This window comes from Amblyomma americanum, chromosome 8, assembly GCF_052857255.1.
Source record: "Amblyomma americanum isolate KBUSLIRL-KWMA chromosome 8, ASM5285725v1, whole genome shotgun sequence".
Classification (NCBI taxonomy): domain Eukaryota; kingdom Metazoa; phylum Arthropoda; class Arachnida; order Ixodida; family Ixodidae; genus Amblyomma; species Amblyomma americanum.
The window spans coordinates 52,337,001-52,408,780 of NC_135504.1; the positions used below are offsets into that span (position 1 = coordinate 52,337,001).

The 71,780-nt window shown below is 46.0% G+C and overlaps 2 protein-coding genes and 1 long non-coding RNA gene across 3 annotated transcripts; all 3 read right to left on the reverse strand.

Moving 5' to 3' along the window:
- Positions 1–12,983: 12,983 nt before the first annotated feature.
- LOC144102381 (uncharacterized) lies at positions 12,984–19,035 on the reverse strand. Its single transcript, XR_013308201.1, has 4 exons — positions 18,957–19,035; positions 17,776–17,849; positions 16,354–16,444; positions 12,984–13,066 (listed from the first exon to the last, which is right to left on the reverse strand). It is a non-coding gene; the product is annotated as an uncharacterized LOC144102381 (long non-coding RNA).
- A 4,159-nt stretch (positions 19,036–23,194) lies between these two features.
- On the reverse strand, positions 23,195–30,985 carry LOC144100321 (uncharacterized). The gene is made up of 5 exons (XM_077633301.1): positions 30,840–30,985; positions 29,281–29,334; positions 28,241–28,439; positions 24,844–24,957; positions 23,195–23,283 (listed from the first exon to the last, which is right to left on the reverse strand). Exons 3-5 carry the CDS (start codon positions 28,390–28,392, stop codon positions 23,202–23,204), a joined length of 348 nt encoding a protein of 115 aa, XP_077489427.1. The 5' UTR covers positions 28,393–28,439; positions 29,281–29,334; positions 30,840–30,985; the 3' UTR covers positions 23,195–23,201.
- An 18,623-nt stretch (positions 30,986–49,608) lies between these two features.
- Positions 49,609–54,065, reverse strand: LOC144100322 (uncharacterized). Its single transcript, XM_077633302.1, has 3 exons — positions 53,889–54,065; positions 52,378–52,571; positions 49,609–49,754 (listed from the first exon to the last, which is right to left on the reverse strand). The coding sequence occupies exons 1-3, from the start codon at positions 53,940–53,942 to the stop codon at positions 49,616–49,618; spliced, it is 387 nt and encodes a 128-aa protein (XP_077489428.1). The 5' UTR covers positions 53,943–54,065; the 3' UTR covers positions 49,609–49,615.
- Positions 54,066–71,780: the final 17,715 nt, after the last annotated feature.

Below are 71,780 nucleotides of genomic sequence, written 5' to 3' on the forward strand. Positions count from 1 at the left end.
CTACGCAGAGGTGGTACAATCGGTACAATCTTTTCCTGGTTTGATGCCCGGCTTCTTCAGGGTGAAATGCTTGGTAATCGGGTCGCTGACTCCACCTCGAGTAGGCGAAAACACCTTGTCATGACGTTCTTTGGCCGCAGGTGCTTTTGCGCCATAAAAATTTACCGCTCATTATTTGCACTTATGAACTGCTTGAGCTTGTCACCTTGTCTGATTGTTTTGTTCGCTCTAACCTCCTTGAAAAGGAAACGGGAAACACGTAATCGGCCCCTCTGATAAGGTAAGTCACGTCACTATATAGAGACAGGATTTGTTAGTCGCCAACTGACTTTTTAAGACGCCTAGAATTGGGAAATGTTTCCTTCTCTTCATTTATCTTATTTCGTTGTTTCTAGCAGCTACAAGTTATAGGTCACTATGCGTCACGGCGCGCTTGCTTTATGTTGACTCAAAAGCGATGGCACACAGGAGAGGGCAAACAGGAGCGATGGAGAACAGCAGAAAACTCATCCAGGTTTATCTCAAGCGGCTCATATATATATATTTCTATTTGATCAGGCTCTTGATGCGCCCAATTTAGGGAAAATCCAATATGCAGCACATGCAGTACTAGCATGACAAGAGTGACTCGAAAGGCAAGATGCTTTGTGTTTTAAATCTTTTTTTTTATCCGCCGCAAGAAAAATAAGCGGTGGCTTAGGTCTGCTATGCCTAGTACACGTTGCGAAAGCGGCCGCAACGAGCAAGGTTTTTCTTCTTCCATGGCTTGCAACTGACGGCCGAGCGCACCGCCCCCCGTATTGGACCCCAAGCGCATGCGCAGTAAGCCGCATAGCTAGTCGTGGCGTCCCCGGACAGCTTGGAAGAAGGCGAGGCGGCGGAGTCGGTGGCGGTCGCGGTGCCGCAGCTGTGACGTCACACGCAGCGCACCTGTGGCGAAACTCGCGCTTGAGCAGTAAGAGCAGATGGCCAACTCGGGCGAAATCACTCCGGCTAGCGTAGTGTAGCTTTCTCTACAAAACAGGTGCCGTCTTTTTTGTCCGCGTCGACTCTGGCAGGAAATAACCTGACACGAAATCGTTACGCGGTGTGAGGTGACAAGCCGTCAGCAAATCAAATCAGATGTCTGGCCACTTCGAGGATAGTCATTTAGAGAATGTCATTTTTCGGAAGTGCACGTCGCAACTCAGTCTGTCGTCTCGTCCCAAACCCTCCGCTGTGTCGGCAGGATAACTGCCGGTGCCATGGAACGAGTCGCCCGCCATCGTGCCCTGCTGGAAGGGTTCGCCCAAGTGGAATGCATATCAGTGGAAAAGGCCGCCGCTGAGCTGAGGGCCGCACTGTGCGCGTTCGACGACATGCACTCCTTCATGGTCATGGCTGGCGTCGTTCGCCTCAGCGTCGTGTGCCACGCCCGGAAAGACATGCGGACGCAGCTCGACGACCTGAACGAGCCTTGCTGGAGGGTGCTCCGGCGCTACCTGTTCTTGGACCACGTGGTCACGAAAGTGCCGCCGGCGTTCTTACCGCAATAACTGCAGTTTCGTATTATTACCGTTTTATACTGACGCTGTTCTGCCTTCACAGAAATTTATGGTGGTGCATAAGCAATTCTAATAGGAAATGTGGGAGCATTACTTGTCGCTGAGTTGAGTAGCTCGCTTCACGCGTTTCACTGCGTTGAGAACTTCGGCATACTTCTTCGGCATTGAGCTGCCTCCTCCGGCCAGGCTTTGCTGTCTCGCCTGATGACGTACACGCAAGCGATTCAGCTTTAAATGGTGCAGACCCCACAACGCCGCAAGATCCCTTTCCAAAAGCTGAAGCCAACTGATGGCCGCGGGGTCTCTCCCTTTAGTGTAACCTCTAGCAGCGTTTACGTGGATATGACTACGAATACGATTACGGATACGTGAATGTGGCGCATCGTATTTCCAGCGTTTCTTGAAGGAATGACACGCCACTTGTTTCATGTACCTCATTAAGATCAGCCATGAGGACAGTCGCCTCGGCCAGTGCATGCGGCGGAGGTGGCCAGCGGCTCTCGTCTTGAGCATGATCTGCTTTGTTATCTGGCCGAGGCGGTCCCCAGGGAGGAGGGGGGGCTCTAAACCTGATTCCATTCATTGCGGAGCTGGACGACCTTCTCAGAGGGGGAGAGTGTTTCTCTTTCTTGTCTTGGCTGTGGCGGTGGCAACACTTCCGGGAGGGGTGATGACGTCCATCGCGTGCCGCGTTTCTGCCGTGGTTTTCTGACGATGGCAGGTGTTCTCCCTAAACGAGCGAAGTAATGTGGGTGCGGCGCTCGCATTAAACCACTTGGAGAATTACTGTTCTTGCACGGGGCGTTTTCATAGTGAGCACTTGGTATTCATCAGTGAAGCAGACATTGGCGGGACTAAGTAAGAGCCACAATATTGCCTACAAGAAGCGCTTTTCATTCTGCCAATGTTGTGAGCTCTTGGTTTCCGTGGTCTTCTGCTTCCTCTTGGTAAGACATCAGACTTGCTGTCGCGTTTAGCTTTCTTTTGTCGATGCCTTAAAATTGACCCGAAACAGCCCTTAGTTAAGCATAGCCCTTGGAGAGGTGTTTGAGTTCGTGGTTGGGGATAAGTGTGACACTCCCAGGTGAATCGAGATGAAGTAGACTGGTGGGCTTGAGTTAACGCCGTATGAGACGCGTACCACAAGTGTGAAATTTTTTTGACGCCGTGTGATCCACCACAGTGGCTCAGTGGTTATTGCGCTGCTGACTCGAAAGACGTGGGCTTGATTCCGGCCGCAGAGGTCGAATTTCGATGGAGGTGAAATTTAAAGGCCGTTGTGCTGTGCGATGTCAGAGCACGTACGTTAAAGAACCCCAGACAGAGAGAGAGAGAGAAACAACTTTATTAATTCGAGCTCGACGTCTGCTTAGACGCCGTCGATGGGAGTGGTTCCCTCTTCACGGGACCCATATGCTTCCCTAGCCGCATGGCCCCTGGAGATCAGGACGAGCTGGTCTTCCACGGCGGGGCTGGTTAGCAAGGTCTTCCATCGCTCGGTAAGGGAGGGTGAGGGATGGGGTGGGGTAGTTGGGCAGGTAAGAGGTGGGGGGATTTCCTTGTTGAAGTTGCATACTCCAATGACATGTTGGAGCGTGCCTAACTGCACCTTGCAGAAATCACATTCCTTCTCGTACCTTTCCGGGTACATCTTGTATTGAAGGTAAGGGTGCGGGAAGGATCCTGCCTGTATCTGCCTGCAGATCGCTTGCTGTTCTCTGGTAAGCGATTTGTGAGGATCGGGGTAACGTCGCCTCTCCGTCTTGTAATAGTTCGTAATGTCCTTATAACTAATAATGAACTGTGGCTCACCTTCCTCTGCCCGGTATTCCATCTCTCGGGCGAACTGGTGGGCAAGTTCGTTGCCCTCCAGCCCAGAGTGAGCCGGTGTCCATATCAACTCAACTTTCCTTTCAGGAACGTCGCGTTTACTTTTGAGAATTCCTAGTGCCGCAAGGGACACCCACCCCTTTCTGTAACTGTTATACGCCTTTTGCGAGTCAGTGACAATTCTTCCCACTTTGGGCTGCGCGAGTGCTAGCGCTATCGCGGCCTCTTCTGCCACCTCTGGAAAAGACGTCTCAATAGAGGCGCAGGTTACGAGCATATCCAGCGTTGTAACTGCCAGCGTGGCTTTCGATGAAAACTTGGGTAATGAAGCGTCTGTGAAAAGAGTGACGCCCTGCTCTTCTTCTTGTATTTGATCTAATGTCTCCGTCAAAGCCGCTATACGAGCCGCTCTGCGGCCTTCGTTACGACCAGGCCTCATGTTTCGAGGCAGCGGTTTACTGTAGATTTTATGCGCCCACAACCTGGGTAAAGGTCCCGTTTCCTTCCGGTCTGCCTCTTGCCAGCCCAACTTAGGAATAACGCGACGTCCCGCCGAAGTTTGACTGAGCCGGACTCTTTGATTAGACAGATGAGCTTCTAATAACTCTTCAACGTTGTTGTGCTTGGCCATGCCGAGAAGCTTGTCGGTCGAGGAATGCGTCGGTATGCCCAGCGCCATCTTGGTTGCCTTGCGTATAATAACGTTCAACTGGTCCTGGTCTTTCTTGAGTAACTTCAGGTACGGCGCCGCGTAAACGATGCGCGACGTCACGAAGGCCTGGACGAGCGTCAGTGCATCGTCCTCCTTGAATCCTCTTTTTTTCGGTTCGTTACTCTTCTGATCATGTGTGAAATTTGTTCCGTTGAAACCTTGATCTTGTCTATCGACGCCCTCGCCTTGCCGTTGTTCTGGAAGATAACACCCAGAATACGTGCTTGCGTGGTTGGCGTTATGTTCGCCCCATCGATGGTGATGCGGATGTTCTCTTGGTCTCCTTGCTTTCTTCTGGGCTTGATGACGAGTAACTCCGACTTCTGGGGCGAGCAACTGAGGCCGCACGATTGAGCGAACTCGTGCACGGTCTTTGCCACTCTCTGAAGGGTCTCCTCCATCCAACTCTCCGACCCTGCCCTCGACGTCCACACGGTGATATCGTCTGCGTAAAGAGCGTGATCTGTGCCCTCTATATCTTGAAGCAAAGTCGGGAGAGGGAGGAGTGCCAGGTTGAAGAGAAGCGGCAAAAGAACCGACCCTTGCGGGGGGCCTCTGTCTCCCAGGGCTATTGGTTTCGACTTCTCCTCTCCAATTTTGATTGTTGCCGTTCTGTTGGTTACGAAATCCTGCACATACTTGAAGGTGCGCTTCCCGCACCCCGTTTGGCGCCGGTTACGGAGGATACTTTCGTGTGTGACGTTATCGAAGGCCCCCTTTAGATCGATCGCCAGGATAGCTCTTGGCGTATGAGGCTTCGCTTGCTTGATAACTAGCTCGTGTAGTTGCACCAAGACGTCTTGCGTGCTCAGGTGCCTCCGGAATCCGTACATAGTCGGTGGTAGCTGATCAGTGACGTCCAAATGTATCTGTAGTCTCTTGAAAACCATACGCTCGACCACCTTCCCCACACACGACGTGAGGGAGATGGGGCGCAGGCTGTCGACGTGGGGTGGTTTCCCCAGCTTGGGAATGAAACGCACCTCCGCTTCTTTCCATTCTTTTGGTAACGAACCCTTCTCCCAAGACGCGTTGGCGAGGTTTAGCAGTTCAGCTCGGCTTTTGTCGCTCATATTTTTTAGCATCTTGTATATAATGCCGTCAATGCCCGGCGCGCTGCCTTGATTACTTTCATCGATGGCCGCAACCAGCTCCAGCTCGGTGAAGGGTTCGTCCATCTCGACGTTGCTTTCCACTTCATACTCGTGAGTCGGGTTACCGCTCTTCTCGGTCTTGAGGTATTTACTTGTGAGTTCACTAATGAGCTTCTCCCCGTCCCCGTCGTAACTGTTGATCGTTCTCGTGAGGTCTCGAGCGCATGCGCTCTTGCTTTTTAACGGATCTATGAGGTGCCGCAACAGCTTCCAAGTCTTTTTTGTAGACAGTGTGCCTTGCAGGTCGTCACACATCTTCATCCAATTCTCCCTGCATAGCTGCTCCGCATACTCGGCCGCCTGCTTGTTGAGCGTATGTATACGTCTGCGAAGCTTCATGTTATGTCTTTGCCTCTTCCACCTTCGAGTAAGACCGTGCCTGGCCGCCCACATGTGGCTAAGCCTGTTGTCTGCGAAGGAAACTTTCGTAGTCGTAGTGATCTTCTGCGTAAATTTCTTTACAAACTCGCGTTGCTTTTTGGCCCACGCCTCATACGTCTTGGTGTCTTGGTCCTCGTCCGCGCCTTCACTAGCTGCGTTTCTACGTAACCTGTCCCAATCTGTGATGTTGGCTTGACCCAGTTTCATCTTGATGTCGGTCCCCCGAGGTTTACACAAATGATGTCGTGATCTGAGCCAAGATTTTCCCCCGTGGTACGCCAAGTAACGTCGAGGTTCCCCCGAATTAACGTCAGATCAGGAGTGGTGTCTCTGACCGTGCTAGAGCCGGTCTGGTCGCTACGCCCGGTTCATTAAGCACCTCCATGTCGTGATCCTCTATAGCTTTTACCAATTGGTTTCCTCTTTTGGACGAATATTTGTAACCCCACATCGTGTGGGCAGCGTTGAAATCTCCTAGCACTGAAAGCGGTCTTGTTCTTGCTTCTTTAATGCAGTCTAATATGGTGCCTTCAAAGTCAATGACCCTGCTGGACGGTCGACAATACGCAATCAGGACGAAAATGTTCTTGTCACCCCCCACTCTTCTGCTGTGTATTTCGATAAGCGTATGTTCGCAGCCTCGCTGAGTGGTCACGTGCTGTGTAGCTGCCACGTTGCTGCGGACCAAGATCGCAGTTCCCTTTACGCTGGGGTCGGTATACGTAATGTATCCTGCGAGCTTGGCCCGGCTGTTGGTCTCTTGTAACGCTATGATTTCCGGTTTCTGGTCCAATTTACGTAAAGTTGTTACTCCCCTATCTTGTTTCTAATCCTCCTGCAATTCCATTGAAGTAACGTCGCAGTCTCTTTCTGCTTTCCTTTAGTCTTCGTCATTTTGCACTTTTTGAGCGGTAGAATTGCGCACGGAACCAACTTTTCGCGGCCTGACCCGTAGATTAAGTCGTGGTGACATCATCTTGGCAACCGTGTGATGCTTATTTTTCGCATCTAACGTCATGACTCTAACGGAGAGTTGGCTGCATTTGGCCTCCATATTATCCATTCTAACTGTTAGGCTGTTCACTTGCGCAGACATTTGAGATCTTGGCTGGAGATTTGCGTAAGCATGCTCATGACTGACTCCATTGTCGGAGGAACAGCAGCCTCGACCTTCTCTTCCAAGAAAGAAAGAAAGAGTTTCATTGGCAATGCGATGTTTGAAAAAACATTTTTTTCGGATCGAAAGACCAAACCGTGGGAGTGGTGGTGGAAGTGTTTCACAGCATGAAACGAACGACAAGTTTTGGCCATGGTTATGGTGCTCGGCAGCTGACCCAAAAAAACGCGGGTTCGATTCAGGCTTATGCGGTCGCATTTCGGCGGGGGACAAATGCTAGAGGCCTGTGTACTGTGTGATGTCAGTGCACGTTAAAGATCCCCGAGTGGTCGAAATTATTCCAGAATCTTTCACTACAGAACCCTCATAGAATGAGTCGCTTTGGGACTTTTTTGTGCTTTTTTATCTGTTTTTATTTTGTACATTGAGTTACGTTTTAATGCCTCAAAACCACCTTTGCTTGATGTTTTTCATTCCGCAGTCTGCGTAGTCATCTCCTGTTTTATCGCCTAACTTTCGCCTTTACTCTTGTTTACTCTTTTGAATTTTACCATACAGGTTTCCATGGCACGTGCTTTTATGTCGTCACTTTTCGCATTTACTCCAGTTTCTTGGAAAGTGAAGAGACAGTTTGCCATCCGTGCATCTTTGCTTTGATAGTTTTTTCTTTACATGAATGCTACGTGGTGCGATTTCAGATTTACTTGTTGATTCGCCTGGCCTCGAGTAATAGGCCTTCTCACTGCCCACAGCTTAAGCGCAGGTACGTGTTAGACTGTGCTGCGCATGCGCTGTAGATGCCTGTATGAAATCCGCCAATCAGATTGGTGCTGGCACAGTCCAGTTATAGTGCCTAGAATATCCTACTAGTGTGTCGAGCGGAGCGCTCTTCCAATGGGAGAGGGTGGCAGCGCGCGCGATGCCTTCCAACTTTGGCCGAAAGGGGCGCTGCTCGTCGTAAAGGTGCCGTTGCTGCCGGACATACCGCAGTCGCTGCAGGTGCATTGGTCGTGCGCGCTGTGGATTACAGCATTTTGGCCGCATCTAAGCTTTTTTCTGTTTTGTCCGTGTTGTTCCACGTGAGGGAAAAAGCACAGCGCCTAATGATGGTAAAGTCGAAGCATCGAGGCCGGGAAAGAACATGTTTCGTGCCGCTCTGTCGGAGTGGCTACCGGTCGAATCCGGGCAAGGCTTCCATATTCCGTGTGTCCTCGGACCCAACACGGCTTGCGGAGTGGGAACGGCTGATCAAAAGACAGGACCGCAAGTTGACTCCAGCGTGTGTTGTCTGCGAGAAACATTTTGACTGCCACATCGAGAGACGGTGAACGGTGTCGTCAACGAGCTCGCTAGAGATAGACCACATGCATCTCATGCCCGATGTCATGCCAGCAGTATTCGACAACTATCCGAAATACCTTCTGACTAAGAAGACATCGAAAAGAAAAGTGAGGAACCTGTGTGACCAACCAGCCGCTAAATGGCAAACGCGCAGTGCCGGTGCCGGCGTCAACCATGGACCGTCAAGCACGCTCGACGATGTTTCCGACGAGCCGGCAGCAACAGAGGAGTCGAGTGAGAACTCATGCCCGCAGCAGCAGATGGGTTGTATTGCTGTTGAAGATCAGCATCCGTTGGACTCAATTTGTATCCGTGCAACCTGGACCAAAATATCTGAAGCTCGTACCTGCTGGCTCTGTAGCCTACGCACGTTATGGAACGGAGAAAAACAACTTTGCCACTTTGTATATAGAAAGAATGGTATAACATTTGGAAGCTTGATGCCGGAACGCAGCCTTGTGGTCGTGTATTTTCTCGGCAAAGAAAAAAGCAAGCACGCGCTTACAACAAGCTTTGTTTTTTACATTTTTTACTGTATTCCAGATTTGTAAATAAGAATCAATATGGTACAATCACCGTTTTATTTCGTTCTCTTACAAAGGGAAGCGAAAGCTCATACACACCTACATAAGTTGATCAAGCAAGCTGTGATTTGCAAATAAAACACATCAATAGTGAGACCCATTCCAACTGTTTGTGTTGATCGTCGCATGCGATCTTTGAAGACGTAACCAGTAGTGGGAAAGAGTGAGAGTGCCCTGCTTTTCTTTTACCTATATGCGACGCCATTCCGGGTTAGATGTTCTGCTCGCCATTGAGGCCACGACTCGGTCTTTCACCTGGACAGAGCTAGCCGAGCGCGCACTCAGCATGAAGGTGTATACGATATCCTTCACCCGCGATCGCGATGCGTGGACCGCAATCGAGTGGCCCCTAGTCGAATAAAATCTCGATCGGAAGTTTCCATGTAGCAACAATGAGTCCGGACAATACTCGATCGTTCAATCACAACAACGTAATGCGGCCAACGCATAAACTTTCGTTGCTTATTTCAAGTTGGGTACCTCCCTGAACATTAGGCAGTCGATATGACTTCCGCGGTTCAACCACAAACGAATAAAAATTTAGCAAACTGGACCTGGTGGTACGTGTCAAACGTTTCGGCGAGCGCTGTTTCAGTCCAGGATTTTCTCCTGGTAATGCCAGGCCGGTAAGATTGTCTGCAGCCAGTAGTGTTTTTATGGAAAAAGTGCTCTCAAAGCGTTCAGAGACAGGCTTCCTAGTGAAAAGCGCAGCGTACCTACGCAGCCTCGGCAGCGAACGCGGCGTGGTGACACCTTAGCGACTGGCAGCGCCACAACGCGGTGGCGGCAGGAAGGCATCACCCCAGCGGCCACGCGAGCGCGCGCCCTCGGCACACTAGCAAGTATATTCTAGGCACTATGGACCTCCTTCATCCCGCGGCGTCACGAAGATGCGGTGGCGCTGATGTTAGCAGCGACTTTCGCATGGTAGGCAAAACAGGTTCCGCTTGCCCGTGCCTACCGCAGCTGCCGCAGCTAACGGTGGCTGCTTCAAGCCTGTGCACTGCAGAAACAGCATGTATTGACCAGCTGCGTCACTGCTGGATCCGCGTAGTAGCATAAAAAATATTAAATTAACCTCGATAGGTCTCTCGCGCATAAATGCCGCATTCGGAAACTGGCTAACAGGCATTGGCTGTCTGGCGCGAAGTCTGGGAGTCGATAGGCACTGCCACTCAATGCACTTAATAGCATGCAAGTTACTGCGTTCATTCACCCGACCTTCAGGATAGTAGGCTGATAATTGCCCAAGGAAACAAGACATATGCAGCTGCACACGTACCTACTTATCACCTTGAGCCGGAGTGCACGGGGCGCCGACAGGTTCACTCGCCCCCAAGGAATGCGTTTTTTTTTTTGTTAATAGCACACCATGTTTTAATGGCGCGTTTTATGACATTTAATAATTACTTGAAACTGTTTCTTGATAAGACGACGTAATTATTTCATTCGAGTAGAAAGAAGTCTGGTAAGTGGTGTCAATCTTGCGCGGTCGCGTTGGTGTGCTTAGAATAGCGTACCTTAAGTGTGCTAAACGCCATATGCTTTTTCATTGCATCATGCATGTGTCATGTTTCATGAGGTAGTATATGATCGCGAAGCTTGTTTGGAAAGAAGCAGCCGCAGGCGTGCTACTAACAGGCATGTGGCGAGATTGAGTGGGGACGCGGCAATGAAAAGTGTTTTCGTTATTCATGCATGCGATATGTAACTAAACTTGGTGCAAATATGAAATTCCTACGCTAGTTTCAGTAATTCCTTTTATTTATAGCTATACCTGGTGCAGTTCTGGGTAATTATAATTAACACCGTCTTCAAGTCCCCCCCCCCCCCAAGGTCTCAAATAATTGAGAAGATAGTGCGCAATTTTTTTATGCCAGCATGTACATAAAACCCTGTTCTGTACGATGACGCGATTAGTTTTTTCTATGACAGTGCTATGCATGCATAGTTACATGAAAGCGTTTCTTACAAGAAATAACACAGTACTGCACGTGTAGGGAAAAAATCGATAGATTTATTACGCTCCTCAACGTCTCAGGAATAGTTTGCGACAAATGGAATCACTTGATTTTCATGCGAATTACGAAGGTGAGTGATCCAGTCGCAGAAAATGTGAGGTCACCAAACGAACCTTAAAGTTTATTCCCTCGTTTATGGCATCTTCGCTTTCGCTTTGGTCAAAGAAATGCGGCACTGAAATCAAAGAAATTTCCTCACAATTTTTGACTACCACACTTCTAAAAAGCGTAATTTATAAATTTGTACTCATTATTTTGCTATAATTTTTTGTCACGAAACTAGACTTGAGGGCTAGGAAAGAAAATAATTCTAGAAATCAAAGAATTTCACCAAATCGACCAGCTTAACAAGAGGACAAATCGCCCTGGCTGGTGCGTGGTCATGCGGCTAAAAACAGCGCTTAGCGATACAGGAGATCAGGGACACGACGCTGTCCCCACTTTTCGCACAGCACGACACGTACGTATGTCAGCAGACGATGAGCGCATGTCTGCTCCGCTGAGACAAGGCCAGCAATTCCCCTCACTACTGTCCCGAAGTAAAATCATTCCGGCTAGTGCAGAGTGTCAAAACTTGTTTTATTCAATGCCTAGCGCATAAATAAACGGCAGGAAAGCTTTCTACATCTTTACTACCAACCATATATACAATACAGTGGCAAACTATTTCTCTTTATAGGCCGCACGTGGCCAACGTGAGCTCGTGTACTTCAACAAATTACTAAGTTGGAAGCATCAGCCATTGCTATGATTCGCAGAAACTGGAAACGCGCGTACAAGCCTTGAAAACCTGCGCTCAACACCTATCCGCGACGCCACTCCCCGACCTTTTGCCTACCACGAGCTCGCAAGCGACTGCAGCGCCACCTCGTTTACAAACATGCAGGAGGTCTATAGTCCAGTGGTGAGACGGTTGCTCTAAAAAAGGCAAATTTAAAAAAGGCTATAGTTGCCAGTTATATTTCTCTCCCCTCTGTTTATCTGCCTACGTGCGAGTGACCAAAGTGGTCGCTCGCCTGGGTTCCCGCCTTGAACAGCTTGTACTTTCGCTTCCTTGAATAAACGGTTGGCAGTCTGCAACCCTGGCGCCTTATTCGTTTTTTTTTTTACCTCGTGTCCTCGTCCTAACGTTCTTCGAAAATGAACCAACTAGACTCCAAAAACGTCCTACCAAATAACTTTGATCTCCAGGAATACTCCATGAAGTGGATGAATTTCCTTTCATGATGTAAATGGAGGCAGATTTATTTTGCGAGGATGGTGGTGGTAAACGTTTATTATGACATAAGAGTTTTGGCCACAGAGGCACTTGGGGCCCCCGCACGACACCACCACACTCAAACTTTCATGTTCCTACGGTCGATGACGTCAGCACCCCGGTCCGTGGCGGTCTTCTGCTGGACGGGGTCCACAGAGCTTAGCAAGGTCTTCCAGTCCTCCCAGATGATGAGGTGCCCCAGGCCCCACGGGAGTGGATTCGCGGGCCACTGTAAAATTGTTCTTTAGATCACTAACTTCGTAATCTCGGTTTTCGTTAGGTCAACTTCGACCAAGTCGACCTGAGCTTTGTCGAGACGATGTTGAGCCAATGGGGTCGAGTGGTGAGCGACCACCTTGGCGGCAAAATAGAACTAAATCAGAACTGTTCAGAGTACCAATACAGTAGGGCTGAGAAAGCTGAACGATACGACCACAACAAATATGCAAGCCTATGATTACGTCAAAGGATGTGTGCTTACCTCCACGTTTTGACAACTGAATCTCCGAAGTGCTAAAAACAATAACATGTGAACAGCTTTGCTAAAAAGTCTCTATAACATTCTCTGTGCATACTACACGCAGGCCATGACATTGGCATTGCTCATTTCCACACACTCCGATATCATATAACAGGACCGGAAATGCACAGTCGCCGTTTGAGCACACCGCTGCCTGTATGCGGGGAAAAACCCGAGAGCCCTCAGCAGTTTTGGTATGTGATGTCTGCGACACAAGATGCACTGCAGTGTCAAGCGATTGAATAAACACAGTACCGTGATCCCCCGCACGGGTGTGTGCGAATAAACAGGCATTGTGCGTAACTGCTTGTCAGTACAGATTCTAGTTTTTTTTTTAACTGCGCTCGTATGCTAAGCCTCTGTGCATAGGTCATGCACACGAAATAATGTGCTGTCTCTAAGCAGGCCACTTTGTTGAAGAGCCTGAACAGCGGGCACGCTGACACGTACACTATGATTTTCGCGTTTCAGCTCATAAACGTGCCTGAGTGAGTGCAAAGAGGGAAACGAAAACGGTTGACTTACTTATGAAGTTGATTCAGGCACTGGAAGCCGCCGGTCTCTCGGTTGGGGGCGAGGTACCACATCCAAAGGAACAGCAGCTCTGCGATGACACCAGGAGAATATGTTTGCTACAACGTAAACTCGTGTTTACATGCTGTTACTGGTCATCTTCCGGGTTTAGTGATGCGAGTGTTTAAGCCAAGCGCTGCGCTCGTACTCCTGTGGTACAATGGTGGTAGTCCACTAACGCAAAGCATGCCCAAGTATGTGAGCGCAGTATACTCCAGTAGACGCACAAGTCTATGCGCGCTAAAACTATGGAACGTGGCTCTCAGCTCTGCTTCAGCCTTTTGCTCCGGTTGAAGGCAGCGCTCACCAGAAGAGTTTTGTTTTTAAAATTACAATTATTTTCTAGGCGCCAGATGGCCACGAAATCTTACCGTGTGACATGAGATGTTGTCACGTGCTATTTAGTTTGATACGAGCTCCTTGCGCTATCGCATAATATGGCGCTTATGTGCACTATTTCATCTGCGGCGCGGTAACTCATCAGATTTGTCGTGGTAACCGTGCTTCCAATCTTGTTGCGGTGAGACGTAGGCAAGATGGAGAAACAATGCACAAATACAAGGCCCGAAAACAATGCAAATATTGGGAATCTCTGTTGAGGAACTGTTTAAAACTGCAAAGTGTATAAAGTAGGCTGAGAACGCTAAATACAAGGCCCGAAAAAAATACAAATATTGGGAATCCCTGTCGAGGCACTGTTTAAAACTGCAAAGTGCTGAGAACGTCAGAGCTAAATACAAGGCCCGAAAACAATACAAATATTGGGAATCTCTGCCAAGGAACTGTTTAAGACTGCAATGTGCATAAAGTAGACTGAGAATGTTAGAGCTAAATACAAGGCCCGAAAGCAATACAAATATTGGGAATCTCTGCCGAGGAACTGTTTAAAACTGCAAAGTGCATAAAGTAGGCTGAGAACGTTAGAGCTAAATACAAGGCCCGAAAACAATACAAATATTGGGAATCTCTGCCGAGGAACTGTTTAAAACTGCAAAGTGCATAAAGTAGGCTGAGAACGTCAGAGCTAAATACAATGCCCGAAAACAATACAAATATTGGGAATCTCTGTCGAGGCACTGTTTAAAACTGCTAAGTGCATAAAGTAGGCTGAGAACGTCAGCGCTAAATACAAGGCCCGAAAACAATACAAATATTGGGAATCTTTGCCGAGGAACTGTTTAAAACTGCAAAGTGCATAAAGTAGGCTGAGAACGTCAAAGCTAAATACAAGGCCTGAAAACAATACAAATATTGGGAATCTCTGTCGAGGCACTGTTTAAAACTGCAAAGTGCATAAAGTAGGCTGAGAACGTCAGAGCTAAATACAAGGCCCGAAAACAATACAAATATTGGGAATCTCTGCCGAGGAACTGTTTAAAACTGCAAAGTGCATAAAGTAGGCTGAGAACGTCAGAGCTAAATACAAGGCCCGAAAACAATACAAATATTGGGAATCTCTGCCGAGGAACTGTTTAAAACTGCAAAGTGCATAAAGTAGGCTGAGAACGTCGGAGCTAAATACAAGGCCTGAAAGCAATACAAATGTTGGGAATCTCTGCCGAGGAACTGTTTAAAACTACAAAGTGCATAAAGTAGGCTGAGAACGTCAGAGCTAAATACAAGGCCCGAAAACAATACAAATATTGGGAATCTCTGCCGAGGCATTGTTTAAAACTCCGAAGTGCATAAAGTAGGCTGAGAACGTCAGAGCTAAATACAAGGCCTGAAAACAATACAAATATTGGGAATCTCTGTCGAGGCACTGTTTAAAACTGCAAAGTGCATAAAGTAGGCTGACAACATCAGAGCTAAATGAAGTGGTTGTTGCGTCGACGCGTGATGTGCAACCACAGAATCTTATTCTTAAGGAACTTGGGAGAAACACTCCTGCCGTCACCTGCGAACTTCACCTGTATTCATTTCCCTAAAACCTACAAGGTAGGCCCTAAAACCTACAATTATGCTCGGCGTTTCTCTCTGGCCGCACTGCCTCCCTGCACATAGATCAGATTACCCCATCCCCTTATACACTCGCAGAGCTCGGAACCCCTCAAGGGGCGGTCCTTTCTCCCCTTTTCTTTAACGTTGCTCTCATCCCCCTAGCTCACAAACTGGCTCTAATCCCACACCTAAAGCATACCCTGTATGCTGATATTACCATATTGACCACTCATGGCTCTGACAGGGAAATTGAGGAAACTCTTCAGTTAGCAGCAGACACCATCTCCTCTCACGCGTCATCCATCGGGCTCATATGTTCCCCATCTAAGTCCGCGCTCTTCCTAATTAGGCCAAAATCTGGCGCTAACTCGCCCATCCAAATCAATTTAAAAGGATCCCCTATCCCCATCACACCCGCCCTCCACATCCTTGGCCTCCACTTGCAGGATTCTGGAAGAAATGAACATACCCTTAAAATGCTCAAGGCCTCCACGCAATCCGTGTTGCACCTTCTACACCGAGTGTCCTCCCTTAACAAGGGTTTAGACGAAGCGGACAACATGAAAGTAGTGCACGCATTTACGCTTAGCCGCATTCTATACGCAACACCATATCTCAAATTGAACCGCACGGAAACCGAACGCGTGAACGCAATGATCCGCCTTGCGACTAAGGCGGATCATTGCGGGGACAGCACGCCATCTCGAGCTGGGAGGACTGGGAGGTCCTGCTTATGTCTGCAGACCCGACATCGCAGCTTGCTGCGGTGACTCGGGCTGCCGACGTCATGTCCCGGCATGACCTACTTGTTTCAGTGCGGTACCGCACAGTGGCCCAGGGAACCAGCTGGGTCTAAAACTCACTTGCTCAATAAAGTTTTTCTGTCTGTCTGTCCCTCTAGATTGAAGAGGCGGTTCACGTTGAGTCTCGTCGCACGGCTTAGCCAATGTGGTGGTTAACATCCCTACTCGACCCGATGTGATGTGGAGCGATTTAGATGTACCGTCTTTGCCAACAGTAACCGAGCCACGGTGGTTTGGTTCTTAGCCACGTAACGAAGGTCTTATGGCGGCCCCAAAGCTGAGTTTGTCTAGAGTAAGCTGAACCCTTGTCCACAGTTTCAGACACCGCTATACTGTTGAGAAGCAGAAACCTGCTGGCCGGTTACTTTTGGAAAAGGGGGTACTAACGATTTTATTTAAATCCAGCTAGCGTTTCCTGCATCAAGGGTCCTTTGTGATTCGTCAACAGTTCTTTCTTCCTTCGTACTAGCAGGCGCTGTCGCGTGATTATGAACCGATTTTATATTTTATTTTTCCTTTGGGCCCTAGAAAATGGTGCCATTCGCCGACACAATAGAAAGAGAACTCAACTCACCGACGAATTTCAGGCCAATGCGCTTAAATCCCGGGTTCTGTTCAGAACTCGCGCTCTGCCCAGGTACCACATCCAAACAGAAAGGCCAATCCTGTAAAAAATTCAAAAAATAGGGGTTGCACCCTAATAAGGCACTGTTATAATTTCTACCACAAACACTTCACCGAGTCATCAACTGTAGGAGAGTAGGGTGGGTGGGTGTGAGTAGATAGGCAGTATTTAGGGGTGGGTGTTTTTTCCTCAAAAGGTAAGATTAAGACCAGAATAGCATGGAGAGGGTATTACTCTTACCACGCAGCCACTTGTTGAGCAAGTCGAAAAACCTCGCCCACTTTTGGCAGTGATTTCAATCGACGTCCACATTATGGCAAATGGCGCTGGAGGCGTGATGTTTTCAAACTTTCAAAGCGCCATGAATGCATTAACGGTAACGCTATTCTTTGGCATTGCAGTCACTCTCTTCATGCTTTATGGGCATTTAACACCATAGAGCGACTCATATAATGAATTAATGCAAAAGAATTAGATGGCTCAATCTCAATTTCATGTCCGCTATACATGTCTGCAAAATGTGTCTGCACTATGACGTCACAACCTGAATGCGTGATTGTAATGCAATATGTCGTTATGAAGACAGACGGCATTATGTCTTTAGATTAGTAATCAATAATTACGATAAATAATGACAACAAAATTACGGTGATAGCTATTTAATGATAACGATGTGGAAGTGATTATAAGTGATGATGTCATACCAAAAACACGTGCCAAGGACGCAGAAAATTTCGAAGTCAGGTTATAAAATGATGACATACAAATGACAAGATGACGCGAAAATTTCGAAGGAAACGACGCCTGTCTTTCATCTCTGAACCGCACCATAAGGGAAGTAAAGTGGAATGAAAGTTGGTTTAAGGAAAGTATATTACGCCTGTATCACATTGCACAGTTTCATTTACCCAAAAACCAATTTCCTTTTTTTTCTGAAATTATTTATCTGCAAGGTTTGCGGGCCGTTTGGAACCGGATTTGGTTCCATATCTCCGCATACAACGAGGAATAATCCCTTCCTGACTGAAATCACAAATGTCATTGTACAGGTTAAAAAAATAAAACACAGGTACTAATATTAACAATAGATAATAAATAAGTTATTGCCTTGAGAAATGCTGGTTCACATTAGTTTACTGTGTATGCGCGTTGTTTCGTAGTTTTTAATTTTTTTACAGCTGGGATTGTTGCGCGTGGGCTGGTTTATCCCACTGTTCATGTAGGTATAGGGTGCCCTTTTTGTAGTTCCTTTGGGCCTCCTGCTTATATGTTGCATATAACCATGTACGTAGTGCAGTGTAAATATGAAATAAAAATGTTCATGTTCAAATGAGATCTGTAGTTTGCTCATATGGCCTTTTAAATACGCACCTTGGGGGGCCATTCGCTCGAGGCTGTCTCCAGTCTTGGCCACAGACTGGAAGGGGACATTGTGCTGAAGTCACCTGGAAAAGTGATGACTTCATCAAAGAGGGGAAAGAGTGACAGAGTGACAAAGAGGCACATAGACGCACAAGAGACGCGCTTATAGTCATTGCAGCAGCACATGTTTTCCCATTCCGCCAGTGCGGGTCGCCACTGTGTTCTCAAACGTTTTGGGAGGCATGGGCAGGCGCGGTTTTGATGGCGAAGACGTAAAACATGATTGAGTAGTTTGTATTAGATTCTCTCTACTTAGTACACTTCGGGCATGACATTGGCCTTCATTTGCACTTACACCGATAACATATCTAAAAACACGTGACTGAGACGAATTCCTGACCAGAGATTTCCGGCGCCAAATCAGACGTCCATATATGTGCAACTGGAAATGAACAGTCGCCATTTGAGCACACACCCACGCGTATGCGACGAAAAAATTCGACACCCGCAGCAGGTGTCTTATTTGACGTGTGTGGAGGCGATAGGTGACATACTTCGATGTCACGCGAATGGATTAACACAGCACCGTGATCGACTACTCGGGTCTGCGCCAATAAACGGGCACGGGAATCTCGCCAGTAGGCCGCTTTGATAAACAGCCCGAACAACGGGCACGCAGATGCGTACACTATGACATTCGCGTTTCAGTTCATATACCTGCCTGACAGTGGACAAAAAAAAGGCAGTGGCTCAACTTGACTCACACTGGAATTTAGTGCAAAGCAACGAAGCTTGCTAAGCGTCGGGCTCGTCCATAGCAGCTCTGCTACTCGCTCGTGACAGCTGCTCACAATACCCACACGACCACGTGTCTATGACGCGGTATCACAAGGTTCTTACATCACCCCCCATTGGATGTCATCACGTGGCTTCACATTACCCCATCAGATGTTCTTAAGGTCAAAGGTCAACCCAAAGGTCATCCAATGTCAAAGGTCAAATGGCAAGCAAATGCCAACTAAAGGTCTTGGGTCAAGGCCAAGGTTTCGACACCATAAGTGTACCATATATAGTCATACACGGCTAACGTGGTTGGGCTGAAGGTCGTTCAAGGTCATTCTCCGGCTTATGCGACGCTTCCTTTACCCTAGCATAGTGAAGCTTTTCACTTCAAAAAATGGTTGACTTACGTATGAAGTTGATTCAGGCGCTGGAAGCCCCCGTATCTCGGTTGGCGGCGAGGTACCACATCCAAAGAAACAGCAGCTCTGCGATGAAACCAGGAGAATGCAGCTCTTACAACGCGAACTGGTGATTACATGCTATTACTGGTCATCTTACGGGTTTAGTGAAGCGAGTGTTTGAGCCAAACGCTGCGGTCCTAGTCCAGTGGTACAACGGTGGTAGTCAAGTGACGCACAGCATGCCGAAATATGCAAGCGCGTTGTACTCCTGTAGGCGCACAAGTCTACCCATGCTAAAGCTACGGAACGTGGCCCTGAGTTCAGTTCCAAGCTTTTGCTCCGGTTGAAGGCAGCGCTCATCAACACAAGATTTTTTTTTCGAATTACAAATTATTTACTAGGTGCCAGGTGGCCACGGAATCTTTCTGAGTGTGAATCTTTTTGTTTCGTAATTATGAACCGTTCTCTGGGCCCTAGGAAATGACGCCACTCGCCGACAAAATAGAAATAGAAGCGAACTCACCGAAGAGTTTCAACCACAGGCTGGGTCAGAAATAGCTTCCTGCCCAGGTACCACATCCAGAAAAAAAACGCCGCTCCTGTAAAAATGAGCAAAAATAAGGGTTGCAACCTCATAAGCCACTGCTATAATTTCCCCCGCAACACTTCTGTGGGTCATCAATTGTACGGAGCAGGGCAGGTGTGTGAGGGTAGATAGGCAGTATTTAGGGGTGCATATATTGTTCCCGAAAAGGTATGACTATGATCGGAACAGCACGAACAGGGTATTATTCTTAACCCGCCTCCACTGGTGAAGCAAACCTCGTCCACTTTTGTCAGTAATCTTAATCGACGTCAACTGTTTCGCAAAGGGTGCTGCAGGCGTGAAAGGGCCCTGAATACGTAGCCGGTATGGCTATTCTTTGACATATCAGTCACTATGCTCGTAATTTATGGCTTACAAGGTCTAACGTCCGAAAGTGACTCAGACTATGAGGGATGCCGTAGTGAAAAGTTCAGGAAATTTCAGCCACCAGGGCTTTAACGTGCATTGACATCGTAGAGTGCACGGACGTCTAGAATTCCGCCTCCATCGAAATTCGACCACCGCGGCCGGGATTGAACACGCGCCATTCGGGTCAGCAGCCGAGCCACCACGGTGGATGAGTATTGCTCAAAGCGGTTTAAACAGGACCTGTGCCAAACTTGGTGCTGTGAGAACACCTCAGGATTGAATTCACCAGCTGAAAGACGTAGTTGTGCGATGAAAATTACTAGACACTTTCGCAACTTAAGTGTTGAGAGGTGAAAGCCTGCCATTCTGTGACAACTTTCACTATGCCGTGACGACTTCCGGTGGTTGTAACGTCCCATTATTCCCGTGTCTATATCGACGTCCACGCTATTTCGACGCCATTTGGACATTTTTGCGTATAAATAATTAAGTATTCTACAGTCAAACTTGGCTTTTAGGTTCATTTTTTCTCCGCTATCTGAAGCATCCATTCTTTTTCTGCTATCTATTTTAGTTCCCGAGCTAAACGTGTGACATCCCCTGCGAGTGCACGGACGACAGTACGGCCATGAAAGGCTTTCGCCTTAAAATTGGTTAACGACTACGGTTGTCGGTAGTGCGAAATTTGAGCACAGGTCTTCCCACGCCACCTGCCATCTGTGGCAGGTACCGTGTTCCGCTGCTAGCTATGGAGCTAGTGTACGCTGCTAGCCGGGGTCTTTCTAGCTGTCACCTTCAGGTTGTCAATTCCTCCGCTCTCCCTGTGGCTGGTGGAGTTTCGCTCTGCTGCTAATTGCCAACATGGCACTGGTCAGGTGGCGTGTGGCGGTGAATCTTTCAAAAGCGATGGTAGGCAAGTATGTCGTGTTCAGCGTCACGAAGGAGCCCGTGGGCTATTAAAGGTAATGTCACCGCAGTAGAGCAGTCTGGATTAAGTTCATGAGCCGGTTGTAAAGCTCCGGCTCATTATCCTAATTATTGCAAACTTAAACACCACTGTGGGAGGCGGGAAACATAATTTACGGCGCCTAAACTTCTTGAATAGCAAAATCTTTCCCTGGAGCTGCGAAAGGACTAACAGTCTTGTCTTCGACAATGCGGATAACCTGAATGCATCTCTACATTATTTGGATCTTCATCCCCAAGAGCTGCGAAAGGACAAGCAGTCTTCGACAGTGCGGATAACCTGAACGCGTCTCGGCGTTATTTGGATCGTTGTTGCTGGAGCTGCGAAAAGGCTAACAGTCTTATCTTTGACAACGTAGATAACCTGAAGGCGTCTCTCTATTATTTGTATCTTTGTCCCTAGAACTGTGAAAGGACAAGCAGTCTTCGACAGTGCGGATAACCTGAACGCATGTCTGCATTATTTGGATCGTTGTTGCTGGAGCTGCGAAAAGGCTAACAGTCTTATCTTTAACAACGTAGATAAGCTGAAGGCGTCTCTCTATTATTTGTATCTTTGTCCCAAGAACTGCGAAAGGACAAGCAGTCTTCGACAGTGCGGATAACCTGAACGCGTCTCTGCGTTATTTGGATTGTTGTTGCTGGAGCTGCGAAAAAGCTAACAGTCTTATCTTTGACAACGTAGATAACCTGAAGGCGTCTCTCTATTATTTGTATTTTTGTCCCTAGAACTGTGAAAGGACAAGCAGTCTTCGACAGTGCGGATAACCTAACGCATGTCTGCATTATTTTGACCGTTGCTGCTGGAGCTGCGAAAGTACTAACAGTCTTTTCTTCGACAATGTAGATAACCTGAACGCGTCTCTTCATAGCACTCTTCGCCAGTGCGGATAACCTGAATGCGTCTCTGACAATATAGATAACCTAAAGGCGTCTTTCTTATTTGGATCTTTGTCCCTAGAACTGCGAAAGGACAAGAAGTCTTCGACAGTGCGGAAAACCTGAACGCATATCTGCATTTTTTGGATCGTTGTTGCTGGAGCAGCAAAGGGACTAACAGTCTTATCTTCGACAATGTAGACAACCTGAATGCGTCTCTTCATAACATTCTTCGGCAGTGCGGATAACCTGAATGCGTCTCTGCGTTATTTGGATCGTTTTTGCTGGAGCTACAAAAGGACTAACAGTCTTATCTTCGACAATGCAGATAACCTGAACGCGTCTCTCCATTATTTGGATCTCTCCAGTTGTGGAGGTGTAGCAGGTAACAGGCAATTGGGATTGTGTCAAAGGGCACAAAATCACTTCAACACCTATAGCCACTAGGCGGTAACTAAGCGCTTTCCTGATATGGTTTACAAACTACAAAAAGCGGTTCCCGAGCAACAGGTTCGCGAAAACCAAGCAGTAGCGAGATTATTTTCCTCCAAGGAAAATAATCAGAGTGTTATTCAGGAGTACTTCCAGGTGAATAGCGGGGATCCAGCTCATAACGCAATATACGCAAATGGGAACACTTGTGCAAGGTGGAGTAAAAAAGTTACAGGACTGCACTAGGCCTGCTTAGTAAGAGCGGAAACGCGAAAGCCTTTCCCTTTCCTCTCTTTCTCAATTTTTTATTTCATTCTTAGTATTGTTATAAAAATTTCGTTATTTTCATTTTTAATCTTTCAGTTTTTTGTTTATTTTATTTTTGTATATACTAAGCAAGCCTTCTCACGCGTTTACATTGTTTTTCTTCGATTCACTCACGCAAAACCTGATTAAAAGGCTGCATTTATTTCTATTATTTCAATTTAAATAGTTACCTAATTGTAATTAATCACCAAACTTTTCCCATTTCAAGATATATTTATGCACTCCCGAAGGGAATCATATATTTGCACATATCCCCAGAACGACACAATCGTGCGGATAAAATCTGCGGACGAGTTTTGCTGACGCAACATAATCATATAATGCTTTCGCATCAATTACTCACGGGCATCAGCGGGAAATAGCAGAGGGGTAAAGGTACGTATACAGTCTATGGCAAAAGTCACCAGGCTAGACAATTTGCTTATCAGTTGTACATTGAAGCTATTATGCCAGCCCTCAAGCTCTAAATCTCTGTATGGTAAAAAGCACCCTTGTCCTCACCTTCCGAGAACTTTTTGTTATATAGGGAAGGCGTAAAGGCTCTACCATTGGAATGAGAAGCAAACCATGCAGCCCGGTCACTTTTGGCAAAGGCTGTACATGCACTGCTTCAGTCGAAATTTTCCTAACCAGTTCTTTCCCGCCCTACCCCCGCTGGAAGAAGAGGGAATCCTGATGTGGCGGGATAAGATTCACCCACGCGACGAAGCAACCACTGGTGGAGGAGGCGGCCCCGTTTGCGCTCCCGACACCGGCCCTTCTCCGGCAGTGGCCCTATAAGCAATTAATGATAAAGAATTAAGTGGGGGGTAAGCTGCCGTCAGGAAAAGTGGAAGATTGTTGCAGTAAAGTTGCACCAGGTTTGTCTGGAGGTTCGGGTCGTTTGTAAATATTGAGGAACAGGCGAGGCACAATACATGCTGTCACTCAAGACGTAATGCGCTAAATTACACGTAGTAACAAAGGCATGTTTTCATCACCATTGTTTTCTCGTACCGTCGTCGACTGGAACGATCTTGGAGATGACACTGTACCAACATCCTGTCCCGCAAACTTCGCGCGCAGAGCCAACAGCCATTTATTGTCACTATAGCGCATGACCAATAAATATTACATACAACACATTGCACCCTCCTCTTTTGTAATGGCCCCCAAAAAGGGGGCTTTAAGGAAATAAAAATGAATGAATGTATAATCCATTTAGCCAACCTTTAATGATTCATTCGCAGAATTCGTGACAAATTATGGACAAGCTTTCAACAGCCTAAGTAAGTTTTTTTGCTAGAGATCACTGATGTAGGCACCGTAGAGAGAGAGAGAGAGAGAGTGCCTGCGATGAAAGTGGCCGACGGACTATTCGTACGTGACACCGCTACTTCATAGGAACCAGAGTGTGTTTCCGCGGTGTCGAATTCAGTGTAAGCAAATTGTCATAGTCATATGATCACGTGGCCGTACCACCACGTGTTAAGTTCGGTTTGACCTCGCCCGAAGTTTTCACACACGTGTGCAAAAAGAGCGACCGGTACCGATTATCCTCATAAAAATCGGCGCTTTTCGTTCATTTGATAGGTACTGTATTCTTATGATATAAAATTATCGTTTTTAAGAACCTTATTTCGCTAAGACCTTTCTTTTCCTCTCACCTACGAGTGCCTGAGAAGATAACCCTCTCTTGCCCTGTCCTGTAGTCAAACACACGATACTTCTTCTCAACTCCCCTTTTTCCTTGAAAGTTGGTTTTGTTAGTGGCGAGCTCAACGTCCCAAAGGGACTCAGGCTATGAGGGACGCCGTAGTGAAGGGCTCCGGAAATTTAGACCACCTGAAGTTCTTTAACGTGCACTGACAACTTCCGATTTCGATGTGAATGAGACAATGACCTTCAATGCAGCACAAGGTCAAACCAACTACGTGGTGGCATGACACAAGCTATAGTAGTATGACCACATGATCATGACTATGACCATTAGATGCCAGACCTTGACTGCAGACCTTCACATTCAATTTGATAAAGTCTGCACCTGATCTTGACCTACGACCTCGACCCTTGACCTTGACATTTGATTTGAGAGTGGAGACCATGCTTACCAGAGGTTTCCCTTGTGTAATTAGGTTCAAGCCACGTTGAACACGCCAGCCATTTTTGCAGAAACATAGGGGGGGGGGGGGGGGGCAAGAAGCAATCGCTTTAACTCAATGTTGTAGAGTGCTTAGTGAGAATGTGCGAGTTTATAGAGATGCTGAAGCGGAATAGGAGGTGTACATTTATTTACAATGTGCAAAGCGAGCGGGCCAGTCACTTCCACAACAGCCCAGTATCAATCCTGCTCACCTCCAGCCCATCCCTGTTGCACTGCGGGAGGATCGGTGTGGCACCCACGTGACGAAGGCACTGCAGGCTGCGCAGTTTGCCGCGGCTGTTTGCACATCAGCCCCGCTGGTTCTGCTGGTTGAGGACGAAGCGAGAAAAATTAATGCTGGCTCGCTACGACTGCCGCTGTGGCAACATGCACTGAGTGACATGCTCTATGCAGAGAAGCATTGTGGTGAGTACCTAATACGCTTATAGGGCAGTGAAAAAAGGAGTGAGCTGTCCTTTAGCGCACACCTTTTAATACAAGGGTGTGCGCTAGAGGAGAGTAGAGTCTATACTCCTTTCTGCTTAAAGTGTACAGCGTCGAAAAGGAAGCAGCGCGGGCCTCCACAAAACCGAAGCAAAAAAAAATCATTTGCACTTACGTCTCCTGATGAGCGGAAAGACAAAAGCTTTTCCCTGTCCTCTGTTCCTCACTCCGTCTTCATTTTTTTATTTTCTTGCTTTTTATTTTCCTGTTATTTCCTTTTATTCTTCGTTTTCAATTCCGTTTTCTCTTATTTTCTGTTTTTGTTTTCATTTTATTTTCATTTCCATTTACAAATTTTAACTTTTTAACTTCGTTTGATTGACAAAAAGTATGGTGGAGCTGCCATAAAAAAAAACGTAAACCGATAAGCTCCTGCCTGTGTCAACCGTTTGATTGACAGGTGGAGCGGACACTTTTTGTACATGTTTTCTGCGCACGCACATGAGCCATGAAAGGCCTTATTTATTTATTCATCATGCCACTAAAGGCCCTCCTTCGAGGGTATAAAACGGGGGAGGGGGGAGTCAGTGTAAAAATATATACAAGGGAACATCATTAACAAACAGAAGAACAATAAACAGGCTAGGTATAATGTGGAAAAGATAAGGAAGCACCTGAGAGTACATAAAGGAGCAGGCAGTAAAAAAACAACAACAATTAGGCATAACGGAAACGAAAAATACTGCAGTATACGTATTAGGCACGAATAGAAGAGGAGTAATCGCAAAAGTACAGCAATTGAAAAAATAACGTTAAAAAATTTCGAACCTTTCTAACATTTCAAATTCCAACGTCGCTGCGGATGAGAGCAAGAAATGTGGAGGCGTTAGATTCAAGGCTACTATGTGTGCTGGTAAGTTGTTCCACTTTAATAATAGTGCGTGGTATGAATGGGTTCGCAAATGCAAGTGAACTGAGTGCAACCTTGTCTATGTGCCCCTGTCGGTTTAGCGCTATGTGCAGATGAACGAGACGCGATGCGTTTAACTTTGTGTGGATGGTCGAGCCGCAGAAAAAAGGCTGATTGTGATTGTAAAAAATCATGGTGAAGCGAAGCATGGTGATACAGTTTATGGAAACGCGCTAGTTGTGATAGTTTACGGCGGTACGACAAGTCTTGTAATCCGGCGCGATTTTTTGAGGTAGTGACACTGGTATCATGTTAGTAGTCTGATAAAATAAAACGCGCAGCATGGTTCTACAAGGACTCAATGTTAGCTATGAAATAGGCTTGATCATGATTAGAGGTGGCTAATGCGTATTCAATCTTCAAACGAATGAGTGCGGTGCATGCGAGTTAAATCCTACAACACCACTGATATAGCGAATGCTGATCACAGACCAGGCTAGGGCGCAATGATTTTCCGGCCCCTTTCGAAGGCAATGGCTTTAAGACTGCAATGTGGAGTGAAGAGTGACGGTAAGGCTACTGCGTGTATGCTGCCCAAAATGTTAGCGTTTCGGTTTACTACCATGAATGCTGGCTTGGGCTGCTGAAGCTTCTGCTTCGGTCGACGATCTACCGGCGCACCTATTGACGAACTCTGCGCCTTCCAGCCGGTATTGTTTTATTTCTAATTGGAACATAAAAGACCTGCACCTGCACAGATTTCAAATCCGTTTAAACCGATGGCTACAGCAAAGTGGCTAAAAAGAGGCATGCTATAATAACATGGTGGAAATCATAAGATGCTTGTCTCTTACTTTCGGACGAGCTGGCACGTCTCGCTCTTGCAACGCTTAGCGAGAACACAGACACACCACAGCTGAGTGTGCTTAGACTTTTTGTTGGTTTTCCACTCGCTCTAATGTTACAAGATTGGAGAGGACAATTCAGCTCCGCCTTAAGTGTATGACCCGTTAGCGTAGCGGGTTAAGCTTTTTCTGTGAGCAGCATTTTCTGGACGCATTTTTCATTTTTTTCTTCAATTGCTTCAATAAATAATTAATAGATTACACTGTAAATTTTATTAATTAGCATCATGAAGCATTGGCTTTTGATTCTGAGCATTTTGACACCTTTGAACTTCTTCGATTTATTTTTTTCCCTTTCTCATTTCTTTAATTAACCTATTACACTAATTTCGTTCGTTAATTCAGCATCGCTTATCAACACCAATCAACCGTGTGGCACTAAAACTGCTAATTGCCATGATACTATTTTTATTATTCAGCCCCCGATTGTTTCCGACACATGGTGCCGACTATACGACGCTGATGGCTTTTCGACCGAACGAGCTGTATACGCTGTCCCGCAAAATTTGGCATTATGTCGACAGCTAAGCAACGGATTTTCCAGGGTTTTTCTGTTTATTGTACCAGAGAAAATAGCGCAAAAAAAAGAACACAAGTGGAGGGTTTCGCTGCAAATTGGGCACTACAGCAAAAAGTATGACATCGACTGGAAGACCTTGAAACAAATATTCGCTCAACTGAAATTTGGTATCTCAATTGAAATTTTGCTATATCTAAATGAATACGTGGCTACAGATTTTGATCTTCTTCGGGTTGGACTGCACGTTATTTTCACTGTGTTGAAAATTAAGCCTTAAGAGCAGAGAAAGCAAATGCCTTTATTACTATAACCACTGTAGAAATTTTGCTATATCTAAATGAATACGTGGCTACACATTTTGATCTTCTGCGGGTTGGTCTGCAGGTTATTTTCACCGCGTAGAAAATTAGGCCCTAAGAGCAGAGAAAGCAAATGCCTTTATTACTATAACCACTGTAGAAATGTTTTGTGCGGAAATTTCTACGAGCGCATTAGCGCGCTCCTCGCTAAAACTCTAAACAGGTCCTGGTTCTCTCGCGGTGAGTGCGAGTAACATTTTCTCACACAGGAGAGTGACAATGTCCTTCTAAATCACAAAGGTTTGGTTTTGTTTATGAGGGTTTAATGTCCCAAAGCAACTCAGGCTATGAAGGACGCCATAGTGAAGGTCTCCGGCAAAATTTCGACCACCAGGGGTTCTTTAACGTGCACTGAGAACGCAAAGTAGACGGGCCTCTGATTTCACCTCCATCAAAATCCGACCACCACGTTATTCACTAACATGAGCTTTTCCTCTCGGTGCTGTTTTATCTAGGTAACCACATACTCACTACCGCATCTTTGGCTTGGTCTTGAGCGGGCTGCAGGGACCGACGGAGTGACGCAACATGGTGCCGTGGTCGCTCGCTGTTCGGATGCATATCTCCAAGCTGGAATGTCCGAGACGCATGACCCAACGGAAAAGCGCTCCACCAGCTTCCATTGAAGGCAGTTTCCATGACAACGAAGTGGCGGCGTCCTGATCCAGACCTGTAGGAGCACAGCCGTTCAGGGGAGCATGTTAGGCTGTATGACTGTTCTTTTTACTGGTTTTACGGGGCATAACGTTGCAAAGCGACTCAAGCTGTGAGGAACACCGTAGTGGAAGGCTCCGGTTAATTTCAACCACCGGGGTTTTTTAATGTGCACTGTGACAGCACAGTACACGTGCCTCTAGCAATTCACCTCCATCGAAATGCGACCGGCGCGGCCGGGATCGAACCTGCGGTTTCCGCAACAGTAGCCGAGCACCATAACCACTGGGCCACCACTTCCAGCTTAGGCTGCATGTTTGCATGTTATTATTTCCTCTGCGTAGGCGATTAGGCATTAAAAAAAGCATTCAGTACTGTCGGTTGTCTACAAGCGCACTGCATAACGCCTAATTGCAGATCTACAATTGCAGATAAAATTGATATAAAAGTTACAATTGTAAATACGACAAGGTTCCGAGGTCAAAAGTAAAACTGGCTATTCGCTCGGTTATTCCTAGCGATGAGAATAGGGCATTATTCAGATATGCATTTGGGAAGAACTGGGAAATTCACAATATTGAATAAGCGGTTGATAAAAAAAGACAACCGATGGCCTCTTAGGATGACGTTATGGATTCGAAGACAAGGTAGTCGTCTCAGGGTGTGGCGAAGAATCATGTTGGTGGACGAGATTAGAAGCTTTACGGAGAGGAGAAAAACAGAAATTGAAAGTCTTTCACATTTTCGCTCCTAAATAGACATAAGTGCAAACCTGCAATTTTTCATTTATGCATGGGGTGGGGCTGCAGCTCCCCTTCGCTAGATCACAACACCGCTTAGTGCGCGGAAACAGTTACCGTGGAAAGTGGCGATGCAAAGTTGTTCCGTGTAGTGGGGTGTCACCTCCGGTGCTGAAATTAAATACAACAAAGAATTCAGTTAGTTCGTTTTGAAGAGAAGATTGGCCCCGTATATGTCTCACCAATGTTGCACACTTTAAATGCGCCGTCAGGCAAGGAAAGAAGGAGGCTGCGAAATAGGAGCAGGAAATTACATTTAAGGCAGCGAAAAGAGGAGGTAACCGCAGCACGAGGAATTTTTCCGCTCCTGTAGCAAGACTGTGGAAAGTTTTGTGGAACGACATATCTAGTAGGTCGCCTTAACTACTTTCACGGCTGCTCTCATATCCTTCATACATTTTGTTTCATGTTAATGAATAAAGCCCCAGGCAAAATGTGATCGCAAGCAATGAATGTATATATGTGAGGAGGGAACCACTACATGATTCAAGCAGGGAGTCCATACTCTGTAGAACGCGACAGAAGGTTTGTTTCTTATGAAAGCGCGAAAGAGACAGATCGCACACTGCGGGGAGTTTGTACCACGGAGAAGTAGTTTGGGCTTGTGTGCCGTGACGGGCAGTGTTTCCAGTAACTCGAGTTCAAAGCATTTGTCCTCAAATCACATTAGTAATGTAATGTCTGCTTGTTGTTTATTACTGAATATCCATCTGGACGTGCACTGGGCGTCTACAAGAGGTGATCTGGAAGTGATCTAATTCTATGGACGTACGCGCATGTTAGCAGAGCTCTTTAATACTCAAGGTGAGGCTCATTGTTTTCAACAAAGGGTAATTACGGGGGACGTCCTGTACGCGCCTGTAGCAAGCCGCAGTCCCAAGTTGTGCACTGGGTCTAGCTCTCAAAGCATTTGTCCTCAAATCACATTAGTAATGTCCTGTCTGCTTGTTGTTTATTACTGAATATCGATCTGGACGTGCACTGGGCGACTACAAGAGGTGATCTGGAAGTGATCTAATTCTATGGACGTACGCGCATGTCAGCAGAGCTCTTTAATACTCAAGGTGAGGCTCATTGTTTTCAACAAAGGGTAATTACGGGTGACGTCCTGTACGCGCCTGTAGCAAGCCGCAGTCCCAAGTTGTGCACTGGGTCTAGCTCTCAAAGCATTTGTCCTCAAATCACATAATGTCCTGTCTGCTTGTTGTTTATTACTGAATATCGATCTGGACGTGCACTGGGCGACTACAAGAGGTGATCTGGAAGTGATCTAATTCTATGGACGTACGCGCATGTCAGCAGAGCTCTTTAATACTCAAGGTGAGGCTCATTGTTTTCAACAAGGGGTAATTACGGGTGACGCCCTGTACGCGCCTGTAGCAAGAAGCAGTCCCAAGTTGTGCACTGGGTCTAGCTCTTTCACACAAGACGATCTCGTTGATCCGCACATCTAAAATCCCGTAATCTAAATGTAGAATGTTCTAGGTAACAGTAAACGTGTAACTCAAGTGTTTTCGAAAACACTTGGGCTGCACATTTACTGTTACACATTTACTCTTCGAAGAATAGGGTATACAGTTAGCCATATGCAATACTCTGGTTGAAAGTTCACTCACCGTCGACAGCTCTCTCCCGCCGCACTAGCTGAGCATCAGGCGGGTATGGCTGTCGGCGAGGAGACTTGCACCCACGTGACGAATGCACTTCAGTTTTGTCAGCCGGCCACGTTCTTCGTCCGACACTGGTACCGGCCTCGCCACTGGTTCTTGCAGCTTCAAGAGAAGGAAGCTACTTGTGAAAACAACCATTAACTTGGGAAAATGAAAGCTGGCATCTTGAAAAGTGACAAGATATGGTAGTAAAGTGTAAAGTGTAAAGATATGGCAGTAAATTGAAGAGCAAGAAGCCATGCTGGCTCATCCTTACAAAACTTTTTAGACAGTCTATAGACTGTCCATAGACTGTTTGTGAAGTTTATAAAACCCTAGAGAACAGTCTACCGGTAACACAAATCCTAGAGACAGTCCACAGATAATCTATACATTCAGGGTTATAGACTTTTAGCAAACTATTGTCTATAGACAGTCTATATATAGGCTATGAATAGACAATCTATAAAAAGGCAATAGAGTCTTGAGAAGTCTATAGTGTGTCTGTAGACCATTTCACCTTAATAACAACGACTGACCGCACGCGCTCTTTCATGAGAATGCACGATACTGATTTTCTTTCCTATGTGGGATTGGTGACGGATAAGCGCGCAGTAGATAAATTACTGATGAATTAAGGCAGGCACTTGCCAAGTTGCGCATGTTTCAATTGGTACAGATCCAGCTTTACTGGACTTCTAATTGTGAGAAAACTTTGCAATATTGAAAGATACTGTTACAGACATACTGACCAGAATGATTTCACGTTTCTGGTTGATTGGTTATCAGAGCTTAACGTCCCAAAGCGCCTCAGGCTGTGAGGAATGCCGTAGTGAAGAGCTCCAGAAATTTCCACAACCAGAGGTTATTTAACGCGCACTGGCATTGCACAGTACAAGTACCCAAGAATTTCGCCTCCAACGAAATTATACCGCCGCGGCCGGAATGTTATATTAGTTCGATCCTAAGACTCTCTGATTTTAATGAGCGATCGTTTAGTGCCCAGGATCACAAAAATGTGCAATGAAAATATTGTTTAATGCATGGCTTTTTCAACTGATGAGCAAGGACTGTAATGAAGTTGTTTTTGCAGTTTACCCTTAATAGTCATTTTACAGCAGTTGAAATAGCAACATTCACGCTCTCAACATTCAAGCCAGTTTATCAACTTTTGTTGAACCGTCATAAAAGAATATGTTTCAGTTACTGGAAACATGGCGCATTCAGCTCACCTCCTATCTCTGCTTGTTCTTCATTTCTATGTGTTTTATATGGCGATAGCGGCATAGGAGAATAGCAAGAGATCTGAAATCGAACGTTGTTAAAACGTCGGCTCCTTCACAAATGGCACCCAGAGGATATCTAAATTTATTATTATGCTCAAAATACTGATTTCCGGAATGAAATAACTGCAAGACTTCGAGAATAACAGCTCAAGATTCCAAAAATGTCGTTCATAGAAGAATTGTTTTTTTTTTGTTTTTGCTAAGACCGGCGTTTTCTTACAACTGCCATAGAAAACAGAAGGGGTGCATTTTGGACAATAAATAGCAGAAAGCTACAAGCGTCCTAAGGGGGGGATCTGTGCATATATTGAGCGTTATAGTGCAATCTTACGACGTGAAGAAAAATTTGCATTCATGAGCAACTGCCCGTTGAAAAATGCACTCGACAGTACTGTTAACCGAATATATTTGTCCTGAAAGAACAATAGCAGGCGATATAAGGTTGTAGACAGCAATATCGGAAGCCTAATCCCGTTTGCGTCTTATGGCGCTGCCATCGCAATGTGTTCATGCGTGAACTCATATCCGATAACAGTACGGACATGCGCACTACTGGCTCCATCCCACTGGTCCCTGTGGTCAGATGCCCCAAAGTAGTGCCTCCGGCCAAAACAAAGATAAAGTGCCAGAAGCAAAAATCCTGCACCTGCTAGGCACTGGCAGGCTCAAAGCAATGGCAAATAAATAAACAGGGCGGAAAGAAAGCCAAAAGTAGAACGTTTGAATCGAAAGCTAATTGGAAAAATAAAATTGGACCGCGGTATTCATGACGTCTCCATGAGCACATAGAGATGTTGAAATCCATGAATGAGCAGATTTATTAGTGAAGGAAAACTTTAAATGAAGTTAGACAAAGATGCAAAAAAAATGAAAAATGGTGAAACGCAAAAAGAAGACATGTAAAAATGAGCGCGAAAGAATGTATCCAGGAAGACTAATTAAGAGCAGCAGGTGACAATCGAAATGGCAACTGTAGGAGTACAAAAATGTAGGGGAAAAGAAGACAATACAAAAAAAAAACAAAAAGTAAATGATGGTTGATTAGCATAGGCCAAATGCTAGTTAGCTGAGCTAGCAGTCCAGTTTTCACTTCAACTCCGGTGTTCAGATCCAGTGTTCGCGGATAGCAGTTGTTCTCATATATGCGCAATTGGTCTTTCTCTACATACATAGAATCCAGGGAGTCTTCCTACCTCTCCTGGCGAGTGGAACAGCCGGCAAGCGATGCGCCACTGCCCTTTTGTGGCAGGTGCTGCCATCGGTGGGGCTGTTGTTGGGTGAAAGCATGTCAGGCAGCCGAATAAGCATGCCATGGAAAGTTTTTGACTGATGTTTAGAAGTCTCTCAAATCAAAAGTTACTATCAGAGAATGCGGCTTCATGGAGCTTGACCAAACGCACTACGTTCGAGCCCTGAGTCGCATTCACGAGTTTCTTTGTCTTACTTGGAGAAATTTCTCTAAGCGATTTACTGATTATAATGCAGTAAAACCAGCCCTAACACGGTTTCTGGTGAAGGCAATTCTACGCGCTTAAGTTAAATAAATCTGCTTAATTTTTCAGAACGCAAGTTTCTAAAAAAGAGACCCGTACCAGGTTTTCTCGTACAGCCAGTGTGCATGTTTTCCTGGCGGCGTACCCAATACAAGAGAGCGCTGGTGCTGCCCAACCATTACACTATATTGATGATATATATTACGGCCTTCACCATCCATATTTGCTTGAAATGATTTACTTGTCTCTGTCAGAGACAATGACTAAGCACGACTGTAATGTCACCGCAACTAACCTTTACTATTTTTATACCCCCAGCGAAAGGTAACCCGCATAACTAATACCGTATTCTGGTGCCAACGACTATTTTTAACTTTACCCAACGTTTCGGGACAAACTCGGTCCCTTCTTCAGGGGTGACTAATATGTGCCAGCAGCAGCACCGGCTCCCAAGCTATGCCCGCCACAAAGGATTCAGCGTTTCGGATGTTCTATTGCTGAGCGCATGTTCGCTGGCCTGATTTCTGGCCGCGGACGCCTCATTACGATGCAGCCAAAACGCTAATATGCCCGTGTAGTGATATCGGTCCATACGAAAAAGACCGAACTTCCCGAATTATTATTAATTAAGCACCTCATAACCCTTGTATACTTCAGGATTGTTCGATTTTATTAATGCTGTAATAAAAACTGGCACCTCATTTTCTGGAGTGCAGCGATGTCAATGATCAAGCATATGTTGTTTTCGTTGGGAGTCGTTGACATTTCTGCTTAAGCTCTCCTAAAAGGGTTGATAACCCAAAGTGTGAATATAAACGTGCGATTTAAAAAAGGACAAGAATACGCCCAAAAACTGCTCTTGTTTATCTTTTGGTTTTCCTCAAACTAATTGCATGCTAGTTATTTTGGGGCAGCAAAATATCTAGCGCCGAATCACTCCCACTTGTTACCTTATCCTGCCCTTGAAGTTAGTTGAGTGTGTGATCAGGAGACTGCTGTAGCTTGAAGCACAAAGTTCACTAAATACGCAAACTCGAAGAAGCTGAACAGCAGCTGAACAGTAGGGTTAATTTAAAAAAAAAGGCTTTTAGCGGAGCTGCATTTTGTCACTTTCAAGGAAGGAACCTTGAGCTTTCGTGCCACATCCAAGCTTCACACTCCCGGCATGCAACACGGGAGCATGTCACTGCACCAAGATGACGCATGCATTCGCAAAGCGTGTCTTCATTAAGACCGCACGGCTGATATGCTGGATGTTGATATGTGATAACTTCGAGTCAAACTGGCACCTATACATCACTGCAACTGCGCAAAATGGGAAACAGTGCGTGAAAAGTGGCGCACGAGAACGCTGTTGCGCAACAAAATTTTGTGACTACTTGCCTGTTGTCGGAGGTCCGAATTTCAAGGGCGCTGCTGTAGCCGGCGTTTTTGAGAGCCCCGAGTGGATTTTGCTTTATAGAGAGTACACATACGTGAGAGAAAATAAATAGACAGTGAAAAAATCTTGTACTGTTCTTGACGTCTTGGCCGGAGCCGAAACTCGCCACACACTCGGCGAGTGAGGAATGCAGTACATAGGCCAAACAGACAATTCCTTCCGATTCAGATTTAGTAACTTTCCCTCAGTTCGTCCCCAACCTCCTTCTTTCAAAAATACTGCGCAATCGGGCATATACGAAAGCCATGGCACCCGCTCCAGTTTTCAGATGTGAGAGACCTACGAAAATTCTAAGCAATAAACAAAGCACACCTAGACTGCGTAATCAAAGGTCACTCCCGTTTTGCATGCCACAACTCATCCTCAGCTTCGCAAGCCACAACGAGACCGGTTTTCCTCGCATCGACGTCGTATGTCGGGCTCGCTTCGCTACGGTGTCGTAGGGCGCGTTCCAATACCTCCCAGTAGACGGCTACTTAGACGTCTAGCCGGACAGCCACCATCTTGGGACGCGTTAAAAAAGGGCTGCTGCTAGATGGAGGCGAAATGCTAGAGACCCGTGCACTGTGCGATGTCACTGCACGCTAAAGAACCTCAGGTGATCGAAATTTCCGGAGCCCTTAACTACGGCTTTCTCATAGCCTGAGTAGGTTTGGGATGTGAAACCCCCTAAATCAAACTAAATTTAACGTCATCCGCCCTCCTGAATTTCTGCCGGCCTCTGCTACTATTGCCTTCTCTTGGAATCCACTCCATAACCTTTAAGGACCAGCGTTTATCTTGTCTCCGTATTGCATGCCCTGCCGAAGTCCATTTCTTTCTCTTGATTTTGACTAGAATGTCATTAACACGCGTTTGTTCCCTCACCCACAATGCCCGCTTTCGATATCTTAACTTCTATCTTTCTATTAACTCTCTTCTCTCTTAGCTCTTAACTAAATTCATTTCCATAGGTCGCTGCGTTGCACTTAAGGTGAACGCTTTTTGTTAGCATAAAAGAATAAAAATTATCTTAAATTGTGGGGTTCAACTCCCTATGTGAAGCATGGGCTAACGCATTCCTATGGGCCACACCAACCGCTGTGAGACGCACCTGGCGACAGCAGCGCGACCCCATCCTGCTTGTGTACCAGATTATGTTGGCCCATAAAAATTATGAGATAACTGCGGCACCCGCATTGGAGGTATGCGTAAGCATTGACGCCTCCTTACCCCTTTTTGCCCCTCTTTCCCTCTGTTTGCTTAAATTAATCAAGTTCCATCATTGCCGATTTTGAGTTTTCAATCTTGGCGCCACACTTCGTTTTCCAATTTGGCGTCATGCTTCGCTCTGTTCACACTTCCGGTCTTTCAAATATGTTTTCAAATTTGGCGCCACTTCTGCTCCGGCCCCGCCCACTTTTGGACATTTTTAGCTCTAATTAATTAATTACCCCACATGCACCTCATGATTTCCCCCTGCGAGATTGTTTATGCTATATCTAATGCAGCCATTCTTTTTCTTATAGCTCAATTCACTCGAACGTTATCGTGATGACAAGCTCGTGATGACGCTAAACCGCTAACGTAGCCATACAGTGCTAGCGCATTAAAAAGTAATACTCGCGGACAGCTTTCTGGGGCCACAAAGGAAGCTGCGAGTGCAGGACATCGGCTTACAGAAGCGCGCTGTTTGCAAGCACTCACAAGCCGAAGACTCAAGCCTGTGAGCTGGCAGCGCGCAGCTGCCAATGCGTAGAAACTGGAAGGAAGCTTTCCCAGGGTATAGGTCTGCTTGGCATATAAAGCGCCAGCCTTGGAATTTCGGAAAAAATTCAGAACAGCAGACAGCGCATCTACTGCTTTTTTGCACATATATTTAGGTGTTATTGGTGATGATAGAACAGCTAAAGGTTAGAGCTTTGATAGCATTGTTCGAAACAATATAGTGGGACGTGTTCTTTCATATTATTTTTCGCATTTCTACTAGTTCGAATCACAAATTTTAATAAATACTATTCATGGTTCTTTCATTTTTGAGAAAGATTCGGTGGGCGGATGAGAATTAGATGTTTGTGGGGATCAGGTGGCCGCGGCTGGTTGATGAGGGGTTTATTTGGAGATATATGGAAGGTGCCATTGTTCGGCAGCGGGAGTAGTCAGGCTGATAATGATATTCAGATATGTCAGGTAAGAATGTTCGACAATATTTATCGTGTTTAAGGAACGTAAGTCGTAAAATTCTTTTAGCGCCAAACACTCCACAGTTTTTCAAAATTTAAAGGTGCGCCCCAGAGTCGCGGAGAAAAAAAAATTCGTAAGACAGCCTCATTCGATACTTGCTGTGTTAATAAGTTAGTTGGGAGTTTAATGACACAACAGCAACTAAGGCCAAAGAGCGCCAGAGAAATGTCTATTTAACTTTGTGTTGCCAGGAGCAAGGATGCGAGGAGTTCCCTTCCACCGTTATTTGCTTCGGTGCTCTGTTAGTGCCAAGGTATATCATTTCAATAAGTTATGCTGACCACAAAAATAAAAGCTTTAAATGGTGACAAATAATTCTCGAGTCAATTTGAATAATCAATGACATCGCAAATGGTACAATGGGATAATCCCCGAATAAAAGATAAGGATGAAATGGTATGTAGAATTCTTATAATTTTCCAAAATACCTGCGATGATGTGCAAAAAATATCAAGAACTGAAAGCGGGACACTGCAGTGCTGGCACGTCAGCGGCTGTGCTCCCAAAAACAATAAATTGTAAGTTAGGTGCATGTGTGTGCGATTTCTAGCCTGGCATCTGGCATAAAATCTGTTGATAGCAATCTTTCCATTAATATACACTTGCTGCTTTCTGGGAATTCCTTTTATGAGCCAATAACTCTTTCGAAACGGCGGAAATAAACCTGGCATACGTTTTCTAACCTTTGCCTTTCGCACGCAAAACATACCCATCACAACTTATATATCTTGATTTGTACCTCATTAGAAGGTTCCGAAAAAGCACTGTGAGCGAAAATGCTGCCTCTGCCACGAAGTTTGTGCGCACCTCTTTTACCACGAAATATTAATATTTCCACAGAACAAAATTCGTCTAATAATGTGTACGTAACATACAAAATAATAACAAAAATTAAGAATCGGAAACACACATTTGGATTCCCGCTCATCGATCACTCACCGGGCCACTGTAGTACAACGGTGGCTGCGCTGAACTCTCGTGGCTGAGTGGCTGGTGGACAGCCATACGCGTTGCAGGCATTCCAGGCGCAGTACTGGTCTTCTCTGTCAGAGCTGCACAACGAACATCTCACATAAGACTTCATCATGGTAACCGAAGCCACACACAATGAAGAAGCACATCTATCATTAATGTGCGCCGCTCGGGCGTATACTCCTTATGACTTCTCACTGGTTCTTTCTTTTCCATATGACCTGTAAAGACTGGGAAGATCTGGCGCGCCTTGCCCAGTAGTTCATTACCGGTACATATCGCTAGCCTTCCGCGTCCATTTGACGATTACTTGAAGGAGGTCCTCGCTCCAGTCAAATCTATTTATCCCTTCATAACAAGCATTATGTTCTACAGTCGAGAAATACCTGGCAATTGCTGTGAATTAGTCAGGAACGTCCAGTTAAAAAAATAACATGATTACTTCAAAAACATTACGAATGGGTGCACGGCGCACACTTCAACGTCAACAGATTTGCTGCCCGATTCTTTAAAAGATATACGTTTCTGCCCAATTAATCATTTTCTTTACAGTCCGAAGCTGCTTCCATAAGAAGACAGATAGAGGGTCCTTTAATAAAACAATGCATCACGTGAGAGAAGAAAAAGTTAAAGCTCCAAACAGCACATTATGTTCTGCCTTTAGAGAAAAGAGATCCTTTTGTGTGGCCACGAAATGGCTCTATCATTTTGTTCCATCCAGCAGATATTTCCACTGAGGCCGGCCTCACTAACTTCCAGAAAACAGCCCCAGCAGCTTAAATAGGAAGTTTTAAAAGTCACGTGCACATTTGTAGACTCCATGCCGCAAACGGTTTTGCTGAAATGCAGTCTGGAGACTTCTTGCGCAAGATCGTCGACAAGCGCTGTTCGAAAACTTCAGACACATTCCCAAAGCGTTATGTTCACAGCTGCAGGTTAAGCACCTCACCAATCGGCCAGAGAAGCTCATGTATTCGGTCACGTATAGCCTATACGTATATGCTTACATACCTGCCAATGGATGCAGTGTCCAGAGACCATTTTTCGCGCGCCCACTTGTCTCAATGCCTTCCTTGCCCTTCTCTAATTCTGCTTTGCCGACTGGGGGCGCGGCGTTCGGTTGCTTGAAGCTGGCGCTAAAACCACGATACAAGTGCACATTATATATCTCGTATCTTTCACTACCTCTGTGTCATTTACCACATAGACCACGATGTGCATGTGACACTGTAGTTCAAGGTTGCTGGTGGAGTCGGATATAAATTCCTTCTAGGAGACTTGCTACAATGTCGCCTGTCCAGCAAAGATTGACAAAACCTGCACTGAGATGTGCGGACGTCGAGATGGCCGTGACAGGCGTTAACCACGTGCAGGAATGACTCAGCTCCAATTGTAAATAGCCCTGAAATATGACACAAGATCGACTGGCCCACAGAAAACGCATGCCTCGGTTAAAGGTAACAGCTGTACATTGCCTCAGCAGCGTGAAGATACCAACTTTCCTCAGACGAGTGCCTTGTGATGCTCACTTCTTGAGCTTCGCTCCTAAACGATTACCGCAGTATGCGGATGTATAGAATGTAGCAAATGTCAATGTGCAAGCGGCATAAACGTCCTGGCTAGCTCTTTAAAGTGTTCTGTATAAAATTGTTCAGAAAGGATGTGCTACACCTAGCAGTCATTCATCTTGTTCTGAGCAAATTTATCAATTTTTCACAAAACGGGGACCTCGAGGGCGCTTCATCCACCATAGTTATGCAGCCAGGTTTTTGCTCCAGTATGTAAAGATAGCTTTTTTTTTAATTCCGAGTGTACTGTGCATCATCGAGATAGAAAGTGATTCCGCGATCTCATGGGCATTGATTAGAGAAATCGTGGGTTTTTAATGTTTTATATTTCCATTAACTGTGAAAATTAGCGCAAATTTTACACGTCTCTGTAAAAACGCTTACTGGCACAGTGGTCAGGGTATATAATAAAATTGTCTGTTGAGGCTTGAACAATGTATTCAGACTGAAAAATACTCGCTTTCAATGGAAACAAAATATGGCGAAGAAAGCGGTACCCTAGCCAGCAGCTTCTGATGTGTCGAAGCCTGAAAATTCAGACACACTGGGGCTGTCTTTCCATATCGTTATATTTCCTTCCGTATTATATTAGCCCTCATACGTGGAAGAATACTGCGTACAATGCAGGGTTTTTATGTGGATCAGTTGACGCGACCAGCATAGACGATATGTTTCACCCTGCGTGGTGCTCATGGTGATGAAAATTCAGGGAATTATGTATGCGCTCTTGTATTGATATTCCATGATCTCAACCACACTACAGCTGAGATAATTGCCGCACGCTACTCACTGAGAACTAAGCACTCACCCGACCATTGCAGTGGAAGTAGGGATGTCAATGGCTGGCTGGTCACTTGGGACTTTCCACCAGACGCGACGAAAGTATTCTATGCGGCGCAGTGGTCGTCCACATCGGCCGGGCTGCAGAAAGAGAATCTTACGTGAGCTTCCACCACTGAATTGCACGAACACTGACTACAAGCTGTACCGTGCTTTCTGTAGCACAATGGAACGTTGCGGGCACGAAATCTGCGGAGTGGCCCGTATCGTGTGAACTCTGAGAATACCTATATAATACTTTTGAAGCGAAAGGTTCACTACACTAGGCAAAAGCCAAGTGAGCGTCAAGTGTGGCTACAGGCCTTACCATATGTGCTCCGCCAGGGTTTCGCACCACTTGACTTTTGACCTTTCGATTTGCGGGCAGAGGACGGTAGAATAGGCCGCAGCGTTCATTGGGTGACCAACCTTTCGAGATCAACCATTAACTGCATGCCACCTGCCAGGGTGGTAGGGTGGGTGCGCTGCTAATGCAGTGTGCGGAACGCACTCACATTATAGACGCCAGGCCACGTCTGCTTCCCGATCAACCATAGCTTTTTCGCTCTCTAAACAGGTTCAGCAGTTGTTAAACCACAGCTAATTTTTTACATTTTCCTTTCTGAGCGCCGCCAGATTTCCACTTGGCTGTGTGCCAGCAGCGTTCTGATTGGCGGATTTTATACAGGCATCTACTGCGCATGCGCAGCACTGCCCAACATCACGCGAGCTCAATCAGCCTGCAGACAGTGAAAAGTTCTACAGGTCCTTGGCGCTCAAGGATATTAGTGAAAAGGTACATTTTATACTTTCTTTAGCACAGTACACGTGTCTTGCAGCATAAGGAATGATCAAATTAGCGGCTTTTGTCATTGAAATCTCACCTTAGATAAGGGAGTCTGGGAATAACACTGGTTACGTCTATCAACTCTGCCGGCATAAGTGGAAACGCCGTCCAAAAAAGAGAAAAAACTGAATGAAAATCAGTCCTAACGAAAATACGCGGTATCACTCTTTAGAAAAATGGTCTACAGACAGTTTATACACTGCATAGACTATTACCTTCCTACATATTCCTTTTTGTGTATTCATAATTTATAGACTGTTAGCTATAGATAATATTCTACTAAAAGTGTATGGCCATAGATCTATAGATTTGTATATATATACTGTCTATGGGATTTGTTTTGCCTATAGACTGTTCTTTGTGGTTTGTCTACAAAGAATTATAGATTTTATCGACACATGTTTATGGACAGTCTATAGACTGTATAAAGAAAATTTTGTGAAGGTTAAGAGCACGGCAAAAGATACGAGGTCATCTCCGCCAGTCTTCCCACCGGGCGTTGTTCCTATTTTGGCAACTACATGCTTAGCGCAAGAGCAGCCATTGTGTGCAGTCAGTGCCCCCTGTAGCTCACACCATGCACCGAAACAGTGGTGAAAAAAGGGTTACCTTGTGAACAGCTACCGCAAGCGTCTGCGGTGGTCTCCAGTGGTGGCTTGGTTGCTGGGTCAGTTGGCTCCCTGCTGAATGGGCACGGTTTCAAGCCCTGTAAGTCAAGGAAATAATGGGAAGATCTTTAGGGTTCCGGGGAGCTGGTTCTCCACGAGCACTCGTTTCCATAACTGACACCGCAAAGATTGACAACCTGACTACTGCAGCACGACTCGTGGCACTATTCTATCTTCGATCAGCTTAAATTTCTCTAGTTTAAATTAATTTGTCTAATTTAAAAGGGCTAGGAAGTTTTTTATGCAATGAATATATTAAGAAACTTCAATTTCCAGCTTTTTTTCCTAACATAACTGGCTGCTCATTATTCCAAGGCACACACCGAATGTTCGCAGCCGGCGGTACTCCAGACGAACGAATGTTAATGGGTTTACGGGGGTTCAACGTCCCAAAGCGGCTCAAGTTGTGAGGGCCTCCGCAGTGAAGGGCTCCGGAAATTTCGGCCTCCAGGGGTTCTAAGTTTAATGATAATGAGTAATAAATAATGATGTTATGTGCCGTTATGAAGAATGATGTCACACCGTTTTACTAAACCCAATTAGGAAATTAATTAGTGTAGTGAAAAAGATCCTAAGAGTAGGTTGTTACACCGCAATCTGACATCTGCTTCCCAATAAATATCCACAGAAACCTTGCGTAAAAATGACAGAAAACTGTATCTGATGTATAAATAACTAAAGGTTCTGGATTTAAAAGTACGTGGAGATCAAACGGCGGGAGTCTCGGAAAACAATTCAAATTTCAGAAACCACAGGATTTGTATTTGTATGAGCATTGCACTTATAAGAATTTATAATGTAACGCTCCTCAAGGTATTTCAGCCATCATTTGCATTTAATCTTTCAGTTTACTTCAATACGCGTGCCAGATTTTATTGCTCTATGTCAGATAATAAATTTCACATCTAATCCCCACTTCGCCCCAAATCATTAGCAGTTCTTGATTGCCTAAACTGAAGAAAAAAACTGCACTGAAACACGGGACGAGAAACAACACGAGAGCACTACGCGCCGACTAGCAACTCGTTTTTATTCCAGCTGTATATATCTCGATTCTGGCGAAATAAATAGCAGTTGCTTCTTTCATGTCCTGTGCTTCTGCGTTGTTTTGTTTTCTTAAGCATAATTCGACATTTGGCTAAAGTCTCTGCCTTAGCACCACTTAAACAAACCGGTTGAAAAGCAGTGAGTTTAAACTTAACCGTCTCTTACGGAACCTAAACGCTTTCTAAGGTATTAGAGATTGGTGGAAGTAGATGGTTTAAAAGCAGCGTTTGGGAAGTTGCCAAAGCCAGAAGGAAAGCAACTCGCTCATCCGGTTTTGGAGCGCATACTTCGCCGTAAGTAAACTAAGAAGTAAGGATGTACTCAAAATATAAGCTAGGAGATTCAGTGGGACTGCAGGTCAGCTAGGATTACGGAAAAGCGTGTACTGGACTTCGCAGACAGGTATTTTTCAACCTCAATTCCCCTCCCCTCACCATAGTGGCGTGCCAAAGGCTGCAGGACTGCCTCGAAAAAGTCAAGTCTGCATGCGTTGCAGGTACACGAGACGACGCAGTAGGCTTTGAATAACACTCCTGTACTTTCCCGCTGGTGCTTTCGGGGCTGCGAAAAGTGACCGAGAGTCAGGTTCCTTCGTTGCATAGTAGAACGGAAAAGGTACAGAGAAAAAAAAAACAAAGACGAAAAGAAGGACCCTTGCAACTCTCAAGGCGAGAACTGCGAATTTGCGAAAGAAGCGCTTGAAAAAGCGAACCAGATGCAGCTATCAAATTGAAGAAGTTTAAGCAACAAACAGCGTGTATTACGTCTGGAAACGAGATGCATGAAGCTATAGCTTGGTGCACAAACCTAAAAACTAGTTTCGAATTTTTTTGTCAATAGATTTACATTTTTCCCACTATGTTTTGCACACACGAGGTGCCACGGTGTCTCTAGTATTCCCTGTGATTTCTCAGTAAGGAAGTGGAAGACCTCAGAAGCCCGAAAAGGCAACAAAATAAAGTAGAAGTGTCGCAGATCTGGCCAGTTTCCGTACAGCAAACTAGACACCTAGAATTCACTTCTTGTCAGTTGATTTCTGAAGCTAGAACACATCACCGCCCAGTTCCGGTCAACAGTCACAGAGTGTCTACTGCTCTCGACATGATAATAACATCCATAGAGCGAAGAAATTAGTATGTGAATTTTCTCAGCTAATCCGGCATGTAAAAAGCGACAGCTGTCGGCGTTCTGTGTTCATTGGCGTTGGCAACTCTCTAGACTCCGATGATTTTGAGGAAAGGATGAGCGCATAACTGGCTCCCTGTGTCAGTGGACGCCTCAATCCCGGTTTCAGGTACATGGCGGTGGTAAGAGAGAGAGAGAGAGATGTGGGCTGCATGCATTAGCGCTGACAATGTTGACACACACGCGGCACTGCAGCCATAGGCCACGGCGTTCATTGGGTGACCAACCTCTCGCGATCAACCATTAATTTAACTGCCACCTGCCAGAGTGGCATGGTGGGTGCGTTGGCGGAATGGAGTATGTCGAACGCACTCAACTTTACAGACGGCAAGTCGCGTCTGCTTGCCCCGATACATGATAGCTTTCGCTCTTTAACCAGGTTCAGCAAAAGTTAAACCGCGGCTAATTTTTTTGTAGCGGTAGCTATATTACGGCAGCATTTCAAGCCTTCAGCGTGGCGGTGCCATGGCTACCGTGGGTAGAAGGCGTGTGTGGGTAGAAGGCTCTGGAGTAATTTGTACCACCTGCGTTTCTTTAAATCGCACTGACGAACCAGCGGACGGGTGGTTTTTTGCCTCTAGGCCTCAGAGACATGTCGCCGCATTGGCCGAGATTGCCGGTAAGCAAGTTAACGCAGCGCAGAGAATCATAAAGGCTGCACAAAATGCGCATATAGTTTTGAGCCTGACGAGGAAAAAAACGGATCCGTTGGTAAGGGATGCGCCTTCTATTAAGGTAGGTACATCATACTGTGAATACATGACAGGCATTGTTTGCTCCCTTGTGGTCGTAGGCGCTAGCACTTTGCGTCTTGAAACAAATTAACCGCGTCTTTTGCCAGCTGCACCCACCCTATGCCTGCGAACTTCTTAATCTCATCTGCCCACCTAAGCTTCTGCCGCACCCTGCTGCGCTTGCCTTCAGTTGGAATTCACGCCGTTACCCTTAAAGACGAGCGGTTATTTTGCCTTCGCCTAACAAGCCCTGCCCAAGCCAATTTCTTCCTCTTGATTTTGTCTAAAATGTCATAAACCTGCGTTTGTTCCCTCGCCCACTCTGCCGGCTCCGGTCTCTTAATGTTACACCTTTCATTTTTCTTTCCATGGCTTGCTGCATAGTCCTTAACCTAAGCTGAACGCTTTTTGTTAGCCTCTACGTTTCTGCCCCGTAGGTGAGTGCCGGTAAGGTGCTGCTGTTGTACACTTTTCATTTGAGGGACATTGATAAACTGCCATTCATGATCTGAGAGAACCTGCCATATGAGCTGCACCCCACTCTTTCTTATCGTTCTAGTTATTTCCTCTCATGATCCGGATCAGCTGCCACTACCTGCCCTAAGTAGACGTATTCCTCCACCACTTCCAGCACCTCGCTGCCTATTCTGAACTGCTGTTCCCTTGCTAGACTGTATACGCATCCCAGGAGGCTAATCTTCCACCGGACCCTAAAGGGCACCTACGCCCACAGAGTTACAGGCAGGAATGCAACTCTTCGGGCAGCTTAGTTCGCGTGTTGGAAAATAAATAGTATCCCTTGCACTTTGTGGCTCCCCAGATGCGTGTTATATGTGGCTTATGGTTTACGGAATGCAACTCTTCGGTAGGGGAGCGCGTCGGTTCTGTGCTGTTTTCCAAGAGAGGGAAGGGCTCACCATTCGCTCTCTCCTTCGGCGGAACAGTGTGTACGGGCTTGGACATGTTGTTCGAACTCCGCTGGCTCGAGCGACGCCACGTTTCACCAAGCTGTGTCGGTTTGCACGCCTTTCCTGGCCAGGTATTGGAGTACACTTGGGGTACTTGGTGCCTCCGACGGCTGTTTCCGTGACGACGAAAAAGCTGCGCCCGTCACCTGGGCTGCAAGAGTGCCTGATGTGCAGACAAACCTCAAAAGTGTCTCTGTATTGCTTTGTCGTTGTCATAAACATGCAATACTGTGAGACCTGTATAGTACCCATCCCTATGAAAAACTATTACCATTAAAAAGTAGCACGTCGTTTATTCCTATGCGCTTGCACTAACATCATTACGGTAAAGCATAGTTTAAGTTTGCGTACAAGAGAGAATTTCAAACAAGTACCATCTGAACCATGGAGAGTGTAGCCTATTTTAAACATATCAGATGATTTTACATGCCGCATGCTAGAGAGACAGACAGAGAACATAAAAGTATGCGCTTCGCCCTATCACGTCTTAGATGTAAATAAATACGTTGTGCTCAATAACGCCTCCTTTAACCCGAACGTCAGTTTGCAGCATGGTAGCTTCAGATGCTTATGCGCCCTTTAAACCAACACAACACAAGATTAATCCGGCCAAGGTAGGATTCAGGAAGTGTTAAAGAGGCCTAAATAGCCCGAGAATGCATCGCCTTCAAATCAAGCATTCTGAAACGACATAAAGACGACCTTGCTTGTCACCATTTGAAACTCTTTTGCAAAATGTGCTGCTGCCGTGTTGTTGCTGGGAAAATAGTGACCTGCCAGATACCCTCACTTGGCATGTACGGGCTGGCACGGAAAAAAGGAATGCCCCACAGCGGAATTATGAGCGAACTTACCCATGAAGAATTAGCCGCTGGTGTCAGACTTTTTCTACAACCAATGACTTAGTGCGCAGGTACCACATCGAAAGAAGTGTCACTACCCTAAAAGCAAGAAACATTTGTTTGCGTTTACATTATAATATGAAAGCGATATCACCTGCTCTAATCACAACCTTTGGGTAGACTTCAGTGGCCCCGCCTTACAGAAAAGCATAGCGCTCCTTATTCAATGTTGCAAATGGCGTTTATGTGACGCACAGCACAAGAGTAAGAAGTACTTTTGCGTTTAAACGCGCTCCATTCAATTTAACTGCTTTTTACAGTTTACAGAACAACACTTTAATGACTATAGAGTAAGAGCTGCGCACCTCCCAGCGTACATCTAGCATTTCCTCCAAATCACTGCCCACTGTTCCCAGATCACTTTTCTGGTTTCGCTAAAGCTCAGCCTTCCACGAAACAAACTGTACGTACTTCATGTGGCATCGTAAACTCGCAGTACACTTCTCATGGATGTGTTGCGCACAGAGTACACAAACTTTGTCACATATTTCATAGCAATCAAGAGCCACAGTCCCGCCGAGTTCTGTTTATATAACGTTCTGGCAAACCCGTTCATGCTTGCTTCTGTGTGCAGCTCAATGCGCGCCTTAGAAACCACACAACTGAACTGTGATTGCCCCAGTCAATGCGGTATTCTGTGTATGCGTCGAGGAACGTAACTTCTTTTAACTGCTGATCCCGCCCAAGCTCTTGATCATGAGCGAACGCACTTCCTCTCATAGAATCCTGGTCATAGTGCTTGTTGCTCACCACTTCAGAGCATCCCTATCCCTATGTTTTTTGGACGTCATAGAAATGCAGGCCTCTCGCGACCGCTGGTCAACAAGAATTTCTTCCTTTGAGTTTGCCGTTCTCACACAGCAGACTCCTTTCCTTTCGTTAATATACACTGTTATGGATTCGCTTTTAAACTTTCTTGAAGTAACTTCCGGTCTTCTATCGTGCTTGTGTAGCACATCTTGAACATCATCTTGAATTCTCCTTTAAATTTTTTCCAAGCAACAAGACTTTCTGCGATGGCCCAAAGAAAAAATCGAGCTGGCCCCTTAACATGCAACGGAGCGGTTTTTAGTCAGAATCGATGATCCGCACATTGGCAGGCCACTAAAAATTGTCATTGTGGCGACGCTCTAAAGCAAACTAGGTTCCGTGCGTGAAGCACCCACAATCCCCAAGTCCAAAGAGAACCTTTCTTAAATCGGCCATTACGTGGAACGTCTCGCTTTCCTTCTCAATGACCTCTACGAGTTCCTTGCTCCGTTCTAGCACAAGTGTAGCTCTGTTTGGAACAGCCGTCTTCCAGTGCAGGTGTGCATCACGTGACCACTACACCAGTGGTCCTAAACAGTTCTCGCTGAATCTCGCGTTACACTGTCGTAACGGAACTGTGAATTTCTTATAGTTGCTATTAGTTCCGGTTCTGGCTGCGCCTTAGTGGGAAGCACATGCATGACGTCACACTCTGGCCTCTGAAGCGTAGGCGATGACATGCGGTACGATTTTTACCGACACACGTGGGCGCTAAAAGTTTTGCTCTTTCACAAATTAGGTGTTAACTGCAGCAGGTCTCTGTGTGAATGCAATACCTAATACAGCTATTACCTGTCACCCCAGTACTTATTGTAGCTTGAGAAGCAGCCGCTGAAGAAACAAGCTGAATGATTTGGTGTGTGCACCCAAAGAATGGCACAGACTGAGCAGGTGCTAAATTGTGCAGGAGACTCGCAGGAGGGGCGGATACAGTTACGGTTCTTTCTTGCACCAGGAATGACCGCACTCCTGTTTATAAGCCGTGCCTGACTCAGTAGAATAAGAAATGAGAACTTACCCCTGCCTGAAGAAGATGTTCAGCGTGCCGAAAGCGCTGCCTTCGGTACCGGGATGAAGTCGGCATCGGTGCACGGTGCCCAGAAGAGCGCCGACTGCGAGAAAGCATCGAAAGATATTTGCGTCTACATGGCAGTATAATTGCCTATTTCCTCTCACCTACCATTAGCCAGCGTGGAGTTAAATTTCTTCCTAAAAATTAGAGCTGTCACTTTTCTGTGGTACGCCATTAATTATGGCTAAGCGCGTTCAAATATAAAGAAAAATGTGGGACGGCGGAGAGGCACCGGCGTATAAATGCTGGAAACTACAGAATGCTGCCTAGCTGCTGCTCCGGAAATCAGTCGCAGTTGATAGCTGCTTACTGGTATGCGTGATGGCAGATAGAGGGCTATGATGATCCCGGGTGGTTGATGTAAGTTTTCTCTTGAGCGTTACCTCTTACTCATAACGTTTCTTGATTTCTTGGACTCTGCTACCAGCTCTCTCTGGTCGTATTCTGTACGACATATGGTCACTGTACGACATATGTACATCACTGTACGACATATGGTCATATAGGGCTAAAGTGGTTGGGCCGAAGGTCGTTCAAGGCCATTCTCCAGCCCACGCGACGACTGATTTACCTAACGTAGTGAACTTTTCGCTTCAATAATTGCTATATATTGGCCCTTGCAACACTGCCATAATATGGTTTGTTTGCCGCTCGTCCATTTCAACTGACGACGAGTAAACACGTGGGCCAGTCACCTCAACTGATGCGTCAGCCGTGGTCACCCATCTCGGCTGCAAGTGTGCCTTGAGTCCGGCTGTCGCTATCGGAGCCAAACCCACGTGTCGAATGCGTCTCATTCCAGGCCACCGCAGCTCTTTTTGCGCCGGCGCCAGTGACGTGGGTGGCTCTGAAAAGAAAGGCAAAAACGAAAAGTTGGTTCATCCCATTAGCGCAAATAGAAAAGCTCTTCGTGCCACTGCAAGCAAGAAAATCGTGCATCGTGTGAAATGTAATGGCACGAATAGAGCGTGCCTTAAACCCTTAAATGTGTTTCACCTAAGACTTGTAAAAAAAGACAGGCATTTTGAGTTAATAATAACAATAATATTCAGATTCGGGGGAAAGGAAACGGCGCAGTATCTGTCTCATATATCATTGGACACCTGAACCGCGCTGTAAAGGAAGGGATAAAGGAGGGAGTGAAAGAAGAAAGGAAGAAAGACGTGCCATAGTGGAGGGCTCCGGAATAATTTCGACCACCTGGGGACCACCTGGGGATCTTTAACGTGCACTCACATCGCGCAGCACACGGGCGCCTTAGTGTTTTTTCTCCATAAAAACGCAGCCGCCGCGGTCGGGTTCGAACCCAGGAACTCCGGATCAGTAGCCAAGCGCCCTAACCACTGAGCCACCGCGGCGGGTCTTTTTGAGTTAGGAGGGCGCTTTTATGGCATAGCTTTGTCAGCGTGCTAGTATATGTAAGAACACAGCTAAGATATGCTAAATAACCAGCTGGTACAATTATAATGAATAGTTAACTTTTTACCTATTACTGTTAGGGTCTAATTATCGACAGGCGTCTGGCCCACCGTGAGTGATGCCCATATCAGTTTCTAGAATTTAGAAAACGTGGTTACACTGGGCGCTTTCGCCCAACAAGCTATGACTATATGGCCCCACAATACATGTGCTTTCGAGAAGCTTGCACGCAAAGCAACTTTTCCAGTGCGTGTAACTCTTCGAAACAGCGAAACCTGGTTGGGCCACAGCGGAGAGAGATCCGCGTTTCCGAAATTCTAAAAACTGGTATGGATATTTCTTACGGTGGGCTGGACGCCTTTCATAATTAAGGAGCCTAACAGTAATAGTAAAAAAGTTCAACATTAGTTAACCAGCTCATAGATTAGCACATATTCTGATGCATTACGCTGCTGACAATGCTATGCCGAAAAAAAGCGCACTCCGAACTCAAATTAGCTTATTTTTAAAATTTGTGTGCAGTCTGAGGTGAAACATCCTGTATACGCATGGCAAGTAGGAGGTACCTCTGAAACCCGAGAACAATATTTTCTGGTAGCCTACCTGGAGGGTAGGTAACAATTCAAAAGTAGCGTACCGTTACTTCGTATGCACCTGCACCAAGAACGGGCATGCGCTGTGCAATGTGCCCCGATTACTAAACAGCAGGGGGCTCGAATGAACCGGGACACAACCATGGTGCCTCTTTCCCTTTTCCTTCTTTCAATTCTACCTTCATCCCTTCTCTGTTTCCAAGGGAAGGAGAGAGAATGTATTTCATTTTTTGACGGCCAAGGTATTGCGTCATGACAGGCAAGGTACATTACGTAGTTTGTATTAAGTGGCATCGCGTATATAGTTTGCTACAGTTTATCGCAACATTAGTCCGACAATTTCTAGTACGGTATATCTGCAACTCCATTTTTCATGAGCGACATTAACTGCGATCATGTCAAAGCAAGTCGTCGTACTGCAGAACATAAGTTTCCATCAAAAAGCCGTCCAGAGGCAGAGGTGGCCTTTACATTTTACCACCATTTCACATTCCTGACTGGCGACAAAATTCTGCCCCTGCGAGGACCAAAACCCTACACAAGAGCCGGAGTGTTTCAGTGCCGGAAATACTGTTCTTCACGCTCTCTTTCATTATCAATGCGCAATGAGGAAGACAGCTTCTTCCAATTTCCCTTGGTCCATCGCTGTTCCGAAATTGGCGCTTTTTACAAGCGAACGTGCAGATCACTTGTGGTCACCCACTTTCCGTACTGCCCCGTGCTATATCTAGTACCCTTTGGAGAGCACTCCTGATGACCAACCATTTTAAGCTCTACTGCTCATATGAATTGTGGTACACTAGGTATTGCCAAGGAGAATGTATGTCAGACGAAATTTCCACCATCCTAACTTTCATTCATATCTTCTCCTTTACGCTTAGGGTTTAGGGGTGTTTAACCTCCCAAGGCAACTAGGGCTAACAGATGCCGTAGTGAAGGGCTCCGGAAATTTCGACCACCTGGGGTTCTTTAACGTGCACTGACGGCGCACAGTACACGGGCCTCTAGAATTTCGCCTCCATCAAAATTCTAGAGGCCCATGTACTGTGCGATGTCAGTGCAGGTTGAGGAACCCTCAGGTGGTCAAAATTTCCACTACGGCGTCCCCATAGCCTGAGTCACTATGGGACGTTAAACACCCTAAAACCTACACCTAAAGCACACGATGTGAATGAAAGTTAGGATGGTTTGCTTTAGACTTGGGCACACTTCAACAGCTTATACGATCAAGACTCATCAGCACACTGCGTGATGTGAAGAGTAGCTGACTAATACAGACAAACGAGCTCTGGGAATGTTCGAGCCAACGACAAGAGTGGACGAAATCTCTCTTCCTCTAAAGGTGCTATGGCACGAACATTTTCTGCTCGTCACCCAACAGTCACGCCTCTTCTTTCAAAAGCAATGACATCAGAGACCCAATGTGCAACCTCTTCCGCATGTGAGCCACATGCTCACCTATGCAAACTTGCCGAGTTGCTGCGCGGGCTGCCGTGGATGGCATGCTTGGACATGTTCTTCGTTCTGAGCAGAATGGAGCCTCTGTGCGTGTATGCGTCGAAGTCGCCATGACGGGTGTGGAGATTCACCAGGCGCCTTTGCTGCCTGTTTCCATGACAACCAAGAAAAGGCATCCTCGAACACTTCAAGCCCTGCAGGTGAGCAGGAATGAATTAGTGCGTCTGTAAGCACAGTAATTTGCCCGTGTTGAAGAAACCGAAACATACTACTACTAGCGGCCGACAAGTGTTTTGTAAGGCAGTATTTCCGCGATGACACAACAGATAACGTCGCCAGATTTGGCGTAAAGTCTTCAACCTAAACGCTTTCAACCGAACGCTAAACGCTTTCAGCCGAAAGACCCACTTGAAGGCCTTTACCCTAAAGGCATTTGCGAGATTAGTTAACTAGCAGCCCACAATGAGACACAAATGCTTCCGCATTCACCGCACGCAAGTAGTCTCACGTGTCCTCCGTAATTTTAGCGTCCACTAACATCACACAAGGCGTCCGTGGTCTGTGCCATCGCAAAGCGGCCAAAATTATTCTGGAGACCACAGCTGCGGCATCGCTTTCTCTCTTACTTCAGAAATAAAACATCCCTCAGAAATTAAAATTCTGATGGTGCTTAAGTCTGCTTACGTGCAGGAATGCGAAAACATGGAAATTTCTAATACGCGGGCTTTTTTTTTCCTTGGCGCCTGTGGGCACTGCATGTTTTCTAATGTTTTTAACTTTCTGTTTATTTTGTTTATTTTCGTTTTATTTTTGTTCCTGTGTTTTTTCTTTCTCTATAATTTTTAATTAGATTTTTTAATTTGTGTTTATTTTTTGCTATTTTAAAATGAAATTTTTTCAACTGTTATTATTCACTTTTATTTATATTTACCTAAAAATTTTTAGTTGTTATTATATCTAACTTTTTATTTTCATATCTTTTACTAATTACAAATTAATGACTAATTTACTAAATAATAATTGCCAGTTACTAAGTAATTGGTAAGAGTATGTGGGCTACAACATTTATGCTATTGATGACGTCATAGCGTGATATTTCGCGGACCCGCCATGGTGGCTCAGTGGCTAGAGCGCTCGACTACTGATCCAGGGTACCCGGGTTCAAAACCGACCGCGGCGGCTGCGTTTTGATGGAGGAAAAACGCTAAGGCGCTAGTGTGCTGTGCGATGTCGGTGCACGGTAAAGATCCCCAGGTGGTCGAAATGATTCCTGAGCCCCCACTACGGCACCTCTTTTTCCCTTCCTTCTTTCACTCCCTCCTCTATCCCTTCCCTTACGGCACGGTTCAGGTGTCCAGCGATATATCGAGACAGATACTGCGCCATATCTTTGCCCAAAAACCAACCAACTAACAACGGACGGACAGACGACGAGCCGTTAAATGTTTTCGCCTCAAAACCGCGACTTCTTCCGCTGTAAGCCACATTTGCCCTGAGAGCCAGATACTCACCAAGATCAGTTTGCCGAGTTGCTGCGGACTGCCGTGGCAGGCACGCCTGGACATGTTATTCGTACTGAGAAGGGAGTGATGGAGCGGCGTGAGAATGCGTCACACGCGGAAGAAGGAGCCAGCGCCACGGAGATCCACCACGCGACTCTGGTGGCAGTTTCCACGGGATCCACCTCCGCTGGCCTGCAGGCGGGCAGGAATGAATGAGTGCGTTTTTGTGGCATAGTAATTTGGCTGCGTCGATTGGTGAACAGCACGAAAACGGAACACAGGTCCCCGTTTTATGTGCCATCCTTGTGAAGTATGCAATGCCCCTTGCATAATAGACTTGCGTAATGTAACACCCCGAATACCGGGGACCTTTATGGTACTCAACTGAGGTGAAGTGAAGTAGGTGACAGGGAAAGGGGGGGAGGGGGGTGACCATTAATGCCGATAGTCTGCTGCGTAGGCAATGTACATGTTGTAAATGGTTGTGGTGGAGGTGGTGGTGGCAGTATATAGATCGTAATGGTGGTAAATGCTGGTACCGACACACAGGATGTGAGCAACGGCATATCAGAAGGCTCGACATTAACCTGAAACTGTGTCCTCTTGCTGAGCAACAGAGCTCCCTTGCTACTCAGCCACCGCGGTGGGCATAGGCAGAATAGTACAAAAGAAGCATGTGCAGTGCTGTGCGATTACACCGATTACTAAAAAGCAAGGGGCCCAAATTAACCGGGAACCTTAAACCAAAACCATGACGCCCTGTTTTCCTTCTTTTACTCCTACTTTCATCCCTTCCTTCAAGGTGCGGTTCATGTGTCCACTGCGAGGTGCTACATGGTTACTGCTGCGAGTTTTATTTTCTTATAATCTCTTTGTTGTTACTACTGAGACAAAATTGTCTCTCTTGGTAGGCACCCCAACTTAATGTGCATAATTGGGCGAAAGGCGTGAAAACAATAAGAGGAGGGATTACAGCTACTGGTTGGGGGATACGTGTGTGTGTTGGGTTTAATGACAAGCCAAAGGCTATCTTGCCCCAAACGAGAGATTTGATGTTTGATTTTTGAATAAGCTTGCATAAGACATTTTTTTTATATTATAACCTGTTTAGGTGCACTGTTTATATGAAACTAAAGAACACGAAATTTCGACATGTGCATTATCTCCTGGGAGCAGGAGGGGGTGGAAAATCTGTTGATGGTGAAACTGCTAAGTGGATTTTTCCTGTTTCTCGAGTTTCGTACATGATAGCAAAATGTGGTTTATCGTGAGCTAATCTCAACGTCCTTCCACATCGATTTACTTCACCATGTAATATTAGGTTACATTCTGTTCCATACATCAGGTGCAACGCCATCAAAGGTACGGATGAAGTCCGCATGAAAAAGTAGAGGAAGAGGTATTACTCGGCGCTTATTCCGTGGCCCATTGATCTACGGCACTATAAGGCAACAGCTTGTCGTCAGCAATAACAGTGCATTTAATAATGCTCATGACGAATGTATCATGTAATAAGCTTGCAGGCAAATAATTTAGTATGTTTCGCTCGCCACAAGGAACGCACTACATTTTGGTCGCGGATGTAGGCAGCTCAAACAAGAACGCTAGATATGACAGCGTTGCACATGATGAATGAAATGGAGTATAGACAACATATATGCGCCACTTTCACGTAGCACCAGCTGTCCTGAATGGTGGGCAGATTGCCTGCAGTTTTATCTAGAGCCACATCAGGCATTTCAGCTGTGCACTGCTGTTGCCGAAAGGCATTCTAAGGCAGCCATGCAACAATGTCCGGTGCACCCCAGTTAAGTTTCCCGACTCTAACACGTATCACTGATTTTCAAAATCGGTTACAGGTGAAATAAAGCGCAGTAGCAGTCTCTATCTAGGTGCACGCCTAAGCGCTCCATTAAGAAAGGGAATTATGAATGAGTGAGAGAAGGAACGAACATTAGCACCTTAATGGAGGCTTTCAATTCGTGTCTAATACCTGGGGTTTAGTTACACCCTCAGAGCTAATGGCTAACCTGATAATATTGATAAGCAAATCCCAATAATGAAGAAAATATATACACAATCAGTGCAGCAGAAATGCCTTAAGGTGGTTTTTCTTATAACTGTGTCCGGCAACCCTGGAAATACCATGCCGCAAAAGCCATATTTTTACATCAAAAAATGGTATTTTTAAAATTACTTAAAATCTTCGCTGTAACACCCGGTATAGGGTATGTGTAGGGGCGCAGCTGTGAGTATATGCGTATGCGAAGTCTACCTCATACATGGCGATGCCAGGCGCACGGTCACACAGTGTCACTCGTACATCTGCACAAGGCAAGAGTTCGGTATGAAAGTGACAGGTTTCGCAGCGCTCCGGAAAACGCGAAATGAGGACGGCTACACGATGCTATCGAAGTTCATACAGGTCCACAGAACCATCGGGAAGACAATAAGAATGAAAACACGATGCTTTGAATACAAAAACAAAACGAAGCTTACTAATTACTACTTCGCCGAGCTGATGAAAACATCACTGCCATATTACCTTTACCGCTCGTTCACTTTCACTGGCGACGAGTAGAAACGTCGGGTAGAAACGTTAATCCTCAAAACAATTTTAGACCCTCTATGAACTATAATGTCTATATACTCTATAGAACACGTGGGGCAGTCACTTAACCCATACAAAATTTTTAAACAGTCTATAGACTGTCCAGAGACTCTATTCGTTCTATAAACAAACCTTAGAGATCAGTCTATAGGCAATACAAATCCCAGATGCGGTCTATAGACAATCTATGGATATATGGCCATTCAGCTACTGGCTGGAGTTCAAGTGCGTGTGTTGGGTTTAATGACACATAAGCCAAAGGCTATCATGCGCCGAACGTGAGGTTTAATGTTTGATTTAATCTTTGATACACTTTTAGTGGTATTTTGTCTATAGACTACGAATAGAGAAAAAGAAATCTCTGTAGGAAGGAAATGGAGTCTATAAGAAGTCTATAGACTGTATATAGACCATTTCTGTAAGAGAACAACTGATGCGTCAGTCGTGCTCACCCATCCCCGCTTTAAGACCGCCTCGAGTTGGGTCGCTGCAGAGGACTGCCTTGCACCCACGTGAAGACTGCACTTCCATGCATGTTTTCCATTCGAGGGCACCGCCGCTGCTGCTCCTCCGAGGCCGTCACAGCTGGCGGTGTCGCCGCTGGAGAAAAAGACAAAAGCGAAAGCTGACTCGTCTCATCAGCACAGCAGCTATAAAAGCTGTTCGGGTGCCTGCTCAGCCGTATCCTCCATTATGTGCAAGATAATGAGAAGCAGTTAGAGAATTTGGCAAACGTGCATATACACATCTCATGTAGGAGACGGCTGTGAAGCCAAAGCACCACGCTCTGCTTGGTTTAGTTTGATTTATGGGGGTTTAACGTCCGAAATCGACTAGGCCATGAGAGACGCCGTAGGAAAGGGCTCCGGAAATTTCGACCACTCAGAATTCTTTAATGTGCACTGACATCGCACAGTACGAGTACACGGGCCTCTAGAATTTCGTCGAAGGCGAAATTTGCCCGCCTCGGCTGAATCGAGCCCACATCCTTCGGGCCAGCAGCCGAGCGCAATAACCACTTAGGCGCCACGGCGGCTGTGCTATCTTTATGGACACATACACCAAAGACAAATATGCCTCATACGCGAGATTTATTGTGTTTGCAGATTGAACAAGCTTGTATGAAACTTTGCGTATTATAGCCTTTTTATGTGCACTGCGTTTCAGGAACTAAAAAACACGAAATTAGACGGATGCGGTTTACCGTGAGCTCATCTGCACATACGTCACACATTGATTTACCTTACCACGCAAGCTTTGATTAGGTAGCATCGATGCGCCACTCTCACGCAGCACCGGATATGGCGATATGGCGGGCAGATTGCCCGCCATTTTTATCTATAGGCACATCAGGCATTTCATCCGTGCACTGCTCCTGCCCGGCGAATAGGCCGAAAAACATCGTAAGACAGCCACGCAGCAAGCAGTGCGTGGTGCTGCACCCCAGTTGAGTTCATGACTGTACATAACAGGTATTAGCGATGTTGAACGTTGGTAACAGGTGAAGAAAAGGCGCAGTAACAGTCTCGGTGAACACCTGAATAATGTCTATAGGTGAAGACCTTAACCGCTCCGTTAAGGAAGCATGAAGCAATGAAAGCAGTTAAAGCACCTTAGTGGAGGCTTTCCATTCTCTTCGACTACCAGGGGTTTAATTACACCCTCAGGGTTAACAGGAAAACAGAAGGGAGGGGACTGAAGAACCTAAACAGACCGACATGAAAATACCATTAAACAAAAAAATTAGACGATCGATGTGGGAGAAATGCGCTAGGCAAATTCTTTCAAGAGCGTTAGCTCTTACTCGTCACGTTTCTCGGTTTCTTGGGGTCTGCTACCACCTGCTTTCGGCGCGAATTTTTCGAAGTCCAAGGATTACCAGATGGCGGCTCCCGCAGTAAATTGATATAGCAACCCAATTGGTGATTGATTATTGAAGTCATTTATGTACAAAATTGTTGATTGATTGGTGCCATCACTGATAATGCACGAAGTGAAATTCATATTTCCATTGGTATACGTCACTTTAATCTAATTTATATCAATTCTAGTAAACCAAACCGCTAATGCTCGTTAATTACTTCAACATCTTGGAGACGGTGGCAGCAAATTTTTTCATATTGCTTTTAATTGTGTTTATATGTTTTCTGTGTGCCATTGAGTGAGAGACTTTTATTGACGGCCTCCCCAACCACTAAACGTTGCCTCCCCTTCCCTTCGTCACCCCTTTCTTTCTCTCCCTCCTCTCCCCTGAGAAGAAAGCGGAGTTTCCCTCTTTATACCACAAAACGTGGTTAGTGGACGGTTTGGAGAATTCCCGATGGATAATTTATTCCAAGCGGTGGCCAGCAATGCTAACGCACCAATAAACATGAAGGAAATGGGCACATTACCATAAAAAAAATCCTTAAACGGCAAGAAATATAATGGAACACTGAAAAACAACAGCAACGAACTGTAACGTGATATGAGCGCAGTTCATATTTGAATGACTGAAACTGGCTTATACTGCGTCTCCAAGTGCGCTGCGGAAATTATCGGTGTCTGTGATAGCAGATAGTGCGGCAGACAGGTGGTTCCGCTCGCGTCAAGTTATTGGTTAGATGGAATACGAATAGGTGGCTGTGCGCTGCCACGGTTATGAACCTCTGAAGCAGGTATTAAGCATCTGAGGTCAATGAGCACCAGAAATGACAGTCTATGATGTCGGGATCACAAATATTTATGGAAAGATATCGGATTGCTATAACCTTGAGTAACCTTCAATGACAATAAAGGAGATGTAAATTGCCTGCAAAATTGAACAACTTGACTGCATTGTGCAGATGGCATTAAATTCCGGACTCGTGCGTACTGTTCACATAAAAGAGAGTGCAAAAAAGCTATGTTTACAAAGTTTTTGTCTATGGAGTTAATGATGCTACGGTCAATTTATAGTGAATGTTCTTATAGTAATGAGTATTGGAGCAGACTTATGCGGAACCAGTCATATATAAGGTATGCGTAGGGGCGCGGGTATTGGTATATGTTTATTCTAAGCATGCTTCACACATGACGGTGCCAGGCGCGTGTGACCGTACATCACACATGGTCACGCAGTGTCACTCGTACATCTGCACAAGGCAAGGAGTTTGGCATTAAAGGGACAGGTTTCGAAGTGTTTTGCTAAACGCGAAATGCGCATGCCTACACGATACCCTCGAAGTCCAAACAGGTTCAATGAAGCAGCGGAAAGACTGTAAGAATGAAAACAGAATGCTTTGAATGTAAAACCAAATTAAAGCGTAGTAATTACGACATCGCTGAGCTTATGAAAACTTCACTCCTAAAGAAAAAGTTACTATATCTGGGCTCTTGCAGCACTACCATATTAGATGCTTACCGCTCGTCCATTTTCACTGACTACGAGTAAACACGTGGGGCAGTCACTTGAACCTTGCACATTTTTTAGACAGTCTATTGACTGTTCATAGACAGCTGTCTATAAAGACTTCAAACTCTGGAAACAAACCCTATATAACAATCTATAGGCAACACAAATCCCATAGACAGTCTGTAGACACTCTATAGATGTATGGCCATGCACTTTTAGTAGACTTGTCTACAGGTAGTCTATAGACTACAAATAGTCTATAAGAAGTCTATAGACTGTATGTAGACCACTTCTGTAAGGGAACAACTGATGCGTCAGTCGTGCTCACCCATCCCCGCTTTAAGCCCGCCTTGAGTTGGGTCGCTGCAGAGTCCTAAATCGCACCCACGTGAAGACTGCACTTCCATGCATGTTTTCCATTCGAGGGCACCGCCGCTGCTGCTCTTTCGAGGCCGTCACCGCTGGCGTTGGGGCCTCTGGAAAAATAGATAAAAGCTAAAGCTTACTCGTCCCATCAGGACCGCATCTATAAAGCTTTTCGTGCGCCTGCTTAGTGGAATCTTCCATTACGTGCAGGATAATGACAAGCGCGTAGAGAGTTTGGCAAGCGTGCATATACACATCGCATGTACGAGGCGGCTCTGAAGCCGTAGTACCACACTTTGGTTCGGTTAACGGAGGTTCAACGTCCCGAAGCGACTCGGGTCATGAGGGACGCGTAGTGAAGAGCTAGAGAAATTTTGACTACCTAGGGTTCTTTAACGTGCACTGACATCGCACAGTACACGGGCCTCTACAATTTCGGCTTCATCGAAATTTGACCGATGCGGCCGAGATCGAACCCGCGTCTTTCGAGTCAGCAAGCCGAGTGCCATAACTACTCAGCCACCAGGGTGGCGTACCACACTTTGTGGTGGCCTACTAGTAGGGTAGGTAGCCATTAAAACTACAAAGTTTGCGATTATAGTTTTCAGAAGAAGGAAAAGGAAACGCACTTTCTTGACAATTCAGCCAGGCGAGTCACTGTATGGTAGAGTTTGTAAATTGTGTCTACTGTCATTGCAGCTGTAACAATAACTGAAATTATTTTTCCGAAACAGAAAGATAACGTGTTGGTTCGCGTTTAGGAGGCTATTTTCTGGGCATTAGCTTAGAAACGTATAGACATGATAAACTATTGACATATAATGCTTACATAAGGCCAAAGCTTCACTGTGCATCGATAGTATGATGAACGAGTTTTACGATCTCCATAACGTTAGTAACAAAAAAATGGAAGCTTACAAAAGGGAGATCTATGGATATATGACAATCATAAGAAACTTAAGAGTATACGAAAAAAAGCCGTGTAAAAAAACAACTTCTGGTTGAAAATTGTGCTTGTACAGAATTTGTGGGCATGTATCCTCAAGGTATATGCCGCGGTTAAGCAATCATGTTGAGCAAACTGTCATTTTTACATAGGTAAAGGATCCACAGTCGAAGCTGTTTCCCGATCATCAGTTGTTTCCTGATATTAACGTGTAAACGTTTTTGAATGAAACAAGAGTTTTGAGAGTTTCCAGTGACATGCTGTGAGAGCTTGCGAGAGGGCCTTCGAGAGGGCCCAGCGAGAGGGCCTTCGTGCCGCTTATAGTATCGCGATGGAAAGAAATGCGAACAATACGGCGTCTACGCTTTCCGCTGTTCGAATTTCTTTTGGTCACCTTTTTACCTGGACAGCCGCAGCGGTGGCGTAGTAGTTGAGCATCCACCTCGCATGCGGAAGGTGCGGGGTTCGATCCCCAGTGCCGCTGGGTACCCACCATTGATATAATGGGTACAAGCTTCCACTGTTTGTCGGGTTTGTGCAATTCACGCGGGTAGGCCTCTTCATGCTGACGCAGTTTTGCCATGTGGGGCCTGTGTGTTAGGCATCGCTAGTTTTCATATTACTAACTGCCATGCATCAGATTGCGAAGTCAGTGTTGGTGTTCTTACGCTTTTCTTCGCGTTGCGTGTTTTACTCCAATGCTCGCTCCTTACGCTCCGCTTGCCTGTCTGCCCATCAAGCTCTCATGGTTATAACAATGACACCGATGCTCCACAAAGGAAAGGGCGCCTAATAGCTGCGCTGCAAACATCAAATATGAGTGTCGCCACATTCGGCAGGTTTCAGAAGCAAGCTATCAAGATAGTGTTTTCCTGCACGGATCCTCGAGGCAAGACTGCATTGCTATTAACTTGTGGAAGCCTGTTGAGGCCTTCAAGTCACGAATTTGAAACAAGGGGCAGGAAAATATTAAAACCTGATTGTATCGGCAATAAGCACATGATTTTATATCGCAGTAGATAAATCAACAAAGCCAGGAACAGCCATGCCATGAAAAAGACCCACTCTCCAATCTGTCTTCCCTTCAAATTCGCGTTGACCACCGGGCTGTTGTCAATTATGAGCTTGTACCAACTTGTCTTCAAGCTCATACCCAAAAATTCTGCACAAAAACATTCTGAGGGGAATACCGTTTATGAACGCAATTTTTTCACGTCAGATTTCACGTTAACAATCAATATAATCATGGATCACATGACGGTAGTCCTGTTTTTTTTTTCTATCACGTTTTTCCTATGGTCAAAAGCGTTCAATGTTGGTTTTTATGGCAGTCTTGACTTTTCGTTGCGACCGAGGGAAAACACTTTAAAGGAAACATTTTGCTACATAGAAAAGTAATGGACCAATACCTTCAATATTTCCATAAGAGTGTCTTGCAATTTTCCAAATTCTAAATTTTTTGCCACAGAAAGCAGGACTCGACACAGCTGCCATCCTTTGTGTCCTTTTTCAAAGTGCTCACAGAATATTTAACGTCTGTCTACATCCCATTGACATAGTACTTTGGTTCAGCGAGACTGTTTCCGCCAGTCACTCAAGATGTCAGGAGGCTCCAGGCGACAGTCTATAGAGAACACTGCTTGACACACCATTCCCTAGGCTCTACGATGCGACCATCTTTTCACGGGGTTCCAATAATCAAATCTGCTCTCTCAATGACTCATGTCTTGCAACAGCAAAGAGGAGAGTGCCTCCGCTCTGTGCTACATTTGTCCAGAGATGCAGGTGCTCACCGCTTGTATTCCGCTCCTTTGGGCAAAGGGGAGCGGTCGTGCGACGCGGACATGTTCACCGTGCTGCGCTGGCTCGAGCGACACCATGTAGAGACAAGCTTGGCCGTCGCTAAAGCCTCTCCATGCACGCACCAGGAGAAGAGGTGAAGCTCTGGTATCCCCGCCTCCTATAGCGTCTCCAAGACAACGAAGAAACCGCGCCAATGGCCCGGGCTGCGAAGAGCGCGTGATTGGCAGAAAAAGTTAAACGCTGGCAGCGGCTTAGCGCTTGTAAAACCTAGTGATATGAGCGAAAGGTCTGTTAAGCATGGCTACACATGGTTTCGTGCCGAAGTCTGTCTGGCGAGCGCCTTATTCATGGCAAGACTGGACGACTGAGCACAGCTGTTTACACCCCGCTAGTCACGTGGTACAGCAGCGGCGAGGCTCCGAGCGAGCGCAGCTGCAGCGCCTCTCCACAGCGAGTCACGTGCTACAACGTCACTTGCCACACGCCCCCTCCGCCGGCTCAAGGTCAAACGCGCGCAAAATTTTACCTTAGGAATTTTAGTGACAAGAGTAGAGCTTGCACTCTAAAAGCGGCTCTGTGCATGCGTGGCTGTCACAAATAGACGAAACAGTCCAAACTGACGCCTAATGTGTATATATATGCTTCTGTTGCAAACGCAAATATTGCTGATAAGCACTGGTGTTTCTCTATGGAGCAAGCCGCCCATGAAATCAATGTAGCAGACTGAGCGCCACCTGAATGTTCTCCGACTCCAAGTTTGCCTCGATGCGTGGCCGTGTGGGATGCAGTGCTGCTGCGAAGTTCTCGGCAACGCACGCGTTGCGCTAGACATTAAAGGGGCGTTCGACAACGTCAGCCATAAGGCCATACTAACAGGCCTCAGCCACTTGGATTGCGGCAAGAAAATATACGGGTATGTCAAGGCATTTCTAACAAACTGCACAGCAACGATAGGACTGGGTGAAATTCGCTCCGAGCGTTTCCACACGCCCAATAAAGGAACGCCGCAGGGATCAGTAATATCCCCAATCCTTTTCAACATCTCGAGTATTGGCTTAGCAAAACAGTTGGAAAATGTAGAAGGCGTACGACACGCAATATATGCCGACGACATCACAGTGTGGGTCACGAAGGGCTCGCTCGGTGAGAAAGAGGGAAAGTTACAGGAAGCAGCCACATGCGTAGAGAACTATGTCAGCGATAGAGGCCTTGCCTGCTCAACAGAAAAATGAGAGCTCTTAAGAATCTGGAGAAGCAGACAAAATCACACAGTACCGGAGGAGGAGGAACTAAGGATATATAAACGTCCATCTAGAAGGACAACCGATTCCGGAAAAAACGATTATTAGAATACTGGGAATGTGGATCCAATCGAACCAAAGATGCACACAAACCCTAAAATTAATCAAAGCCTCGGTGACGCAAGTGGCGCGCATGATAACCAGGGTCTCCAGAAGGAGGCACGGCCTGCGGGAAAATGACACTTTAACACTCGTCAGAAGCCTCGTAGTAAGCAGAATAACATAGAGCCTCACATACTACAACTGCACTAAGGGAGAAATACTTCAGGCAGACACAATAATAAGGAAAGCATATAAGTTAGCGCTCCACCTACCGCAAGCAACCTCAACGGAGAAACTCCTAGCCCTGGGTTTGCATAACACCTTCGAAGAGCTGAGAGAAGCCCAATTTCCGGCGCAGCTATAAAGGCTAAAACAAACCAAAGCTGGGATAGCGCTCCTAACTAGGTGTGACTACGAAGGTGCGCTGCAAGAAACAAGAAGAACAGAGCGGATACCTGACGAATATCGCAACACACTCAGGATAGCCCCGATACCGAAAAACATGGATCCAAACCTGCATAAAGGACGCAGGGAAGCTAGGGCAAAATACGTTCAACAAATCCTAGCCGAAAAAGAAAACACACTGTACACAGACGCGGCTGCGTACCCGATTCTCGAGAAATCAGAAACAGAATGGTAACAACAGCAATAAACTCTGCATACAGGGAAATAGCCAGCGCATCATTCAAGGCCTGTGCGGCCGAGGAAGCCGAAGAGGCTGCCATCGCCCTGGCGGCGGCGGAGGGCTACCGTATCCGAAGGTCTCTAACAATATTAACAGACTCGCAAGCAGCATGCCGAGATTACATGAATGGCAAAATAGGACGGAAAGCTCTACATGTCCTTCAATCGGCCAAAATGCCGCAAACCGAGGAACAACAACTGCAACACGTAATCATGTGGGTACCAGGACACACCGGGATCGCCGGGAACGTAGAGGCAGATAGAATTGCTCGAGAGCACACAAACCGAGCCTCCATTTAAACTGACCTCGACAACCCAGCAGCAGACCCGGTACCCCTGAGGTACTCAGATTCTAAACTATCACAGGGGAACGCGACTCAAATATCCGCCACCCCATAACAGCCTACACCAACAAGATGCAGTAGGCTGGAGGCTGCTGCAAACGGGGACTTTCCCCAAACTAAATACCTTAAGTAAAATCTACCCCACGCAATACAGCAGCAAATGTCCGTGTTGTGGAGAAAAACCCACGTTAATGCACATAACATGGGTGTGTCAGAAAAACAAGGATCTAGCTGCAATAAACAAAAACCCGAGTGCGGAACAGTGGGAGGGGATGCTCTCCAGCGAGGACCCGGCCGTCCAGCGCGGATTGGTGCGGAGAGCCTACCTGGCGGCATACCTCAGTGGAGCCCTGGACCAGGCGCCCCAACCCTGTTAAGACGGGCTGCAATAACTCATCGGAAGATGAAGAAGACAGCCCGCGACCGCTAATAACATATTTTAATATGAAATATAAATTAAGTTTTTCCTCCTCCTCCTCCTCCCTTTAAGAGTGGACGACCGTGTAACTACACTGACTACGATATTGTGAGGTGCAGTATATTAAACGACTTACCACAATGGCGAATGGCCGGAACATAATATTTGAGGAGCAAAGCCAGCATTCAGTCTGAACCATACCGGATCGTTTTGCGTGCGGCAAAGCAGATAAATAGGTCATATAAAATAAAGCCTTCCACCGCGTCTTTCATGCAAATAAAGGTTAGTGTGCTGAACGATATCCCCTTCAATTCAATAAATATGTGCCTAAAGGGGCATAAAGGACACGAAATCGTAGCTCCTTAAACCAGATCATGTTGAAACAGCATTAAACAGCACCTCCTTATAATTAACTCCCTTGTTCTCAACCGCGAGAGTCAACTCAAACGATCTCTCGTGAAATATCCCGAATACGTGCGCGTTTAGCGTGCTGCTTGATATTCGCACTAGATGTGCTCTGTGTCATGCAAACCATCATTACACAACAGAGTGGGTAGTGGACTGAGCGAAGAAATTAGGCCTCTCACCTGCTTCAGGCCACTCACTGGTCAAGTGGCAGGTAGCACATCATGGGGCTTAAGAAACAAACAATCACGAGACAAACTCAAGGCTGTTTATGCACTCTGTGAAATGATCAAAGGTTGAATAAAATATAAATAATACCGAAGGTGTTGTTCTTATAAACTTGTAAAACACAGGAAGTGCCGCCAACGAGTGCGATTTCATCCAAGTAGTATTCTCTCATGCGGTTGGGGAGGTTGATTATTAGGTTGCGAGAAGTGTCCTAAGAGACTCGGGCTCTCTGCATGAAACAATAATACGCTATATTATGGGCCTAACTAAAAGTAACTTGTTATTTACCTAACAATCATTGAAGTTCCACCACCATGAACTTCAAGAACTATCATGAACTTCAAGCAATCTTTGTGAGCCACATTTATGTTCTCTGGTTCCTCGTTGCGGGCTTGTGCAGTGCACACTTCCTTTCACTCGTTGTCAGCAATTCCGACCTAACTGGGGTCCAGCGAAATTTCAGGTTATTAATGCGAAAGCATTACATGGTTATGTCACGCCAGCAAAAAAGTGTCCGCAAGTTTTGTCCGCACGATTATGTCGTTCTGCGGAGACAAATGTGCAAAAGTTTAATTGTGTTACGTATTGCGTGAGTAATCTTAAAATGGGAAAAGTGTGCTTGATGAATTCAAATAAATTAATTAAATTGAATGAATGCAAAATGTTGTGTTTGAATAAGGTTTTGTGTGGCTTACCGGATGAAAAACGATATAAACGCCTGAGAAGGCTTAATCAGTAAATAAAAAGCAAAAATAAAATGCATATAAAAATTATGCACACAAAATTTCAAAAATAAAAAAAAAACAAAAATGGAGACAGAAAGGAAGAAAGAAAGGAAGAAAAAGAGAAAGAAAAGAAAGGAAGAAAGAAAGAGAGAGAGAGAAAAAAAGGAAGGAAGAAGGAAGGAAATAAATGGAAAGGCCTTCGCATTTCAGCTCTTAAGCAGACAAGTGCAATCCTGAATTTTTTTTCATCCGGTGTGGCTCTGGCTTTATAACGTATTATTATCAGCAAGTAATGCTAATACTGCATTACTAGTGCATGCACTGCTCTGTGTGTGTGCTTAGTGCTTCAGTGCAGATAATACTGCCCCTTGATTCTCTCGTTTATATTTTCCTCCACAGACACCGCGATAGCCGAACACTGAGCCATAAATATTGATGCATACCAAGGAAGATAGCTTTTTCCCAGTGCGGTTTTGAAACGAACGTGCTCGCCGCACTCCCCACCACAACCTGCAACACTTTCCTTTCGTTTTGAAGATAGTCCCAATGACTATGCATTTTCTGTTCGACTGCTGTCATCAATTTCCTACTCTCGACATAAGCACAGACATCCTTATCTCCTGTTTGTGTCCTAACCTAACATTTTTTTTTTTTTGGGGGGGGGGGGGGGTGGTCAACATCCCAGAGCGACTCAGGCTATGAGAGACGCCGTATAGTGAAGGGCTCCGGAAATATCGACCACCTGATGTTCTTTCTTCGCACAGTACAAGGGGCTCTAGAATATAGCCTCCATCTAAATTCGAAAGCAACGGCCAGAATCGATCCCCGCGTCTATCGGGTCAAAAGCCGAGTGCCATAACAACTGAGTCACCGCGGCGGCTTTTGAAAGCGAAAGGTTCACCACGCTATGGTCTCGCGGGGCACTAAATTTGACCTTCACCGATTAAGAGGTCATGCATGACTGTAAGTCGCACCACAGTTAAGCCCTTCAGCCTAACCTTGTGAACCACCATGGTGTCGCACCACCTGGTCATGATCTTTGAGCCTTCGACTCGCCGGTAGAGGGCGGTAGAATAGAAAAGTGACAATCACGTGATGTCGAGTGATGGAAACTGCCATTGTGACGTCAGTCTGGGGCAAAAGCCGGAGCTGTGCGATTGACTTACATAGGCACCATGCAGCAGTGTGGCGAGGAGCGCACGTAGAGCGGTTATTGGGTGACCAACCTCTCTCGATCAACCATTAACTGCCACCTGCCAGGGTGGGAGCGCTGCCTATCCAGTGCGCGGAACGCATTCGGCGTTATAGACGCCAAGCGGCGTCTACTTACCCAATACAGCACAGCTTACGCTCTCTAACCAGGTTCAGCAGTAGGTAAAGTCTCTTTCATGTCATTAAATGGTATTTTCAGTACCGAAATTTTCATATACATCGCGCTTAACACTGGTACGTGTTTCACCAGCGTTTGAACTGTCAACAAGATCCACCAAAGTCTTGCGCAAAGTGAACAGAAGCTGACTTGCACAGACAAAAGAACGCTGGACATCAGCGACAGGTTCGGGCCAACGCCAAGAGTAGACGAAATCTCTCCTCTGCGGGCGCTGTGGCACGACCGGACATTTTCTGCCCATCAACGGAAAGTCTCGTCTCTTCTTTAAACACAAATGACATCATCAGAGACCCACAGGAGCCACATTTGTCAAGAGAGCCAGATACTCACCAACGTGAAATTGCCGAGTTGCTGCGCGGGCTGCCGCAGGTGGTACACTTGGACATGTTCTTCGTGCTGAGCAGAATGCAGCCTCTTTGTGTGAGAATGCGTTGCGGCCGCCGTGATCTCTACGGAGGTTCACCACCTGTATTTGTAGCCTGTTTTCACGACAACCAAGGAACGGACGGCATTCTCTTCGAGACCTGCAGGCGAGCAGGAATGAATTAGCGTGTTTGTAAGCACAGTAATATGTCCGCGTCGAAGCAACCGAAAACATAGTACTGCTAGCGGCCGACGAGTGTCGTGTAGGGGACTTTCTGCGACGGACACAACATATAACAGCTTAAGAAAACAAAGCCATTGAACGTAAAGTCTTGAACCTGAGAGCTTTCACCCGAAAGACCTTTGGCGTAAACGCTTTTACCCTAGAAGCATTTGGGACATTAGTACTGGATAGTAATGAGATAGAGTTAACTAGCAGCCCACGATGAGAGACAAATGCTTTCGCATTCACAGCACGTAAGTAGTCTCAACTGCCCCCCCCCCCCTTCCACCCCCCGTAATTTCAGCGTCCACTGTCATCAGAAGAGGGGCCCGTGTTATGTGCCATCGCCACGTAGCGGAAATTAATCCGGAGACCACAGCTACGGAATCTTTGAACCCTTAACTCACGGTGGGGTCTTGATGGCGGAAATTATTCCGGAGACCACAGCTACGGAATCTTTGAACCCTTAACTCACGGTGGGGTCTTGATGTCCACCAATGAGTGAGGCAATTACTGCAGCTTTCCTCTCATCAAAAGCAATTTTGAGAGGCGCATCGAGTAGTGACAATGTCATTCCACATTGCCTTATGAGAAAACAGATGTGACGTCACGGTGGTTCAGTGGTTGCACATATTTGATTGCTGCGCTCAGGGGACACGGGTTCAATCGCGAACGCGGAGGTCGGATTTAAAAGCTAAAGACGCCCGTGCGCTGTGTTGAACGCACCAGTTAAAAAATACAGGCGGTCAAATTTATCCCCCCGCCCCCCTCACTACGGCGCTTCTATACAAAGCGTTTACTACGGCATGTCTCCGCGAGTTTATAAGCAGTGCTTACTAGCAGGCTTGTTAACTTATAATGAATGGTGAACTTTTCAATTATTACTGCTCGGCTCGTTAATTATCGAAAGGAATGTAGCCCATCATAATTAATATCTATATCAGTTTAATTTCGAAAACACGGTCACCTTCGGCGTTGTGGCCCAACAAATTTCGGCTATTTCGACGAGTACATGAACTGGAGAGGCGGGTTTGCCTGCAAGCTTCTCGAAAGCGCATGCATTTTGGCATGACGTACTCAAAATATGTTGGGCCACAGCGCAGAGTTAAGCCGGATTTTCGAAATTCTAAAAACTGATATAGATAGTAATTACGGCAGGCTACACGTCTCTAAATAACTAAGGAGCCTAAGAGTAAAGTTAAAATGTCTACGTAAAATTAGTTAACCAGCCTGCTAGTTAGCAAATTGTTAGCACATTTTCGAACAGAAACTGAAGACTGGAAAATTCCAAGATACTGATACGGAAATATTGAAGGTAATAGTCCGTTATTTTGATATGTAGCAAAAACTAAAGCGTTTCCGTAGACCGCATCGAACAGTATTGACGGCCATAGAAAACAAATAGGGAAGATTTGACAATAGCAAAAACGTCAATTGGAAAGTAATGCAACACTGACGTCGGGTCACCTGCGGATAGGTTGTTTTAGCGAAATCTTGCATATGAAAAAAAAAGCATTCATAAACGGCTTTCCCACTTAAAAATGCTTTTGTCCAGGATTGTTTTGTATTATACAGTGAACGGACGCTCGCAATAAACGGGAAACAGTAAACTCGTTGGAGCAACATCTTGCGAATAGATTCCATATTTTTTCTGTATTTCTTCCGAGCTCGACAGAGCGGGGAAAACAAACGACGTACTGTAAAAACTTATCCAGTGACTCTCTGGCACAGATGAGGTCGCTTTTGAACCGAAAAGCTTGCCTACCCTAGGTAAAGCAGCCGTCCCGTATGCCGGAGAGTGACCTTGAACGACCTTCAGCTCAACCACGTATATCCCTTCTCTCGTCTTCCGGAAAGACAGTTACTGCGCCATTTCCTTCCTCAAAAACAATTTTCAAAAGCAATCTTCAATTTTCTTGGAATATCTTGTTTCCTTCCAAAGCAAAGGAAAGGGGCATAACTGGCCCCCTGTAATAGTGGACACCTCAGTCGCGTTTCAACTTTCGTGGCGGTAGTGACAGAAGTGCGCTGCATGGGTTGGCATTCACAACGTCCTAGCAGAAACGCGGCATTGAAGCTATAGACCCTCGGAGTTCATTGTGTTCACTGCCGTTGGCGTTGACAGCGTTCCAGACTCCGATGATTGCGCATAACTGGCTCCCTGGGAACGTGGGTGCCTCAATCGCGCTTTGAGGTACATGGCGGTGGTGAGAGATGTGGGCTGCATGCATTTGTACGGGAAACGTTGTAACCGCAGCGGTGGATTAGTTGTTAGGGCGCTCGGCTACTGATCCGGAGTTCCCGGGTTCGAACCCGACCACGGTGGCTGCGTTTTTAGGAGGCAAAACGCTAAGGCGCCCGTGTGCTGTTCGATGTCAGTGCACCTTGAAGATCCCCAGGTGGTCGAAATTATTCTGGAGCCCTCCACTACGGCACCTCTTTCTTCCTTTCCTCTTTCACTCCCTCCTTTACCCCTTCCCTTACGGCGCGGTTCAGGTGTCCAACGATATATGAGACAGATACTGCGTCATTTCCTTTCCTCCAAAACCGATTATTATTATTATTATGGAAACGTTGTGTAAGACACGCGGTACTGCAGCAATGGCCGCAGCGTTCATTGTGTGACCAACCTCTCGCGATCAACCATTAATTTAACTACCACCTGCCAGGGCGGGCGCA

Excerpts from the sequence above, each read along its gene's own strand:
- LOC144100321 (XM_077633301.1), bottom strand. The coding sequence starts at position 28,392 with ATGGAAGCTGGTGGAGCGCTTTTCCGTTGGGTCATGCGTCTCGGACAT. Across the intron at positions 24,958-28,240 it reads ACCAAGCCAAAGATGCGGTA|CAGAACCAGCGGGGCTGATG; the intron begins GTGAGTATGTGG and ends GTCCTCAACCAG. Across the intron at positions 23,284-24,843 it reads GCAACAGGGATGGGCTGGAG|GGCCACTGCCGGAGAAGGGC; the intron begins GTGAGCAGGATT and ends AATTGCTTATAG.
- LOC144100322 (XM_077633302.1), bottom strand. The coding sequence starts at position 53,942 with ATGTCCAGGCGTGCCTGCCACGGCAGTCCGCAGCAACTCGGCAAACTG. Across the intron at positions 52,572-53,888 it reads AACTCGGCAAACTGATCTTG|GGCTTGAAGTGTTCGAGGAT; the intron begins GTGAGTATCTGG and ends GCTCACCTGCAG. Across the intron at positions 49,755-52,377 it reads AACTCGGCAAGTTTGCATAG|AGCCACCCACGTCACTGGCG; the intron begins GTGAGCATGTGG and ends CTTTCTTTTCAG.